The 72089-nt window shown below is 38.3% G+C and overlaps 2 long non-coding RNA genes across 2 annotated transcripts; both read left to right on the forward strand.

The window, feature by feature from the left end:
- Window positions 1-28506: 28506 nt before the first annotated feature.
- On the forward strand, window positions 28507-29314 carry LOC149257750 (uncharacterized). Its single transcript, XR_016245976.1, has 3 exons — window positions 28507-28869; window positions 29101-29138; window positions 29234-29314. It is a non-coding gene; the product is annotated as an uncharacterized LOC149257750 (long non-coding RNA).
- Window positions 29315-37969: 8655 nt separating this feature from the next.
- On the forward strand, window positions 37970-40373 carry LOC149257751 (uncharacterized). Its single transcript, XR_016245977.1, has 3 exons — window positions 37970-38149; window positions 39780-39850; window positions 39985-40373. It is a non-coding gene; the product is annotated as an uncharacterized LOC149257751 (long non-coding RNA).
- The last annotated feature ends 31716 nt before the right edge of the window (window positions 40374-72089 follow it).

Here is a 72089-nt window from a genome sequence, read left to right on the forward strand (position 1 = left end):
ATTACTTAATGGGCAAAGAAACATTGATACATAGTGATCATTAGCCACTTCAATATCTACACTCCCAAACTAAGTTGCAACAATCAAGACATTACAGATGGATGGGTTTTCTACAACAGTTTCATTTAGTCATCAGATATATAAAGGGCACACATAACAAGGTTGCAAACATGTTATCTAGACCCATTATAAATGCATCTACCATACTTAAGCATAATTTTGTGCTGCATGAAAGCTACATAGAATAGTATGCTCATGACATAGAATTTAAAGATGTAAATGCAACTTTGAGTCAAGGCAAAAGATTAGAAGAATTGGACTATCATGTGAAGGACTGACTCTTATATCATTGTGGGAAACTCCGCATTCCACAAACTGAGAGAGGAAAGATAATTATGGAAGCACACACTTCTCTGATATCATGTCACTTTGGGGTAAGTAAAACAATTGCATAGCTGCAAAGGTTTTTCTATTGGCCAAGAATGAGTGAGATAGTTTCTATATATGTAAAGGAATGTGCTATGTGTGCAAAAAGCAAGCCCAACAACAGAAAACTATGCTTATACACTCCCTTGTCAGTTCCTTCTCACCCTTGGGAAATCATTTCCATGGATTTCGTGGGAGGACTGCCTAAATCTAGGAAAGGTCATTATTATCTATATGTTGTTGTGGATAGGTTCAGCAAAATGTGTATTTTGATACCTTGTAGTAAACAGATTTCAGCTGAATAAACTGCAAAGTTATTCTTTGAACATGTATGGGTTCATTTTGGATTACCCACTTCTATTATATCCGATCGAGACACCCGATTTGTGGGAAAGTTTTGGTCCAGTCTATGGGAACTAATGGATACCAAATTAAATAAAAGCACAACTTTTCATCCACAAACAGATGGCCAGACATAAGTAGTTAACAGGACAATGATCTAGTTACTGAGAGGATATTTCAGCAAACACCCTAAGCTTTGGGATGAACACTTGTGTTATATGCAACATGCTTACAATAGAGCCAAACACTCTTCTACCCAGAGATCTCCTTTTGAGATCTTCTTTGGTTTCATACCAAGGTCTCCCTTGGATTTTGCCTTTGGTAAAGATACCATGGTTGATAGACACAGTGATGTGGACAGAGCAACTAGGTTCATTGAACATATCCATGAGATCCACTAGGCAGTATAGGAACAGCTGGAAAAGAGGCAGGCCAAGTACAAGGCTAGGCATGATAAGCATCGGATGGAGCATAGTTTTCAAGTTGGAAACCAAGTCTGGCTGTATATCAGCAAGGACAAGATGCAAGGTGAAGGTAAGAAGCTAACACCTATCAGGTATGGACCCTTCAGGATACTTGAGAAGATTGGTGAAAATTCTTTTCGCCTTTATCTGCCAGCTTACATGCACATCTACTCAATCGTGAATGCAGATTGCTTGAGGTTTTTTGAACCTTCAATGATTGAGGACCCTGAAGAGCAGAGTCAATTGCCTTCTATTGATGACCTCCTACCTGAATATCTTAATGAGTTGTAGGATGACATAGTACTGGACAGGAAGGTAAGGAGGACGTGCAGTGGACAGGTGGAATACCTCAAGATTGGGCTTAAAGGTTCGAAGCCGAGCAATGCGAAGTGGATTGAGATTGGACAAGTGAGACAGCAGTTTCCTCACTTATTCGATGCTTGAAGAAAGCCAACTTTCGGTGGTCCAAAAGCTTTTCAGTAGGGAGGCTGTGATCCAAATCAGATCCATAAATGATTGTCATATAACCATGACTATATCGGGATGAAACAAATCCTTGAAGAATCCAAAACACTAATCGGAAACACCTTGAACCAGTGGCCATGGAAGCCAGCGTGGAACGAAGAGGACCTCGGTCAAAGCGCACTAACTGAGGCCCATGGAGACTATGCAGGAGGTCGATGTAGCCCCTGGAAGCCCCAAAACGGGAAAAGGAGCTGATTTTGAGTGCGCAATTAGCACCTAGCACCGACGGGTCTTAAGCCCTTGGTCACGTTGGGAACCGGAGAACCGCAGGCAGAGAAACGAAAAGTGCCAATGTACGAAGGTGGGACCCACGACCTGGAAACTAGTGGTATTGATCGGGGCACCCTTGAACGGTAAGATGTTTTGGAGGAGAGCGAAGCGATCCCACTCAGCAATCGACGCGTGGCAGTGGAGGTGAGAGAAAAACCGCCGTGATCGTGCATTATCAGTCGAGCAAGTCAACCGTACTCGACGTGCATATGATGTTGGATCTGGAGGAGCCCAGATCGGATGGCTGAGATTGCACCTGATAGACAGAAGTGGAATCAACAGGGAATTAAGCCTCGAGTTAAGGGGAATTGGAATCCATTGAATGCCATGGTGGAGAAAGGACGTATCCACGACATAACCAAAGAAACAAATCGTTGAACAGGCTGGCACTGTTCCAATGGAGACACATGGCTACTTCCTGAGCATTCATGCTGACACCGAACAGGGAACTCCCAGCACACAGGTGTAAGGAGAATCGACGCAGGAAGGAGAGGAATCGAACAGGCATGGATATCGAATGGCTAAAGCCATGAACAGAGACAATCGAATGGGGAGATTCAGAGAGAGAAGAATCCAAGCGACCAAGAGAGACAATGAACAGTGAACCCCGAGAGGAGGACTAAGCACAAAGAGTAGTAAAGCCAAGCAAAGGATACAGAGGGCCGAGTTGACTGCAGGTAGCATCGAGCACCAGAGAGCTTGAAGAATCAAGCCTTCCCATAGAGGAATCTGTCCGGATGGAGCATCATAGTTGGCTCTTTCCACTGTAGACCGAGGGTGACATAGCTGGTAGGAAGAACAAGAGTCTGTGTACTCCGAGTGGCTTGGGTAATCCAAGAACCACCCTGCCAAGCAAAATCTGCTTCAAGAGAACTCACATTGAGTCCCTGTATTGTAATTTCTCTGCTGTAAGACACAATAAAACAGGGCCACCATTGAAGCTGGACCGGAGGCGTAGCCCCGCAGAATCGGGTGAACTCCTTATTAAAATTTGTTTGTGTCTTTGTGTTGCTTACTATATTTCTCTGTTGTCTTTCTATTTATTTTCTGTGTATTGTAAATCCAATCGATCTGTTGCTTCAATAACACAGAACACACACACCAGCACATGGGTCTGTAATACCTTTGTTTAATAAATCTTCAACTGAGGTCACTCATACGATGATTATCAAATCAGCAACAATGAAAGTAATCACAGTTACAATAGTGAGTGCAACAATGAAAATAATAAAGAGTGAATAATAAATGGAAATCCCTTCTATTTATAACAAAATATTGAGTTATCCTTGAATAATGAGCAATAATAAAATATTATTGATCCCATTCTTGGAATGACCACTTGGAATATTTTATTATATTCGTTTAGGATGAAAAAAGTATTTAAACTTTTATTTAAAAATAATAAATAAATAAATGATTTATTTATCATCTCAATGAATTAGTTAAGGAATAATAAACAAATAAGGATTTATTTAATTATTCCTAAGGGGATTTAGTCAAATCTAACAAAGAATGATAATTAATTAATTATTCTTAGAGAAAAAATAAGATAAATAATGATTTATCTGTTTATTTTTCATGATTGGGTCAAATTTGACAAGGAATGATAGTAAAACAATGGTTTAATTAATTATTCCTAGAAGAAAATCAAATAAATAGCAATTTATTTAATTATTCTTCATAGGTTTAACTATAAAATACTTAACAAAGGTGGTTTATTAGGTAATTTCTCATAGTGAAAGCAATTTTATTATGGTAAAATTGGGTTTTTATCAGTTACAGGTAAAATCCACTCTTTGGTGGGAGGAGACAAAAATGATACATGTGTTAGATGAGAAAACTATTTCGTGGGAGGATTTACAACAGAAATTTAAAGCTCGTTATGTGAGCGAGAGGTGTTATGATGACCGTGCAAAAGAATTCCATAAATTAAGATTGAGACAACTTACCATGGATAATTTTGTGACCAAGTTCACAAAATTTCTTTGGTATGTGCCATACATAAGAGAGAAAAATATTAAATTACAAAGATTTATGAACTATTTACCAGCTTTGTATAAAGAAAGAATCGAATTCGATAATCCCAAAACTATGGATGAAGTAGTTAGAAAGGCAATACTTTACTATCAACAGGTCATAAATCAAAGCGAGGGTTGTCGACCATGGTAGACAAAGGATAAAAACATGATGGGGATGAATACAAAGATGAAAAAGCTACCTACTAAAAAAATTTGGTAAGGATCACCAGCGGAAAACATTTAACATAGGTGATTAGAATTAGGTAGGACAATCTTACATTAGCTCCAAACCTATAGAGTTGGGGAGAAAGAAGAACATAGGGGGTAAGGAATGGGAGCCACTAAATTTTTTGGGTTGTGGTGAACCATACTTTCTATGGGATTTTCCCCACAACACCATGTCCATTTAGAATGTACAGGTGGCACATGAAGCTTCTACGATAGATGATGTGGCCAGAAGTGTTAGAGTCGGTCTAGTCATCCCTCCGTCAGAGATCAAAACTCTTTTTGTATTTCATGTTTAGGTGTCCCATCTCTCTTGATCAGTTGCATTTCGTTAGGAGCATGCCATAAATTTGACGGAAGGGCTTTTGTCATTCATCCCCCTCATGCTTTGCACTGTTGGCTTAGGTCTGTCCATCAAAATCAAATCTTAAAAGTCATTTGCAGTCCTGTTGCAGTTTATAGGTCATTACAGTCATTTTAGTCATTAGGTCTAGGGTTAGTCAAGTTGTGTCTTCGACAAGGTCTAATAAAGCCAACAGGCCAAAGGGAGGTTCTTGATAAGTTGTTATTTCAAATATTTTTATCGTCATATTGATGTATTATAACTTTTCTTCAAAACTCTGTTTTGAAGACAAGTCGACATTTTGTTTTTTGTAATAATTTTCCAAAAATTTCAGTTCTTGAATTCTTCAGGCGCAGCCCTGGTCTCCTTTGCCACATCCCATGTCAGCTATTCTTGCAAAAAAATTGCCAAAAAATTCATCATTTCAACCAAAAATCAAGGAGGAAACGAAACGTCAGAGTTCTATTAATTGTCAAAAAGTGTCAAATTCATAACATTACGAAATTGGGTTTTGAAGAACCAAAAATCAAAGCAATGTCTTTATAAGCTTTTGCTATGAAGATCAAAGTCATTTTTGCATGCCAAGGTCGAAGAGAAACATTTCAAAATGAATTTGGGTGAGTTGTGCGTGTTTTGGGATGAAAGAGTTTGCAACCAACCAGCGTGGCACACATAACAGGTGGCGCGGCGCACTGGAAGTGCATGACACACTGGGAGTTTTTTCCCAGTGTTAATTTGAACGGGCGCAGTGCACTGGGTTTTTGGCACAACGCACACAGTTCAAAGCCCGGAATTGTTTCAAACTTCAACAAACTGCTCACTCCTTGTGTGAATTTGTCAGGTAGGGCTGCTATTTTGACATTGCTTCAAATTTTGTGATAAGTGTTGGTGGTTTATGGGTGGTAGCGGTAAAAAAAAAAATCCAAACCCTCCCTCTAAAGTGCCTTCAAAGGAAGTTTGTTGTAGGTTCTTTAATCTTTGATTTGTCACCAAGGATTCTCCTTTTTCCCCATTTTTTCCCTTGCTTCCTCATTTCCTACCCCCACCCCCCCCCAAACTAAGCTGATCAATCCTACATTACATTTAAATCCCCAAAACCCAAAACCCTAGCCGTTATAAAACTCTCCTCAACCCTATACAACTAATCCCAAACCCTAAACCTTATTCCCATATATAAAATCCCCCTCCTCTCCCTAATTAAATTATTTCAATATTCCCTAATCCCCTACTGTTTTCCCCTTCCTAACATTCCCTGGTTACATTTGTTTTTCCCCTTGGTGGTAGAATCACAACACATCATTTTTTTACATTAAAAAGAGCTGTCCAAGTACAATTATATACAACATCATCTTGTCTTCAAGGTATTTTGTCTAGCAGTCATGGCATCTGAGCATTCATCGGACTATGAGGTGGAAACCCAAAGTGACTCTCCCTTGGAAGAACAAGCACCGCAGAGGCCTCATAAAAGTGGCAGACATGTTAGGGAAGAACCTATCACCCTTATAGAATTGCAGGCCTGCCCTCTTGCTATGCAGTGTTTTCAACATCAGTCATGCTATGAGTTTTGTCAAAAGGTGGCTAGTGTCCAATTTTATCATGAGTTGGCTCGTCTTTTTGTGTTGCACTTGCACGGAGATCAAGCTATCTTGACTAGTGTCACCTTCACACTTACAGCAGAATATGTCTCATTAGCAATCGGTATACCGAATATTGGTGAACCCTAGCACAAGAAACAAAATATTGACCGGCAGCATTATGAGCCATACATTAAAACCAGTTTCTTGAGGTAGCTCAAGAGAGTGTTCCCATTCTAGTATCTAAAAGATGAATATGCTCCACTAATGAGATTGATTATCAAATATTTCAGCTGTGAGGGACGGTTCTCTCATCTTTATGCTTATCACATCAAGTTGCTCATGCATTTCACCAGGGTACGGATGATGAAAATTCTGTATTTCATTTGCTGGAACATAGAGAGGATGACCACCTTTATACAACGTAAAACCCCTCAGAAGCAACTTAACAGTGTATATCATTTTGCTCTTATTAAGATTTTGGTGGTTCATCGGCTTGGACTGCAGGGCATCACTTGGGATGATTTCATCTCTCGTGACTTCTTCAGAGCTTCACGGGGAGTATCAAAGGTTAAGCATGAAGGTGAACCTCCTCATCAGTATGAGTGCCATGAGACTGCTAGTGTGCCCGTTTTCATTAGATATCAGAAAGGCACGAGACGTTTGTTTGCAGCAGCAAAGCGAGTGTTATCTCCACCCGGGGTGGAAGGGGCCTCGCTTTCTCCATCAGCACCACAGGTACAGGACAAAGGCAAGGGGCCAATGCAGGATGAGGGGCCTTCAGATGAGCCATCAGGTGAATGAGAGACCGAATTCATTCTCATTCATGATGATGATATAGATACGGGTCCACAAAGCGCCAAACTTAGAAAGATCATCCAAGAGTAGCAAACAGAGATCGAAGCCTTATCCCTTGACTTGGAGAGGGATAAGTGGACCATGAAATACTTGGAGTAGAGAAACAAACATCTTGAAGACAACAGGTGATCATGGAGCTACAAAACATTCGCGAGCATCGCCAAGCCGCACAAAGGAGAAGAGTTGAGTTCACGTCATTGGAGCAAGAGATTAATGAGGATCGGGAGGCCAATTTCGAGAGAGTTAACATGAACTTAGATAGGCTATTGTACAAGGCCGACAAGGACCATGCGTTGCTGAGACAGATGGCTTTCCACTACATGGCGCGAAACAAGGTGTGCAAGGCTCGAATCAGGAATTTGAAGGCGAAATTGAGGAAGGCAATCAAGAAGCAAAAGAGGAAAAGGGAGCTTGATCGACTTCAGATATTGGCCGAGGCCTCTTTAGATCAGCATAACACTTAATAAGGAAGCTCTAGCCCAAATTTCAAGAAATTTGGTGCATTTTTGGTATTTTTATAAATTTTTGTGCAAAAAACAGGGTTTTTCTCCCTGTGCGCCGCGCCATGTGGCGCACACTTACGATAGGAGGCTCCAAAGAAAAAACGTTTATAGTTTTGGATTTTTCATGAAAAAATATGACTTTTTTTGCATGGCCAAGAAGTTTGGGCAAGTTTTGAGTCGTCAGGAGGTCAAAAACACCCTAAAAATGACCTCTCTGCCCCTATTTTGACACACAGGAAGCAATCTTGGGAGATTAAAGTTTTGGAGGGTCAAATGGGCACAAAATTTAGAAATTCCACTTGGGTTGGAAAGTAGACAGGCAGGTATTTCCAACAAGCACACGCCGGCTCAATTTGGACTTCAGAAAGTGCCTCAAAATCAGTTCCAAAGTGGTGCGACGCATGCAGAAATTGGCGCGGCGCATAGAGGTTTTTTGCCCAATTTTAACCTTCCAGCTCAGAAATTCGGCCAGTTTGACTAGTTTTGCTTCGTGATGTTATTTTTGACTTATATTGATGTAATTGAGTAAACATGATCTAATTTTGGCACTTAGTTACTTGTTCTAGAAGATTTATCCTCTAAAAGGTGAAAATTTAATGAATGAATCAGTTTCCTACCTTATAGAGGCAAGTTGTTTTGACTACCTAGATTTTAGTGCTTTGTTTAGAATTGGTTGAAACAACTCCTAGAAGGATGAGCTCGACCCCTAGAGGCAGGGAATAGGTTATCTTGTCTATATTATGTAATGGAAAAGTTGGGCACTATGTTGTACATTCACTTCTGCATTTTTGGCTAAGGAAAGACCAGGGTTTTGGAGCACTGTTTGGGATCCATGTGGCTTTATGTTTTGATGGTGTTCTTCTCTGAGTAATTGTAAGTTTATCTAGTGATATGTGTATCACTTTCAAGCTTCTTCTTCTGAATTTGAACAAATGAGTGATTAAGGTAGCATCCATAACTATTATGCTCTGCCTTTGAATTTGTTTAAATTTTCATGTTTTCATCTTTTTAAGGGGATTTCTTGAGACTCTCTTTCTCTCCTTAGCTTCTCACTAGTCTGATCTATCCATCTCACTCACTTTAAAGCATTAAAACGATCGCCTTCCTTGCCCCAATCAGACCTCTGCAGAAACTGTGCCTCATCCCCTAGCCCAAATTTGCCTTTCCCATCTTTTCAACAAAACCCTAAAAAAATCAAATCAAAATCCTTTGCACTTAATACCTAGCCTAAAATCAATTTCTAAGTCAGTCATCTCTAACCCATTGAGTATCTTTCGCTGAGATTGCCCCGGAGAGAGCCCTCTCCTGTCCTCTTAGGGCTAGCTACGAGGCTGAGCATGGTTTGATGTGGACCTAGAACCTTGTCTTTTCAGCCTGAGACAAATCTAGGCTCTAACAAGAAGAATTTCGAGAATCAGTGTGGCATTAGAAGACCGACATGGAGAGCATCAATCTACCATGATTGAAATTGAAGGTATTATTCAAAACCAACCTGTGTCTATTTTAATAGACCCTAGGGCTAGCCTAAGCTATATAAATCCTTAGATTGTGGAAAAGTGTAATTTAAAATTAGAAATTTCACAGTTCTTGGCTAGTACAGTTAGCTACTAGTACTAAAAGGAGAGTGACCCATGTGGTAAAACAATGTGTAGTGAATTTAAATGGATATCTCATAGAAATCAACTTAAACATCCTTCCCTTAGGATCATATGACCTCTTAATTGGGATGGACTAGTTGGAACAACAAAAAGTTGTTGTGAATTGTCTGGAAAAGATTGTGAGTTGCGTGGATTCACAAGGGAATTCCTTTTTGGTGAAAGGAAAGCTAAAACCAGTTTCAGTTAGAAAAATAGCAGTCATACAACTGAAATAATAACATGGAAAGGTTGTCAAGTTTATATGGTGCATGTGGAAGAACATGAACAACAGACAAAAGCTGGAAGGTTAGATCAGTTACCTGTGGTAAGAGAGTTTCAGGATGTGTTTCCTGAAGAAATTCCCAAATTATCCCCTTGGAGGAACATAGATTTCTCAATTGATTTAGTGTTAGGCGCTACGCCTGTGTCCAGAGCCCCATACCGAATGAGTACCCTAGAGTTGTTAGAATTAAAAATGCAGCTACAAGAGTTGCTAGATAAAGGCTATATCAGACCGAATGTATCATCATGGAGAGCCCTGGTACTATTCGTTAAGAAAAAAGAGAGTATATTTAGAATGTGTAATGACTATAGAAAGTTTAATAAATTAACCATTCAAAAGAGATATCCTCTACTCTAAATTGATGATCTATTTGATCAAGTGAGGGGGAAAGCTATTTTTTCAAAGATTGATCTGGGAATTGGAAGTCATCAGTTACTTATAAAGGATGAATATATACATAAGAAAACATTTAATACAAGGTATGGTCATTATGAGTTCGTGGTGTTGCCTTTCAAACTCACTAATGCAGCTGCGACCTTCAGGTGTCTCATGAATAGTGTGCTCTGTAAATATCTTGACTAGTTTGTGTTAGTCTTCATTGACGATAATTTAATGTACTCTAAAAATGAGGCGGAACACCAAGAACATATTAGATTAGTGTTGCAAGCATTTAAGGAGCATCATCTTTATGCAAAGATTAGTAAGTGTGAGTTTTATAAACCCAAAATCCAATATTTATGACACATCATCTCCAAAGAGGGTTTGGTGATGAACCCGAAGAAAGTTAAAACCATCACGAATTGGCCAATACCAAAAGATATCAATAATTTGTTCCTTCATAGGGAATTTTGGGTACTACGGTAGATTTGTGCAGAGATTTTCAAAGTTGTTTTACCCCATTTCCTCTCTACAAAATAAGGGGGTGAGGTTTGAATGGACAGATAAATGTTAGGACAATTTTAATAAATTAAAGTAAATGTTGACAACAACCCCCGTCTTAAAGATATCAGACCAAAAAAAGGAGTTTAGCATGTGAACTGATGCTTGTATAGAAGGATTGGGGAGTGTGTTACTGTAAGACAATGTGCTTATAGCTTATGAGTCAAGAAAACTAAGAAAAAATGAACATAATTATGTTTTTTACGAGGTGGATCGATCTTCAATAATCCATGCCTTGAAAATGTAGAGGCATTATTTGTCGGGAAAGAATTTTGTTGGTAATGATCATATCCGCTTAAAAGTATTTCTTTAGCTAACCTGATATAATTGCCAGCCATGCAAGATGGTTAGCTTTCCTTAGTGAATTTGACATTGAAATCAAGCACATTAAGGTGAAAGAAACATAATTGATGATGCACTAAGTAGATATTCTCATTTGTTTATTGCTACTACCGAAAGCAGTGTAAAAACTGATTTTGAAGAGCATATACAATTGGCAGTAAAATAAGACAAGGATTATCAAGAAATCTAGTTGAAGGTATAACAAGGGAAAATCTTGGGATATGCTTTAAATCCAAAAGGTTTAATTACATATCATGATAGGTTGTATATTTTGGGGGTAAAAACATTAAAGCAAATGATTCTAGATGAATTCCATATGAGACCATATGTCAGTCATTTGGGGTATCAGAAAATGATAGAAACCTTTGAAAAATAGTTTTTTGGCCACGTAGGAAGAAGGAGGTGGAAGGCTATTTAGCCAAATGTCTGGAATGCAAACAGGTGAAAGTGGAACACCAACATCCAACAAGATTGTTGAATCCAATGCCCATACCTGAGTGGAAGTGGGAGGTAATCTCCATGGATTTTATAACTGGATTACTAAGGACCAAGCATCGACATGACTCCATTATGGTGGTAGTTGATACATTGAGTAAAGCGATACATTTTATCCTAGTACAATCCACTTTTGGCATTGCAAAAATTGCTAATGTCTTCATGCGAGATATCTTCATGCTACATGGGATACCAAAGATGATAGTATCAGATAGAGATGCAAAATTTACCTCCAACTTTTGGAAGGCTTTGCTCAAGGGGTTTGGGAACTATTTTAAACTTCATTACTACATACCATCCACAAATGTACGGGAAACTGAAAGAATGAACCAAATTTTGGAGGATATGCTTCCAATTTATGTGATGCACAAGCCCACTAAGTGCCAATATTTTCTACATCTACTTGAGTTTTCTTATAATAATAGCTACCAAACTACTATCAAGATGAGCCCCTTCGAATCCTTGTATTGCAAGAAATTCCATACCCTACATAGATGGAGGCAACCCAAGGATAGATTGATTCTTGGATCAGAGGTTCTACAGGAAATGGAACGAATAGTTTGGAAAATTCAACAAAATATTAAAAATGCCCAAGACCGAAAAAAGAATTATGTGGATAGGAAAAGGGCCCATAAGGATTTCAAAGTGGGACAGCATGTGTATCTGAGGGTTAAGCCTCAGAAAAGTACTCTTAGAACCGGAGAGTGTGCTAAATTAGCACCTTGATTCTGTGGGCCATTTGAAATTCTGGATCACGTGGGTCCAGTAGCATACCAGTTGGCTCTGCCTAGTCATGCCAAAGTTCAAAATGTATTTCATGTGTCGTTACTGAAAAAGTATATTCATGATCCTTCTCATATAATTGATTAGAAAGTGTTACAGGTGAAGCACGAAGGAGACTTTCTACCAGAGCCACTCTGTATCTTGGAGCGGAAAGAGACCATGCTCCATAATCGGGTCATCACCTAGGTTAGAGTGTAGTGGAGGAACTTTACTCCGAAAAGGCCACTTGGTAAATTGAAGATGACATGAAAGCAAATCATCCTACTTGGTTTTCCAAAGAAATGTATGAGAAATAAACATCGAGGACAATGTTCTTTTATTTTAGGGGGGAAGATGTAATGCCCCTCTATTTCAGAAACTATAATAGTTAAGACATTATATTTAGTAGTTGAAATACTGATAATAATGGCATGATGGCCAAGGTTTGCCTTTGGAAAAAGAAATTATGATAATGTAATTAGTTGAGTTTGAAATAATTAAATGTGGTGTTGGAAGGAATTATTTGGAAAGAACAAAAGAATGAATGAGATCATTATCCTAATCCATAATATAGGATGGATAGATTGGATAAAGGAAAATAATAATAATATAAAATATTAAACTTTCCCAAATCACTCCAAAGAAAAACCCCTTGAGTGAAATCATGTGATTTACTAGATAAGTAGAGAAAAAATTGGAAAATCACTGAGTGTGGCGGATACAACACTAGGAGAGGTGAAAAAGAATGATAGTGCGAAAATATGGATCTTTAAAGGATGAAAAATAATCCTTTTTAAGAAAAGAAAAATAGGAAAATCCTAGGCTATGGGGATTGGAAAATCACAAAAAACAGGACGTCATTATAGAAAGTCTGCTAGGGAAAGTGAGGCATAAAAATGCTTCACTAGGACAACAAAGGTTGTTGATTTTGGGAAGAAACAAGATCTCATCTCAGGGGTGGGTGGGGGGGGGGGGGGGGGGGGGGGTGGGTGTTGACGGTTCAAGGTTGGGTGGAAAATTGTTCTTTCCAAGTTAATTCGGTTGTTGGTAATTCGATTTTCTGGTAACGAAGTATCTATATTTTTATAATTTTTCTGTTGTAATGGTACTGATTTGATTATGTTTTGTTTAATTCTATGACCATGGATAATCGTATTGTTGTTCTTAGTATGGGTATTTAATTAAAGAAATGTAGATTCATTTGGCATGAATGAACTCCTAAGTATTGCATGGTTGTGGCTCCAACAACTGTATGGTCTATGTAAGTAATATAGTTGCATATACCCTATAGTCTCTTTGTAGAAATGTAATTAGATTTTACTTAGAATGTGGGTTTTATTAGTTATGTAACCATTGTATTTAGCTTCTCTCTAATATGTAATTCATATGGTTGGAAACTTTTAGTTCAGATATGCTTATTTCATTAGAAGTAAAATGGGAAAAACAAATTATAAGTATTTTAGTAAATAGGTATTCGTGCATGTGCTTTGAATATAAAAGTGAGACTGTTGGGTACATAATTGTATACCCAAAGGCTTGTACTATTGTATGGGTCATATGTGAGAACATTTCATTAACTAACAGGTCGAGACTAGTGCATCTAGGAGATTCTCAACAAATGAAAAATGGAATAGGTGATTTATATTTGACAGTATCAAAAAGGAAAGATTATTAAAACAAGTTCAACGGTAGAATTAAAAAGATACACCACAATAGCATAAATAGAACTTGAAAAAAAATCAAGTAGCTAAAGTTAACAATCGTAATTGAATGTAATTGAATTCGTAGAGCTTATATAACTTAGTTTCTTTCCATATTAGAAATAATTCCTTCATTAATCATGAAAAATCTGTAGAGACTTAATAAAAACTGACTATGTGGTAGTGATACATATAAAACCACTAAAAAAGTACACAATAACCAGATACATTATGAATTCAGGCATGAACTAGAAAGGACACTCAAATATAAATTAAATACTTAGGAAAACAGAGTATAGTTGTATAGGTTGGGCATAGCTTCAATTGGCTTGAAACAACATTCATATGCTCATCAAACCCCAACAATGAACTCCGAGATCAAATGCTACTTCTACGATTTCTCAGCATCAATATAGATTGTATAATAAGCACAGAAGGAAATAGAGAATAACTGTACATATTATGCATAGATGAAGATGACTTGGATATCTAAAATTCTATTTAAGAATGGTAACCGAGAAGGCATTCAAACTACAGGAAGTGAGTATTTGAAATCAATGAAACTACATGCAAGAAGCATAGTAGACATGTCTATCTTCTCAAACTCAACCAATAAATATAAATTATGAAGGGAGGTAATATAGAAGAAAACCACTAGAGAAAAGGAAAAACATCTTGACATATATTGGCGAAAGGTTATCATTTCTAGTGCTACTTATGCAATTGAAATTACCAAAGGACAACTTCCTAAACAGAAACCATCATCGAACAGTTTTTCCATAAACACAGCAAGAAGATAACATTATAAAAACAATGAAACACATAGTTCATAACATAGTGGAAAACACCAATAAATTATCGATGGTTACATACTTTAAATAACCACAAACTAAACTACCCAAGTCTATAACAGTTCAATGAAAAGGAAACAATAGCTATGGGGCGACCTTCCATATATCAATTAGAAAAATACAATATGAAAACGATGCCTTTGGGCCAGCAACAAACCCTAGGGGAAACCCATCTCCCAAGAAGGGAAAAGAAAAAAACAATAGATACAAGAATCAACCCTGCTCTATTTCACCTTTTGAGGTATACCTAGAAAGTAGATTAAAAACACCTCGAAGGGAAGCAACAAAATCGACTAATCTACAAAAGGCTTCAAATGTGAAGTTTCATGCATTGTGTATGACCAAGATGAGTAGGGGACTCGAGAATCTGAAACAAACCTAGAAAAGGGCCAAATATTAGATGAGTTAAGTGAATAACTAAACAATCATCACACCCACATGCAAGGGGGTTGGAGAGTACCTACGAGGGCATAAGAAGCAATAGAGATATGAGTTAGAAAAATAACTAGAAATTAATTTAAGAAAATTAACAGGTAGTTATCATGGAAAACTACCATAGCTAAGGACATCCAAACTAGGCCTCCATACCTTCTCTAGGAATATAACTATTATATTCTTGAGTCAAAGGAACCTCGACAGTGAGTCAACAAACTAGGTAAGGTAGTGATAGAGAGTAGGGTAGCCAACTAGAAATGGATGTAGATTTTGGATAACCCATAATTTAAAAGAGAAAACCACCAAAGTCTCTCATAGGAGTAGGGAAAATGTCCCTTCTGAGTGTCCCCTGGATCTCTAGTACAACCTCTTCTAATACCTACACATAAACAAAAATTGTTGAGATTTCGCATTGGGAGGAACAATTCTTAATAAAAAGTGAACATGAAAAAAAATTCTTGCCATATTGTTAACTGTGCAATCGCAAACCCTCGAACCTCAATGAAATGGATTAAGGGTTCCATCAAAAGATCAAGAAACCCCTCACAAAGCCATGGTTTCCATTGCTTGAGGGCGGCCATGACGTTGCTCTAGATCGAAATCCACACCCTCCATTTTTGTAGTAGGGTAAGCCAGGAGGGCAGAGTAACTTGTGTGTAGGCAATTCTCGAAAAACAACTAAAGATCAATAAGAAGAGAGAGATCAAAACCATGGAGCAATGTGTTAGGGTTTAGATCATGTAGCCTTATCGTTGATATGCAAATAGAAAATTTCTACCCTTGATGTCACATCGTTGGGTTAACAACAAGGTCGATGACATTACCACAGAGGAGGATGATACCAGATGACTAGAATAGCATGGAAAGCCTTGAATGGAGAAAGGTATAGTGGGAGGAATAACTTTCATACATAGGAGGGCGATGGTGCTCTGGTGGTTCTGACATAGGATAGGTTGGAGCACATAAGTTAGCAATGGTAATGTAATGACCAAGGTAGAGCTCCCACCCCATACAATAGCCAAAATAGCTAGGGGGACAACATAGGAGATGGGGGTGACCTTGATAAATTATGCGTAGTTAACATTATATATAGTTAAATGTAAGTAATACATGTGAATTGTAGTAATAACCAATTTTGACATTATGTAAAACTAACAAATGACGGGAGACTAGAATCAAATTAGGGGTGTTCTTATAGAAGGAGGATCATGGTAAGTGTAATCTAACTATGGTAAATAAATATAGAAAAGCGTTATGAAGTATAAGGAAACTGAGTTAAGTAGCTGACTATGCTAGTAGTACATCATACACCTTCTCCAGTTCTAATATCATAAGCACTCATCAAAAGAACAAACTGTAAGATTTTTTATTTTTTATTTTTATCTCTGACTAGCTTCATTACAATCAAATAGGATTAGAAATCAATATCTAATTATATACCAAGCGTATGGGCCAAACCATTGTAAATAAAAGAGATATGATAAGTAAATAAAAATATAAATGAACCAAAGCTATGGTAAATAAACAAACACTCAAAAAAGAGGTTTTATTTAGGTGAAGCCTATGGGCCAAATACCATGGGCCAAATGATTATTAATACCATGCAAAAGAAATATTAACCCTAATATTAATATTAAAGTATTAATATTCATATCATTATCAAATCTAATATTCAAATTAATATATTATAATATTAATATTATTAAATTTAATAACTTTGGATTAATACAATATTAAATTTATTATACTATAATATATATCAATATATCATTATATATGTTTAATATATATGGGAAGGAAGAAGAAAGATATATAATGACTGAGGTGGAGGGATATGGGGAGTGGCAAGGTAGAGATGGAGAGAAATTGAACGGGAGGGGAGAGGACGAATGAAGAGAGACAAGGACAGGAGTGAGAGAAGTAGAGAAGGGTAAGAAAGGGAGAGGGGGATACACAGAAGAAGGGGGTAGAGAGAGAAGGATAGAGGGAGGGAGAAAGTGAGAGGATTGGAGGGAAAAGAGAGAGAGAGAGAGAGAGAGAGAGAGAGAGAGAAGGAGGTATGAGAGAAAGAGAGAGAGACTAAGGATCTGATAGAGGAGAGAGTGAAGGATAAAGAGATGGATTTTGAGGGGGGGGAGTGGGAGGGAAGAAGAAAGACATAGAGAGTGAGAAGTCGAGAGGGAGTGGGAGTGACAAGGGAGAGATGGAGAGGGAGAGCATATGTTTAGGGGTGAGATAAAGAGACAAATAAGAAGAGATGGAGAGAAGGGGGGAGGGAGGGATATAGTAACATATATATATATATATATATATATATATAGAGAGAGAGAGAGAGAGAGAGAGAGAGAGAGAGAGAGATGGGGGAAGAGATTGGGAGGTAGGAGAGAAAGCGAGAGAGAGGAAGGATGAAAGAGATGAGGAGAGAGGGAGGGATAGAGAGATGGATTTGGACAGGGGTAGAGGGAAGGAAGGAGAAATACATAGAGAGTGAGAAGTGGTGAGAGAGAGGGAGTGACAAGGGAGAGATAGAGAGAGCGTGTGTATGTTTTGGGGTGAGATAAGAAACAAAGAAGGATATCTTGAGAGAATGTGGGAGAGAAGGAAGGATGGAGTGATATAGTAACAGAGTTGGAGGGTGAAAATAGAGAGAGAAAGAGAGAGGTAGGAGAGAAATGGAGAGAGAGGAAGGAAGAGAGAGAGGATGTGAGAGAGTGGAGAGAGAGAGAGGGAAAGAGAGATGGAGTTGGAGTGGGGGAGAGAGGGAGGTAAGAAGAAATAAATAGAGAGAGAAAGGTGGGGAGAGAGAGACACAGAGAGTAATATGGAAGATGGAGAGAGAGGGATAGAGGACAACAAGAGGGAAGAGAGATAGAAATGGGGGACAGGGAGAGAAGGGGAAGAAAGAGAGAGAGAGAGAGAGAGGGAGACGAGGAGGGAGGGTTAGATATATGTATTGGAGAAAGAAAGTGCATGCTTTGGGGGTGATATAGAGATACAAAGGGAGATAGTGATATAAATGGAAGTTAAAGAGAGGGAAGAAGAGAGATATCGAGAGAGGGAGGGATCAAGAGATTGATAGATATGGAGTGAGAGAGTGAGTGTGTTTGGGGTGAGATAGAAAGAAAAATAAGGAGAGATGGAGGGAGATATAGATATGGATGGAAGGGCGAGAGAGGCAATAATATTTCTTGCACTAGATGCATTTATTGCAGTGTAGATGGCCATTTCTAATCCTATTTGATTGCTTGCAATAGATGCATTTATTTTAGTGCAGATATTGATTTCTAATGATATTTGATTTCTTGCACTAGATGCATTGATTTCAATGTAGATGATTTCTAATCATATTTGATTGTTTGCACTAAATGCATTGATTTCAATGTAGATAGTGATTTCTAATCCTATTTGATTGCTTGTGCTAGATTCATTGATTTTAGTGTAGATGTTGGTTTCTAATCCTATTTTCTTACTTGCACTAGATGCATTGATTTGGGCATAGATGTTGATTTCTAATCCTAGTTGATTGCTTGCATTAGATGCATTGATATCAATATAGATGTTGTTTTCTAATCTTATTTGATTGTTTGCATTAGATGCATAGATTTTAGTGTAGATGTTGACTTCTAATTTGATGTAAATGGATGTATGATGGTACACTAATTTTAAAGTGACTGGGTTAACATTGTACATTGATTTCAATGTAAGCGGAAAAAATTATATGCAATTTACATTGATTTTTGTGTTACAGCAATTCAACCTTTTAATATCAGAGACCAATAGAGATAGGGTATGATTTGTAGTACAACACCCGAGAAAAACATTTAAATGGTTTACAATTTCAACTCTCATTTCCATATAAGCGATATGAAAATATGATGTAAGTAAGAAGGGTGACAACAAGAATAATTGAATAAAATAGTTTGAGATTAATCACAATGAAGACTATTTGTAATTGACTACATTCTTATTATTATCATTTTCTATCATTCAACACTATTATATTGTCACTTTGCATTCAAAAAAATTATTTCATCATTTTTCATCATTAAATTTATTAACACTATTTATCATCTCAACAAAGTGAGGTAACTAAGAAAATTTAACATTAAATGATGAGATTAATCTCATACATATTTAGCATATTTAAAATGATTATATTAATATTAGATGTATTTACATATTATTGATAAATGTAATGATATCTTGGATAGATTTTCCTTGACTTCACATACATATTTAGCATATTTAAAATGATTATATTAATATTAGATGTATTTACATATTATTTATAAAAGTAATGATATCTTGGATATTTTCCTTGATATCACACAATTCAAACCAGCTTAGATCCATCTCAACTCTGGATCTATTTAGCACCTAGAGGGATCAAATCTCTCGAAATCCAAACTTTTTCTCAAAGTTTGCACGTCAAGACATTTGACCTCTCTCACTTGATAGATCCACAGTTTGTTGGAAATAATACTGAGGGGGGGCTGGGGGGGGGGTGAATCAGTATTATTTAATCAATATAACTTTTTCATTTCCAAATTCAGTTTCATATACGCTACTTCAGGTAAGGAAAACCACGTGTATAAGAAACTGTGCGAAATGCAACAATCGTATATCTAGTAAACTTATAATTCAATTAGTTGCTTCTTAATGAGTGCATCAGAACATTATTAACCATATGAACAGTAAACAGGAGCAGTAAAGAAGAACAAATCACAACACACATGAACACCAGGATGTAAGTTGGAAACCCAATGTGGGTGAAAACCACCTGCTGCAATTCGTCTCTATCTTCTTTTAATTAGAAACTTCTTTTTACAATGATTTTGTACTGGTGCAATATTATACCAGTATGCAGGCTACTACCTGCAGAAGGCTACAACCTTCTCTCATTCTCCAGCTTCTTCTGGAAGGGAGCTACAACCCCCTTAGCTCTTGTACTAGCTGAGGTACTAATATGTAGGTACTGACCTACGAAAGACCAAAACCTTCTCTTTTCTTCCAAGGACAATGTTTCATAAATTTTCAGACTAGATCCATGAATAACATTAATCACACATCAAGTATATCTACATCAACCAATACCTTTTGCACCAAACAGACTGAATCAAATAATCACTTCTCTGAATGTTGTACCTAGAAAGCAGTAATAGTAACCAAACACTAATTCTGAACCCAGAACCCTGTAGCAATAAACAGAAGTAGATAAAACATATTTCAAGAGACGTACACTACTTCAATGTGTACAACCTACATGCATACACTTCTGAATTAAGGCCGACCAGTGTATACGTTGTGTTTACTTACTAAACTAGCATGTATATGCGCCCTTGATGTGTCGAACCTGCATACAGATCTATAAAAGATAGTTCACTCTTTCAAATATTCAAACATTAGTTATACCCACATTCTCAGATTTATAGATCAAGTCATGTGCCAAATATAACAGATCAAAACACACAAAGATACTACTATTCAAGTCTTGAGTTTTGACCCATCAATAGAACTTATCCATCTTCTTGTGCTCAGGTTCCTCCTTAATTCAAATTCAGCTATGCACCATTAACCAATCACCAGTATTCTAGATCTTGCTCTTCATAAGATATTCAATACTTTAGTCACTACATTTGCCAAATTATCTCCTCCTTTTATAGTCTTAGGCCTTACTCAAACCATGGTCCAAAACCATAGAGAACCAATACCAGGGACCCAAAACCTGGGTTCAATACTTCGGACGCAATACTAAGGTCCAAAACCATAGGTCTAAATACCACAGACCCAAAAATAAGCTTTCTCACATGTATGTGCTTTTCTGTGCATGAAAGTGCGTGCATACGCATACGCGACTTTTGATCAGAAATATTTCATGTATACGTGGCTTCATCAAAGGAAACCTGTGTATATCTCTTTTTCTTTCATCCTGAGAGCCTGAACAGTGATCTGCCATCTGCGTGAGTTGCCATCAAGGAAAACACCTGTGCCATAGTGCCAAACCTGTGTCATAATGCCAACAATCTCCCCCTTTGGACTTGATGGCAACCCCAAATCATTCAAAGTCATTCTCCCCCTTTGACATCAAGGGAAAAGGGTTATGATCCCCCTGAGTACATGCTGAAATCTCTACTCTGCTGTGCTATCCATGCTCCCCCTGACTGTAGGCAAGGTCTGTAGAAAAATGATCTATAAGAGAGACCATGACTTTATACATCATAAGCGACCTTCCTGTCACCAAAGACTCATACATACATACATCTCCCAACCAAGTGGGGATATACCAATATTGACTCATCCACCCAACCAAGTGGGGATACATCAAAATTTTACACAAGATAAAACAAGAACATTACATCAACCATCCCAAGCATAGTAAGGAAGGTCGTTAAATGACCTTGATAAGAAATACATGACATAGAGACGAAATATCTATAACTAGACTATGATATTTATCAACAACTATCATTAGCAACATCTGTCAATCATCATTCAGACCAGCAACCATGTTCTCCTTTTGCACTTGTTCCCCCTGAAACCAAAACCCTGTGATCTTGAAATAAGATCCTCTTGGATAATGCCAACAATGCATTATTAGAAGAATATATATGCTTCCCCTGAACCTGTGCCAGATGGTCTCTGTCAGACCCATATCATACTCTTTTCATCCTGAGCCTGGCCCACTATTTGTCTTCAAACCAACATATACGCAACTGTACCCACATAAACCAACGTATGTACATGGATCCTCCTCATGAAACTCATGTACACGTACTTTTCTCTAAAACATACAAGTTTCAACAGCAAGATGATGCATCAACTACTCTCAGCTTCTATCTGAGGTATTCAAATGTTTCCTTGGGCATTGGTTTGGTGACTATATCAGAAACTTGTTCCTTGGAGGGAACATACTCTAATTTGACCTTTTCTTCAAGCATTTGTTCCCGGAGAAAATGATATTTGATAGGTATGTGCTTGGTCTTTGAATGCATGACAGGATTCTTTGAAACATTGATTGCACTTGTATTATCACAAAAAATGGAGATAGGTGGAGTACAAGTGATTTGCATGTCTTGCAATGTTTGCATCATCCAAAGGAGTTGTGTGCAGCAAGATGCAACAACTACATATTCTGCTTCAGCTATAGATAATGCAATTGAACTCTGTTTGTTGTTGAACCAAGATACTAATCTAGGACCCATGAAGAATGCACCACCACTAGTGCTTTTTCTGTCATCCATGCTTCCCACCCAATCTGAATTTGTATATGCATGAAGTGTGAGATCTGTACTTCTAGGATACCATAAGCCATAGTTTTGAGTTCCTTGAAGATACTTGAAAATTCTCTTAACTGCCTGAAGGTGAGTTTCCTTTGGATTTGCCTGAAACCTTCCAGCTATTCCCACTGCATGCATAATGTCTGGTCGGGTACCTGTTAGATAGAGCAGACTACCAATCATGGATCTATAGTTTGGTTGATGCACTGCTGCTGATTCATCATTTGTGCTGAGGCTGCATCTAGTTACCATAGGGGTACATACTGGTTTCTAATCCTCCATCCCATATTTCTTCAAGATCTGCTTGAGATACTTGGTTTGTGATAGAAAAATACCGTCTTTGTTTTGTTGGAATTGTAAACCAAGAAAATATGTGAGCTCACCAAGCAGGGACATTTCAAATTCTTTTTGCATCACCAAGGCAAATTTTTGACTCATGTCTTCTTCATTGCTACCAAAGATGATATCATCAACATATACAACGAGTATTAGCAACTTATCATTGTCAATTTTTATATATAGATTACTATCTGTTGATCCTTTTGTAAAACCTTGTTGATGAAGATACTTATCCAAATGATAATACCAAGCCCTTGGAGCCTGTTTAAGGCCATAGAGAGCCTTTTTGAGTCTACATACAAGCTTTGGATCATTTCCAAGGATAAACCCATCTGGTTTCTCAATATACACTTCTTCATCCAAGTCTCCATTTAAAAAAGTAGACTTCACGTCCATTTGAAATACTTTGAACTTCTGAAAGCCAGAAAGAGCAAGGAACATTCTTATGGCCTCAATTCTAGCAACTGGTGCAAAAGTTTCTTCAAATTCTATGCCTTCTTGTTGAGCATACCCTTCATAAACAAGTCTTGCCTTGTTTCTAATAACATCTCCATTTTCATTCAGTTTGTTTTTGAATATCCATTTTGTTCCTATTACATTTTTATCATTTTGTCTAGGAACCAACTCCAAAGTGTTATTCCTTTCAATCTGCTCCAGTTATTCATTCATGGCCTTGACCCAGAATTCATCTTTTCATGCTTCATTTACATTTTGTGGTTCAGTGGAGGAGAGCAATGTTAGGTACCTTGAAGCTTCTGAAATAGTTCTTCTTGTTTGTACACCTGCCTCTCTCTGCCCCAAAATTTGAGTTTCAGGATGATTCTTCTAAACATACCTAGATGGAGTCTTTTCTTCTATCCTTATCTCTTCTTCTAGTGCCTCATGGGTTTCGTCTTCATCATGAGTGTGATTTGTTGTTGTAGGATAGTCCTAATCATCTTTGAAATCTTCAGATTTTACTTGCCTTGGAATGTTTCCTTCTTCATCAACCACTACATCAATACTTTCAACAATTTTTCCAAGTCTTTTATTGTAACACTTATATGCTTTTCTGTGGGGAGAGTAACCAAGAAGAATGCCTTCATATACTCTAGGTTCAAACTTACCAAGGTTTTCATCAGTCTTTTTGATGTAACATTTTCTTCCAAAAATTTTGAAGTATTTTACTGTGGGAGTCTTACCATACCAAAGTTCAAGAGGAGTTTGAGTGTTGTTCACCCGGACATTTGTCTTGTTGAGAATAGTGACAGCAGCAAATGCAGCTTCACCCCAAAAGGTTGCAAGAGTCCCAGACTCATCAAGCATTGCTCGAGCCATTTGTTTAACTGTTCTGGTCATCCTTTCTAGTACTCCATTTTGCTGAGGAGTCCTAGCAGTAGAGAATTCCCTTCTTATTCCATGTTCTTCACAAAAATCGAAAAATTCATTCGAGGTAAATTCCCCACCTCTATCGGACCTAAGGAATTTGATTCTGTGATCTGATTCCTTTTCAACCAAGGCTTTGAATGCTTTGAACTTTTTGAAAGCTTTGTCTTTATGCTTCATAAGTCCTATACAACACATCCTGGAAAAGTTGTCAATGAACAGTATAAAGTACTCTTCTCCTCGAGGTGACCTTTTCCTAGATGGACCACATACATCAGTATGGACAAGTTCAAGTGGCCTACTAGCTGATCCTTCCTTCTCGGGGAAATTAGTTCTGGTTTTCTTCGCCAACTGACATGATTTGCATATTGTGTTGTCTAGAATTCTGATGTCAGGGAGATCACGAACCGCCTGATATTTACATGCTTTCCTTATTTGAGAGAAGCTTATATGCCCCAATCTTCTGCGCCAGAGCCAGTGTTCATAATTCTTGCTAAGATAACGTTGTTTTTTTCCTCCCTTGAGTATGTATATATTATTTGGAGTTCTTATGCCTTTAATCACGGTTTCTCCTGTATCAAGCTCACGAACAATACATCCATTTGATAGAAATATTACCTCATTTCCTTGATCACACATCTGACTGACACTTAATAGATTATGCTTTAAGCCATCAACATACATAACATTCCCAGCTTTGACCATTTCTTTCAAAAGAACAGAACCTTCTTTTCCTTTTCTAAGGCACTATATGGTTGAAGTTTTTCTTTATCACCTGTCATATGTTTCGAGCATCCACTGTCAATGTACCACTGATTTTCCTACCCTTCTGCATATAAGTCTATGCCACATCTTTCTGGTTGCGGTTCTTTCTTCCTCCATGTTTTGGGGCTCAATGAAGCTTGCTCCTTCTGAGTTGTTTGCCGAAAACTACTCCTGCATTCAGAATCTTCATGACCAAAGTTGTTACAGATAGAACATTCTATTTCATTTTCAAGAGCAGAAAAGCTATTGTAGGTTCTTCTCATGATTCCAGTCACACTCCTTTGATTTTGTGCTTCTCTGGTCATGATGGTCTTGTAGGCAACACATTGAGCTGCTTTATGTCCAAATTTATTGACAAGAGAAACATTGGCCATTGAAGAAATTCTTGCGATCATCAAACCTTCCATTGTAATACCCATTCGTTCTTGAGGTAAATTGAGAATGATTTACTTGTGGTCGGTCGTAGCTTCTGTTCATCCTTGAAGTAGATTTCCCTCGATTTACTTGGTGATTTTTGTTCATTCTTGAAGTAAATTGTCCCTGATTTACCTGGTGATCTTCATTGTGCCTTTGCTATCGATTGTCAACCTGTTCACTTCTCCTTGCAGCTTCAAGATAACTTTTGGAGGTAGATGGCTTCTGTGCTTGAGATGTTTCTTCAGTATACCCAAGACCTGTCTTGATTAAAGGAGAACGCTGCACTTTGATAATCTCATCTAAAGTTTCATATCCTTTAGCAAATCTAAGATTAAGAGCTTTTGTTTTCTCAATGTCCTTTCTAAGTCCCACAATTTCACATTCTAACTTTTCATTGTGTTTCTCCATTTCAGCAAGTTGGAATGTCAGAGTATCTATAATCATATTCTTTTCTTCTAAGCAAATTTTGAGTTTAGAAATTTCTTCATAAAGACCTTCTTCATCTATAGCATCCAAGAAATTGTCATCTTCAAAAGCCATCAAAAGTATATAATCATTACCTTGTTCATCTTCATCACTATTTGAAAATCCATCACTGTCTTCATGTGTGTAATAACTCTTCTTACTTACAGTCTATTTTCTATTCCATCTAACTGATTCCTTACCTTTGTCAAGCTTATCTTTATGACGACACTTGGTAGCATAGTGACCGACTCTTCCAAAGGCAAAACATTTGAAAGGTAGCTTACCTCTGAATCTTCTAGAACCCCAATGAAGGTTCTTGACAAAATTTGATTCTTCCTCTTCTTCCGACATATGTCCTGAGTCATTGTAATCCCTTTTCCTGAGGCTTTGAATGTGGCTTCTCTCTTGTCTGATGGTCCCTTTTTTCTCATTTCGTAAGCAGTTAGGATTCCATGTAGCTGTGACATGGTAAGGCTCTGTAGATTTTGTTTTTCTTCTATGGCAGAAAATTTTGATTCAAACTTAGAAGACAAAGATTTTAGAACGTTTTCAACCAAAACAACTTCTTTTATTTCTTCACCCAATTTTTTCATACAATTAACAATCTCATCTATATGTAGGAAATAGTTAGCCACACTTTCATCATTGTACATTTTGGGATTTTCATGTTGAATTTTGAGAGTTTGTAGTTTTGCTCGTTTTACCTGATCATCTCCTTCATAGCTTAGAACGATCTTGTCCCATATTTCTTTTGTGGTTTTGAGCTGCATAACCTTGACGAATTCTGATTGAGGTAGGCTCCCTAATAGAGTATTGACAGCCTTTGCAGTTGTTTCATACTGCTTCTTACCAGCTGTATCTGTAGGAGTTGCTGATGGAAATGTGTATCCTGTTTCCACAATATCCCAGACTTCTGTACCAAGAGATTGAAGATATGCTATGATTCTTACCTTCCAATAGACGAAGTTTCTCCCATCAAAAATTGGTGGCCTGATCGATGCTTCTTTCTCGTAATTGCTCATGATGATAGATCTTCCTTCAAGTGATCAAGCTTCTTCTGAACGACCTGCTCTGATAAAAATTGTTGGAAATAATACTGAAAAGGGGGGGGGGGTGAATCAGTATTATTTAATCAATATAACTTTTTCATTTCCAAATTCAGTTTCATATACTCTACTTCAGTTAAGGAAAAATGCGTGTATACGCAACTGTGTGAAATGCGACAAGCGTATATCTAGTAAACTAATAATTAAGTTAGTTGCTTCTTAATGAGTGCATCAGAACATTATTAACCATATGAACAGTAAACAGGAGCAGTAAAGCAGAACAAATCACAACACACATGAACACCAAGATGTAAGGTGGAAACCCAATGTGGGTGAAAACCACTTGCTGCAATTCATCTCTATCTTCTTTTAATTAGAAACTTCCTTTTACAATGATTTTGTACTGGTGCAGTCTTATACCAGTACGTAGGCTGCTACCTGCAGAAAGGTACAACCTTCTCTCATTCTCCAATTTCTTCTGGAAGGGAGCTACAACCCCCTTAGCTCTTTTACTAGCTGAGGTACTAGTACGTAGGTGTTGACCCACAGAAGACTAAAACCTTCTCTTTTCATCTAGGAACCACGTTTCATAAATTTTCAGACTAGATCCATGAATAACGTCAATCACACATCAAGTATATCTGCATGAACCAATATATTTTGCACCAAACGAACTGAATCAAATAATCACTTCTCTGAATATTGTACCCAGAAAGCGGTAATAGTAACCAAACACCAATTCTGAACCCAGAACCCTGCAACAATAAACAGAAGTAGCTAAAACATATTTCAAGAGATGTACGCTACTTCAATGTGTACAACCTGCGTGCATACGCTTCTGAATTAAGGCCAACCAGCATATACGATGTTTTTACTTACTGAACCAACGTGTATACGCGCCTCTGATGTGCCGAACCTCCGTACAGATCTATAAAAGATAGTTCACTCTTTCAAATATTCAGAAATCAGTTATACCCACATTATGAAATTTATAGATCAAGTCATGCGCCAAATATAACAGATTAAAACACACAAAGATACTACTATTCAAGTCTTGAGTTTTGACCCATCAATAGAACTTATCCATTTTCTTATGCTCAGGTTCCTCCTTGATTCAGATTCAGCTATGCACCATTAACCAATCACTAGTATTCCAGATCTTGCTCTTCATAAGGTATTCAATAATTTAGTCACTACCTTTGCCAAATGATCTCCTCCTTTTATAGTCTTAGGCCTTATTCAAACCATGGTCCAAAACCATAGAGAACGAATACTACGGACCCAAAACCTGGGTTCAATACTTCAGATGCAATACCAAGGTCCAAAACCATAGGTCTAAATACCATGGACCCAAAAATAAGCTTTCCCACATGTACACACTTTTCTGTGCATGAAAGTGCGTGCATACACATACACAACTTTTGATCGGCAATACCGCTTGTATACGCGGCTTCGTCAAAGGAAACCTGCGTATATCTCTTTTTATTTCATCCTGAGAGCCTAAATAGTGATCTACCATCTGAGTGAGTTGCCATCAAGAACAACACCTGTGTCATAGTGCCAAACCTGTGTCATAATACCAACACAGTTAAGATAAATCTAAACTGATATATATTAAAAAAAATTAATAGAAAGATAAATAAGTAACCATTGTAATAGAAAAGAAAATATCTTTTATTATATAATATTTTCTTCCATTAATAATAATATTAAATAAAATAATAATAAAAAATAAAAATGTAAAGAAAATAATAACTATAAACTAATTATTATTTTATTAATAAAATACTATTTTATTATATTATTTTAATAATATTAATACAATAATATAAATATATTTACGCCGTAAGGCGTTTCCCTCTGAGATCCATCCCCCATTTTGCCTACGTGTCCTCCTCTGACGCCGTACGATGAGATGTTAGACGATTACAAACACCACAACCGTCGATCAAAAATGTCACTGAGGCGGTCCGGGTAATGAAGAGCGCGGAGTGCCAATCGCCGGTCCGGGTAATGAAGAGCGCGGAGTGCCCATCGCCATTCCAGAGGTAGGGTTTCTCCAATGGTGTTCTCCAGGCGGGCGTCAGGACTTGCCTCCTCTGGATCCCTCAGGAGATTTGAAGATGATGTGACCGCTACCAAATATCTCGATCATCCCTGTTGCTGTTTCTAGGGTTAGATCGAACGATCCAGGTGAGCGCAGGTCAGTTCAGGTGTAACTACCCCTGCCCCCTCCACCGTTTCATCGGGTCATTTGTCATGCATACTCAGCTCTGTAAACCTCTGTTGTGTGCAATATCAAACCCGTGTCCGAATTGACCTTTGTCTCATGCTTGGGGGGCATTTTCATTGTCATTCAGCTTTCCGATTAGCAATTGCTCAGGTTTATCTCTTATTTTTTCGTTCCATGAACCCCTTGGGACTTCTTTTGCAGAATTTCTAGAGAGATTGGTTGTTCGAAATCACTGAGAGGTAATTACTCTTATGTAACCTGGGTTTCTTCTATACATATTTATAAGCTTTGGGGTTCGTAACTTCCTCTAACCCTCCATTAAATTTTGTTGCAGGTTTGGTCAAGGAGCCAGATTCCCTTGCTATGCTCGAATACCAAGTTCTCGATGTCGCCGAAGTAGACTTCCACGAACTCCGGTCATCATGGTATTCATATTATTTTCAATCCTCTCTTCTTTTAAACAAGGAAAGGTTATTTTCCATCTTTACGCATTTTCTTATGGCAAGGTTAATATCTCTTGGTTTCCATTGCGGCATCAGACCATTCACCAAAAGAAGTATTAAGGTAAACAATCCCTTTTTACTCATGTACTGCTTTCATTCCAGGTTGGAATTAGTTTGTTAAGTTGTCATTAGCTTTTATTTATAGCTTAGGATCCAGAGGAACTCTAGCTGCTGTACTCATATTGGTTGCTTTCAAATTCTTGACTTTGTACATCCCAGCGCCAGATTCTTACATTGAATCCTTTGCTACCAGGTACTACTTCGATTGTTCCCCTGGTCGACCATCTCGTTAAAGCTTGCTGGCACAAATTTTCTGAGTTCTTATAGCTCGCTACAACTTGTTATTTAATGTTGTAACTCTCAGCATTAGTTGTCAGTGATGTCTAGGCCTTTTCTTATGGCAAGGTTAATATCTCTCGGTTTCCATTGCGGCATCAAACCATTCACCAAAAGAAGTATTAAGGTAAACAATCCCTTTTAACTCATGTACTACTTTCATTCCAGGTTGGAATTAGTTTGTTAAATTGTCATTAGCTTTTATTTATAGCTTAGGATCCAGAGGAACTCTGGCTGGTGTACTCATATTGGTTGCTTTCAAATTCTTGACTTTGTACATCCCAGCGCCAGATTCTTACATTGAATCCTTTGCTACCAGGTACTACTTCGATTGTTCCCCTGGTCGACCATCTCGTTAAAGCTTGCTGGCACAAATTTTCTGAGTTCTTATAGCTCGCTACAACTTGTTATTTAATGTTGTAACTCTCAGCATTAGTTGTCAGTGATGTCTAGGCCAGAGCTGTTAGGGTTGAATCTCAAATTTCACTTCACGGGAGGTTGCTATGCGCTGTATCATGTCTCGAGTGTTGGACGTGCAAGGAGCCAAAACAGAACTAGAAAAGCAGTTTCACCTCCTTTTTTCACTTCCAGCCACAGGAAAATGCTCTAATATTGTGTAGGTGATTGTGTAGGTAAAGAAGAATGAAGGAGGTGAAATTGTCGTTTCTCCAATTTTAGTGTTCTTCTTTTATACCACAAAGGTCACAGGAAAAAGGGAAGAACGTCAATTTTGGTGTTCATCCCCTTCTCCAAGTGTATCTACCGCTGTCACTATTCTGTCTGCTCGAGGAAAAGCTGTCGGCACTCTAAACCACTTTGCTATAGGAGAAGCTGCCGGCACTGCAAACCACTTTGCTATAACAAGACACCAAGCTCAAGAAAGAACATATCCACTGTATCTGCTATCTGCTCTACTTTGTATTTTGCCATTGGCATGTCTACCTGTAATATTAGTGTCTATGTAATACATTGTGATTTCGATGACATCAAGGGACTCAATGAGAAAGCTGTAGTTCTAACTCCTAAACTACTATTTTATGTGTGTTGATTCTTGAATACTCCAATTTCTTGTATGTTTGATGTAGGAATTAGTTGCATCAATATTAATATTTTGTAAATGTTCTAAATTTTTAAATATATATATATCCTTGTCACATTTCGAATGTTGTTGTGTCCTGTGTTGGACGCTCGTATCCACGTCTCTTGCATGTCCCAAGTCCTGGTGTTGTGCGACCTAGAATCCCATGATGAATTGAATCACAGATCCATTTTTAATTTCAAATGAGTAGAATTGAAAGAACATTTGATGTTGAGTCTCTCCAAGTTGTTTGAATCAGTTAGATCCATCCCCCATTTTGCCTACGTGTCCTCCTCTGACGTCGTACGATGAGATGTTAGACGATTACAAACACCACAACCGTCGATCAAAAATGTCACTAAGGCGGTCCGGGTAATGAAGAGCGCGGAGTGCCAATCACCGGTCCGGGTAATGAAGAGCGCGGAGTGCCCATCGCCATTCCAGAGGTAGGGTTTCTCCAATGGTGTTCTCCAGGCGGGCGTCAGGACTTGCCTCCTCTAGATCCCTCAGGAGATTTGAAGGTGATGTGACCGCTACCAAATATCTCGATCATCCCTGTTGCTGTTTCTAGGGTTAGATCGAACGATCCAGGTGAGCGCAGGTCAGTTCAGGTGTAACTACCCCTGCCCCCTCCACCGTTTCATCGGGTCATTTGTCATGCATACTCAGCTCTGTAAACCTCTGTTGTGTGCAATATCAAACCCATGTCCGAATTGACCTTTTTCTCATGCTTGGGGGGCATTTTCATTGTCATTCAGCTTTCCGATTAGCAATTGCTCAGGTTTATCTCTTATTTTTTCGTTCCATGAACCCCTTGGGACTTCTTTTGCAGAATTTCTAGAGAGATTGGTTGTTCGAAATCACTGAGAGGTAATTACTCTTATGTACCCTGGGTTTCTTCTATACATATTTATAAACATTGGGGTTCGTAACTTCCTCTAACCCTCCATTAAATTTTGTTGCAGGTTTGGCCAAGGAGCCAGATTCCCTTGCTATGCTCGAATACCAAGTTCTCGATGTCGCCGAAGTAGACTTCCACGAACTCCAGTCATCATGGTATTCATATTATTTTCAATCCTCTCTTCTTTTAAACAAGGAAAGGTTATTTTCCATCTTTACGCATTTTCTTATGGCAAGGTTAATATCTCTCGGTTTCCATTGCGGCATCAGACCATTCACCAAAAGAAGTATTAAGGTAAACAATCCCTTTTTACTCATGTACTGCTTTCATTCCAGGTTGGAATTAGTTTGTTAAATTGTCATTAGCTTTTATTTATAGCTTAGGATCCAGAGGAACTCTGGCTGCTGTACTCATATTGGTAGCTTTCAAATTCTTGACTTTGTACATCCCAGCGCCAGATTCTTACATTGAATCCTTTGCTACCAGGTACTACTTCGATTGTTCCCTTGGTCGACCATCTCGTTAAAGCTTGCTGGCACAAATTTTCTGAGTTCTTATAGCTCGCTACAACTTGTTATTTAATGTTGTAACTCTCAGCATTAGTTGTCAGTGATGTCTAGGCCTTTTCTTATGGCAAGGTTAATATCTCTCGGTTTCCATTGCGGCATCAGACCATTCACCAAAAGAAGTATTAAGGTAAACAATCCCTTTTTACTCATGTACTGCTTTCATTCCAGGTTGGAATTAGTTTGTTAAATTGTCATTAGCTTTTATTTATAGCTTAGGATCCAGAGGAACTCTGGCTGGTGTACTCATATTGGTTGCTTTCAAATTCTTGACTTTGTACATCCCAGCGCCAGATTCTTACATTGAATCCTTTGCTACCAGGTACTACTTCGATTGTTCCCCTGGTCGACCATCTCGTTAAAGCTTGCTGGAACAAATTTTCTGAGTTCTTATAGCTTGCTACAACTTGTTATTTAATGTTGTAACTCTCAGCATTAGTTGTCAGTGATGTCTAGGCCAGAGCTGTTAGGGTTGAATCTCAAATTTCACTTCACGGGAGGTTGCTATGCGCTGTATCATGTCTCGAGTGTTGGACGTGCAAGGAGCCAAAACAGAACTAGAAAAGCAGTTTCACCTCCTTTTTTCACTTCCAGCCACAGGAAAATGCTCTAATATTTTGTAGGTGATTGTGTAGGTAAAGAAGAATGAAGGAGGTGAAATTGTCGTTTCTCCAATTTTAGTGTTCTTCTTTTATACCACAAAGGTCACAGGAAAAAGGGAAGAACGTCAATTTTGGTGTTCATCCCCTTCTCCAAGTCCATCTACCGCTGTCACTATTCTGTCTGCCCAAGGAAAAGCTGTCGGCACTCTAAACCACTTTGCTATAGGAGAAGCTGCCGGCACTGCAAACCACTTTGCTATAACAAGACACCAAGCTCAAGAAAGAACATATCCACTGTATCTGCTATCTGCTCTACTTTGTATTTTGCCATTGGCATGTCTACCTGTAATATTAGTGTCTATGTAATACATTGTGATTTCGATGACATCAAGGGACTCAATGAGAAAGCTGTAGTTCTAACTCCTAAACTACTATTTTATGTGTGTTGATTCTTGAATACTCCAATTTCTTGTATGTTTGATGTAGGAATTAGTTGCATCAATATTAATATTTTGTAAATATTCTAAATTTTTGAATATATATATATATCCTTGTCACATTTCGAATGTTGCTGTGTCCTGTGTTGGACGCTCGTATCCACGTCTCTTGCATGTCCCAAGTCCTGGTGTTGTGCGACCTAGAATCCCATGATGAATTGAATCACAGATCCATTTTTAATTTCAAATGAGTAGAATTGAAAGAACATTTGATGTTGAGTCTCTCCAAGTTGTTTGAATCAGTTAGATCCATCCCCCATTTTTCCTACGTGTCCTCCTCTGACGTCGTACGATGAGATGTTAGACGATTACAAACACCACAACCGTCGATCAAAAATGTCACTGAGGCGGTCCGGGTAATGAAGAGCGCGGAGTGCCAATCGCCGGTCCGGGTAATGAAGAGCGTGGAGTGCCCATCGCCTTTCCAGAGGTAGGGTTTCTCCAATGGTGTTCTCCAGGCGGGCATCAGGACTTGCCTCCTCTGGATCCCTCAGGAGCTTTGAAGGTGATGTGACCGCTACCAAATATCTCGATCATCCCTGTTGCTGTTTCTAGGGTTAGATCGAACGATCCAGGTGAGCGCAGGTCAGTTCAGGTGTAACTACCACTGCCCCCTCCACCGTTTTATCGGGTCATTTGTCATGCATACTCAGCTCTGTAAACCTCTGTTGTGTACAATATCAAACCCGTGTCCAAATTGACCTTTGTCTCATGCTTGGGGGGCATTTTCATTGTCATTTAGCTTTCCGATTAGCAATTGCTCAGGTTTATCTCTTATTTTTTCGTTCCATGAACCCCTTGGGACTTCTTTTGCAGAATTTCTAGAGAGATTGGTTGTTCGAAATCACTGAGAGGTAATTACTCTTATGTACCCTGGGTTTCTTCTATACATATTTATAAACTTTGGGGTTCGTAACTTCCTCTAACCCTCCATTAAATTTTGTTGCAGGTTTGGTCAAGAAGCCAGATTCCCTTGCTATGCTCGAATACCAAGTTCTCGATGTCGCCGAAGTAGACTTCCACGAACTCCAGTCATCATGGTATTCATATTATTTTCAATCCTCTCTTCTTTTAAACAAGGAAAGGTTATTTTCCATCTTTACGCATTTTCTTATGGCAAGGTTAATATCTCTCGGTTTCCATTGCGGCATCCGACCATTCACCAAAAGAAGTATTAAGGTAAACAATCCCTTTTTACTCATGTACTGCTTTCATTCCAGGTTGGAATTAGTTTGTTAAATTGTCATTAGCTTTTATTTATAGCTTAGGATCCAGAGGAACTCTAGCTGCTGTACTCATATTGGTTGCTTTCAAATTCTTGACTTTGTACATCCCAGCGCCAGATTCTTACATTGAATCCTTTGCTACCAGGTACTACTTCGATTGTTCCCCTGGTTGACCATCTCGTTAAAGCTTGCTGGCACAAATTTTCTGAGTTCTTATAGCTCGCCACAACTTGTTATTTAATGTTGTAACTCTCAGCATTAGTTGTCAGTGATGTCTAGGCCTTTTCTTATGGCAAGGTTAATATCTCTCGGTTTCCATTGCGGCATCAGACCATTCACCAAAAGATGTATTAAGGTAAACAATCCCTTTTTACTCATGTACTGCTTTCATTCCAGGTTGGAATTAGTTTGTTAAATTGTCATTAGCTTTTATTTATAGCTTAGGATCCAGAGGAACTCTGGCTGGTGTACTCATATTGGTTGCTTTCAAATTCTTGACTTTGTACATCCCAGCGCCAGATTCTTACATTGAATCCTTTGCTACCAGGTACTACTTCGATTGTTCCCCTGGTTGACCATCTCGTTAAAGCTTGCTGGCACAAATTTTCTGAGTTCTTATAGCTCGCTACAACTTGTTATTTAATGTTGTAACTCTCAGCATTAGTTGTCAGTGATGTCTAGGCCAGAGCTGTTAGTGTTGAATCTCAAATTTCACTTCACGGGAGGTTGCTATGCGCTGTATCATGTCTCGAGTGTTGGACGTGCAAGGAGCCAAAACAGAACTAGAAAAGCAGTTTCACCTCCTTTTTTCACTTCCAGCCACAGGAAAATGCTCTAATATTGTGTAGGTGATTGTGTAGGTAAAGAAGAATGAAGGAGGTGAAATTGTCGTTTCTCCAATTTTAGTGTTCTTCTTTTATACCACAAGGGTCACAGGAAAAAGGGAAGAACGTCAATTTTGGTGTTCATCCCCTTCTCCAAGTCCATCTACCACTGTCACTATTCTGTCTGCTCGAGGAAAAGCTGTCGGCACTCTAAACCACTTTGCTATAGGAGAAGCTGTCGGCACTGCAAACCACTTTGCTATAACAAGACACCAAGCTCAAGAAAGAACATATCCACTGTATCTGCTATCTGCTCTACTTTGTATTTTTCCATTGGCATGTCTACCTGTAATATTAGTGTCTATGTAATACATTGTGATTTCGATGACATCAAGGGACTCAATGAGAAAGCTGTAGTTCTAACTCCTAAACTACTATTTTATGTGTGTTGATTCTTGAATACTCCAATTTCTTGTATGTTTGATGTAGGAATTAGTTGCATCAATATTAATATTTTGTAAATGTTCTAAATTTTTGAATATATATATATCCTTGTCACATTTCGAATGTTGCTGTGTCCTGTGTTGGACGCTCGTATCCACGTCTCTTGCATGTCCCAAGTCCTGGTGTTGTGCGACCTAGAATCCCATGATGAATTGAATCACAGATCCATTTTTAATTTCAAATGAGTAGAATTGAAAGAACATTTGATGTTGAGTCTCTCCAAGTTGTTTGAATCAGTTGTTTTCTTTTGATGCATTGTATACTTGAGATTCAAAGTACTTGAATAAGTTTAAAAAATTTATATGCAGAAATCTTCCAAACTCATCTCTTAAAGGGGTTCTAGCACCAGAATTGGCCCTTCTAGCTTCGCTGCAGACACTGTAAGTGCCTATTACTCAAATGAAGCTTGCACATGAGCCAAGTTTTTGTACAGTTATAAGTTAGTGTAGAAATATGAATATGTTTGCCGAACTGTTGACATGAACAACCTCGAGCAAATTGGTATCTTATGCAGGAACCTTCGTGCAAACAATATCCTGGGTACCATACCGAGAGAACTTGGTCAACTAAAGAATCTACAGAATTTGGATCTGGCTTTGAATTGGCTTAGTGGTGCCATTCCCAATGAAATTGGAAATTTGTCAAACATTGCCATAATGTAAGATAAATCCAATCTGGTGCACTTTGATCGAGCCCAACGCTGGATATTATTAACAAATGCATTAGCATGTCTCCCTTTTGATTATTTTAAATGCACTCGCATAAGTATATACCTTCTTGTGCAGATCCCTGGAGGGCAATAATTTGGCAGGCACCATACCTCCAGAACAGCAGTTGACTCGGTTTTGGGTGCCAATTCCAACAACTTGGGTAAAAGTGAGCTTACAGTTAGCCATTTGAACAAGCTGTTCCCATGGCCAGATTACGCAATTTGAAAACTTAATGTGTACAAGATCAAAATTCATTCAGTAAATAGCAACTTTGAGCATTGAAATAGATAATAAGAGCAAGAATTGAGGTGGGGTGTGAAAATCCCATAACTTCAAGTCATAGAGCTATTGGCTCTGAGCACCATGGATCCCTCAATTATGAAAAGTATGGAAGTAAAGTTAGATAAACTACCCAGCAAAGAAAATTTTCAGGCTCCTGATCTGCGCAAAGCATTCCAAGTAAGTATGCTTTTCTACCCTTGGTACAGACTCCAGAGTAGAACATTGGAGATCTTCAATTTCAAATTTCAATCCCAATGATTTAAGTATTATTTACTGAACCGAGTAGAGAGAATTTCATACTAAACCCACCGCAGTAAATTTTACTTGAAGAAAATGCTGATCCTCCGACTGCTCTGTCTCTTTATATTGATATGGGAATCCCAATTTCTCTCACCTATTAATCTTGATATGCATGCAGACTTTATTCAAAGGCAGATCATTTAGAGAGTTTACAAGTGGAGCTTTGTCCAGGGCCAAGGCTAAAACTGCAGTGGGTCCTTTGGAAACTATCTGGTAACTTTTCTTCATTCATTCTTCGTTTTATTCAGAGACAAGATGAAATGTTTTTAATCTTTTTATTGGAAATTTCAAGTTGCATTATGCAGACAGCATGGTGCTTACTCTATAAAGTCCAAGATCCTACTGGAAGTTACTGCTTAGTAATGGGCAAAATGGAAAGAAAACTCTTTTTTTTTTTTTCAATATCTATTATTCTTAGTATCCATTTAGGGGTTGGGGGTGATGGGAGGAGGGTTCGGTTCCAGACATTTTTTTTCTTCCTGTTCTTACTGTTTTTTAGGTCTTGGGCTTCCTGAAATTTATAAAGCCTTTTATCTTTTGGCAGCAGAAAAGCCATCATTCAAATTAAGTGTGGCTGATTACAAGGAACTAACTAGAGATGATGCAACGCGGAAATGGTCATTTTCTCATGGGGTTGTTAACAGCTTGGACTGCTCAAAATGTAAACGTTAGAAATACTGATCGAATCCTCTTGAAACAGAAGTTCCAGCTGGCTACGAGAATCCTTGGGTCTAGGAAACCGTGGGTTGTCAGATGAAAGCAAGGGAATTTGGATGGTGGAGGATGAATGCTGGGACGAAAATTACCCACTGTCTCTTCCACAGTGCTATCTCGCTTGACCTCTTCTCAATGTTCATGGGATGCTGCAACCATGGTGGGGTGGTGATGATGCTTCTGCATCATTGAACTTGGTGGGAAAAGGTGCTTTTGAAGTGATCTGACTGTTGACATCCACTTTGAATTTGAATTCAATATCTCTAAACGTTGTATGCATGGCATTGGATAAAGGTGACAGTTACTTGGAGGCTAATTCTCATTTTGTCGGTGTTTTTTATTACTTGGAATTTTCTGAATTGGTTGGCCTTGGGAATCACTCCTGCTCAGTTAATTTTCTTCTACACTTGTCTCCATAACCCACAGAATTCAAGGCACTATAGTCACAAACAAAATTTTAAGAGTTTCTCATCATTGCTTTTGGAGATTTACATGTGGGTCTGCAGATTTGAGGTGTTTGAGAGCAGATTTGCACAAAGAATTTTAGCAAATTAATGATTATAAGAGCTGATCTGAACATTAGCTTGATGTCCCATCAATTTCTCAGCAGAATTTAGGTGTAACAATTGAATTACAGTAAACTAATTTTCTGATACCAAGTGTCTTTGTTGGTCAAAGTCATTTTTTTTGCACTTTAGATCACATAAGGATCTCTCCTGAGGGCAGAAAAGCACTAGCCCAAAGTGCAGAGGGAGTATACAATAGGTGACAATGTACCCTCCCTAGTTCCCTTTTAATTGGATGGCTTCTAAGCGTTAATTGTACAAAGAACTTGGAACTTGGGAATGTATGGCTTTGTATATGCAACCATTTGCCCTATGAAGCTCTATAGTTGGATCTTCTATGCCTGGCTTCAACCTTGTAAAATTTTGAGCAATCCAATTATTTATCACGAAAATAACACTTCTCAAACTACATTTCTCTAAAGTTTGTTTACAGAATTTGCAAATCTTATTGCACTCCGAAGTTGTAGGATGCTTTTTTTGCTTTTTTCAAACCTGCAAAGCGCACAAAAATTTTGACCATGTTTTGGCAGGTGCCTAGAACTCACCCACTATGTCACTCTTAAATTGGTGAAAGTCAGTTTGTGTTTCCAGGGAACCTTTATTTTCCCTAGAAAAATGAGGGCAATCAGATGATCATTGTATCTAGTTGCATTGATAATAGAGAGTCAATTTAGAACACAAAAAATAGTGTGCACATTCTAGAGCAAACCACTTTGCTATAACAAGACACCAAGCTCAAGAAAGAACATATCTACCGTATCTGCTATCTTCTCTACTTTGTATTTTGCCATTGGCATGTCTACCTGTAATATTAGTGTCTATGTAATACATTGTGATTTCGATGACATCAAGGGACTCAATGAGAAAGCTGTAGTTCTAACTCCTAAACTACTATTTTATGTGTGTTGATTCTTGAATACTCCAATTTCTTGTATGTTTGATGTAGGAATTAGTTGCATCAATATTGATATTTTGTAAATGTTCTAAATTTTTGAATATATATATATATCCCTGTCACATTTCGAATGTTGCTGTGTCCTGTGTTGGACGCTCGTATCCACGTCTCTTGCATGTCCCAAGTCCTGGTGTTGTGCGACCTAGAATCCCATGATGAATTGAATCACAGATACATTTTTAATTTCAAATGAGTAGAATTGAAAGAACATTTGATGTTGAGTCTCTCCAAGTTGTTTGAATCAGTTGTTTTCTTTTGATGCATTGTATACTTGAGATTCAAAGTACTTGAATAAGTTTAAAAAATTTATATGCAGAAATCTTCCAAACTCATCTCTTAAAGGGGTTCTAGCACCAGAATTGGCCCTTCTAGCTTCGCCGCAGACCTGTAAGTGCCTATTAGTCAAATGAAGCTTGCACATGAGCCAAGTTTTTGTACAGTTATAAGTTAGTCTAGAAATATGAATATGTTTGTCGAGCTGTTGACATGAACAACCTCGAACAAATTGGTATCTTATGTAGGAACCTTCGTGCAAACAATATACTGGGTACCATACCGAGAGAACTTGGTCAACTAAAGAATCTACAGAATTTGGATCTGGCTTTGAATTGGCTTAGTGGTGCCATTCCCAATGAAATTGGAAATTTGTCAAACATTGCCATAATGTAAGATAAATCCAATCTGGTGCACTTTGATCGAGCCCGACGCTGGATATTATTAACAAATGCATTAGCATGTCTCCCTTTTGATTATTTTAAATGCACTCGCATAAGTATATACCTTCTTGTGCAGATCCCTGGAGGGCAATAATTTGGCAGGCACCATACCTCCAGAACAGCAGTTGACTCGGTTTTGGGTGCCAATTCCAACAACTTGGGTAAAAGTGAGCTTATAGTTAGCCATTTGAACAAGTTGTTCCCATGGCCAGATTACACAATTTGAAAACTTAATGTGTACAAGATCAAAATTCATTCAGTAAATAGCAACTTTGAGCATTGAAATAGATAATAAGAGCAAGAATTCCCATAGCTGACCAATCTCATAGACAATCAGTGAAACCAGTGCAACCAGGACCTCCCTCAAGCCAAAGAAGAAGTGGATCATTTGCTGGATTACTTTCTGACTTCACAGAATAGTAGAAAAGTTCTCTTCCATTGGCCTCACTAACTGTCACATACCTACATGAATATGAAGAAAACACAAAGACTTTCATGCAGTTAATTGTTCATCCAATAGAATATAAGAGTTGTAGAATCACATCTGTAAGCACTCCATATAACAATTTTCGCTCCTAGTCTTTTACATATTTTGAACTCTCCATGCAACAATTTTGACTTTAATATTTTCTAGCTTCAATTGTCACCAAATTGATTAAGTATCCATAGAAATTAAACTCTGTTCAAACATATTCACAGTCTGTGCATAACAATTAGATATCTGTATATCTTTTATGTTTTTCTGTCTTTCTTTGTCATATAAGCATGCACTCTACAAGCTATGAACATTCTACAAGCTATGAACTCTTTGGTTATGTTCTTAATCTTTGCATAAGTACACAGCTAATTGTTTATTTACAAACAGGGGCAAATTCATGCATGCTATTTTTGAAAAATTTTGAAAATGACTGTGTTAATGAATAAATATTCTTTCCAGTGAAAAATCTGGCACTTTGAATTTGTTACTTTCAATTATTGTTACATTTGAACATGAACTTTATTCATGAATAAATATACTTTACCTTGGATAGATATGGCACTTACCCAGCATATATCTCATAACTAATATTGCCATGATATCCTGGAAAGGACTCCACTCTGGCATTTGCAGGTGCTGCCTTGCAAGTCAGCTGAAGTGAGGTGATAATTAGAGATATAATTACATGGGTAGTGAATAAATTAACCACAAATTGCATGGACTTCGTCAGGGAAGACATTGTTATGGAAATACACCCAACCTCACTTCAATTAAAAAGAAAACCGTGTGTCTATACATATATATTTCTCGAGTGCACTTCTAATAGGCCTCGAAATGTTTTGATATATATGGACAGTTCATTAAAGACAACGATAATTCTTATTTAAAATGATTCAGTTATTTTCATGACTCATTTGAACATTTAAAGATTATGTCAAATCGTACGTATCTCTATCAGTGTGAATATCCTCAGGCTAAGTCAACAGAATATTTTCTACATTGCCCCTTCAAGATGATCAAACGTTATCTTCTCTACCTGCCATTCATTTCAGCCCGCCAGCCGGTGTAAAGACTTCTTGTATCCATGTAATGCCTGGAAAATAGCATCCACGTCCATATCCTGGAGCTTATCTGATTGCCGATTTTCTGAATATTTGGCAATTGGATGGACAACGATATGGGCACGGTTAAAAATTTCACGGTTTTTATGTCCGCCTGATTATTAAATATTTGGGGAATCTGCAATCCAGATAAAACACTTAGTCAAAAATTTGACTGCGCCTCCAAATATTTGGGGATTCTGTAATATAAATAAAAAATGCTGTCAAATATTTAACTGCTCCCCTAAATATTTGGGGAATCTGCAATCAAGATACCATACAAGGCTGTACCCAAATCCAAAAGTGAGAAGACTAATTAAGTTGTTGGAAAGAGGATCCACAGTTGGATATTTATGCCATGGGATGTTAGGCAAGCTACATAATTTCTGATAACCAGTTCCTCATTTTTCAGATTTCATAGTTGGAAATCATGTTTTGTCTTTGTATCGAAATGAATGGCACTGAGTGCTATGAATTTCACCTAGAGTACTCAGAAGCATTTTGAATACATTGGTGTTTCATCTAGAGTGTAAGTACTCGGTACAAGTAAAGTTAGCTTCATGTTCTCACCCATAATGTTTGCCTGGTTCGTGACCAACATCATGAGAGGATAGTATAATATTGTGAAATATTATCCTAGAGCATTCAAGGCATTCAACACATATTATATAGCAAAGTACTCGGTACAATTAAAGTTAGCTTCATGTTCTCACCCATAATGTTTGCCTGGTTCGTGACCAACATCATGATAGGATAGTATAATATTGTGAAATATTATCCTAGAGCATTCAAGGCATTCAACCCATATTATATATACTATTACTTTCATGAATATCACTAATAAGGATGGGTGATGCTTGTAGGTTTAGTCTTATGTATAACAGGTATTGACTATTCGCATGATGATATGTGTCTCATTTTATCATATAGTATACTTGGAACTGTTTTCTAACTGAATTGATAAATCCATACCAATGATTTTCTCAAACAAAATTCGTAACTTCATCCCAATTATTTATGTTAAAGCTATACAAATAGAAACACTAACATCAGTGCTTTGTTCTGGCTGGATCCAGTGCGGAGGCCATGTTTGCAGACTTGGGCCATTTCAACATGAAATCAATCCAGGTCCAAGCTATATGTCAAGGACATAATTATTAGTATTTCATCATACCTGCGTGCTTCACCCTCAAGTTTTAGTACCATAATGAGAAATTTGGGTTTTTCGTTGCAGCTTGCTTTCTGTGTGTTGGTTTACCCATCTCTGCTTATCACATATACGAGACAAGTGACTTATTTGATAGAAAACCCAGGGGACATAGGCTCTACATTTTACAAAGCAATACTATAGCCCGTGTATTGGTTAATGTTCATTGTTGCCACTTTAGCAGCCATTGTAGCCAGTCAAGCATTGATTACAACAACATTCTCAATCATAAAACAGTCCATGGCTCTTAGCTGCTTCCCTTGATCTTATTTTCCACCACAGGGATGAAAAATGTTGCCTTATTTAATATCATAATGTACTGATATTCAGTATATAATGAAAATTCTAAGCATTTACCATGTTTTAAATATGCATTCATTTTTAAATTTATGGAATTTATGGTAGATTATCTACGTATGAATCATGATTTGAAATCTTGGCATTGTAGAAGAAGAATACCAAAGTTTTGTGATTTTTAGGTTATCATTAGATAGCAAAAGATGGACAAGATATTACAATGTGTTTTTAAATTATGTTTTGGAAGAGATAAAAGTTTTGATAGCGTTTTCAATTTACTTCAGTTTTGACAGTGGATATGTCAGCTTGGCTATATGGAGATAATTAGAGCTATTTAATACTACTCATTGTTTGGTGAATTTGAGATTCAAAGTTTGTCTACCAAATGTTTTACAACAAATTGACAACATTGGCTAGCTTGCTGCTTGAATTCGCATCAGCTCTTGAAATGTCACCACTTATGAATTACCAACGGAGAATAATAGCATATATATGGTTAGATATTTTATTTTTCTTACTTACATTGTTACTGGTCTTGATGGTGTTGTTTTGTTTGTGGCGAATTTTAAGAAGAATTGATCACGCTCCTTTGGAAGTGCCAGCCCTTGATGCTCAGTTGTGATGTAAAATATAGGAAGATAGAAACCTTTGCATTGTTGTATTGATAATATGTTGTTTTTATTGACTTTTGGGGCTTGGAAAAACTTGTTTCCTTCACTGGTGAGAATATTAGAAGGATAATCTATGACAAATAGTGCACGGGACATCGTTTACACAAAATATTTTGCTTATACTACCCTTCACTCTGTTTTTTGCTATCTCTGAAGGCATTTATCTATCATCTGTATTGAATAAGGTACCACAAGGAGGTTGGTGTCCCTTCCTAATTGCAACAATTTTTCTGACCATAATGTTCTCTTAGAACTATGGAAGGCAGAAAAGTTTAAATATTTAGCACGGAGAAAACTCAGCATAGAAGGTTTGAATGGATTGCTTGCGAGGGTGAATTCATGTGTACCATGAATTTGTTTCTTTTACAGTAACCTTATTTTTGGCATGTTGCTATTCTTCCACACACTACTATTACTTACCCATATTCAAAACACACATCACTAATAGTTTCAAGTGTAACTCAATATCATCCACCCTTGCATTCAACAATGTCCATTCACATGTCATTATTCTTCTACACACTATTATTTATAAAATATCTATATTCAACATACACATAACTAACAATTTCAATTGCAACTCTTTATCATCCACCCTTGCTTTCAACAATGCTCATTCACATGTCCCTATTCTTCCACACTTTATGCCTTACGGCGTTTCCTTTGCAACATCAGGTGCAAATGCTAGTATTATGATATTTTAATAATATTAATATAATGGGACTTCTTTCATACTGATAACGACGTTATATCAATTGATAATACAATTTTCAATTGTCAAAACTTGCACTCTGAAAATAATTTTAAACTGTGAAAATTTACATTAGCTATATATTATTGTGAAATGCGATGATTTTAAACTATGAAAAATTGTATTCATTATATTTATTGTGAAATGTGATGGAAGCTCGTCGATCAGAACCCCAGCTCCTCCATTCCAATCCCCTGCGGCTCCTTTTGTCCCCCTCTCCCACTTAAGCCCTATGGACCTATGATAAATCCGTTTTGTGAATCAGGAGCGAGAGCGCCCTATTAACGAGAGACCTAATTTTTCGGACCTTGAATGGAAAGCAGTCATATGCAATTGCAGCCTCTTCGGCCGTGGAGAGAGTGCCAAGTCAGACCTTCCTGGTGGGGTCTTTGATTTCTGCAGCGAACTTTTTCTCAGATCGCTACCTCATTGTTTTGTATTGTCTGGTTTAGTTATTTTTATCTGTCAAATTTATTTTTGGGTGTAATTGTGACTAATTTTTCTATTTTTCTTATAAATATTTTAATATAAAACTTAAATAAAGTAATATATAAACTAATATGTGTTTGTATGTGTTAATGTTTATTTTAGTAAAATATTTCAATACTAAAAAAGAATTAAAAGTAAAATAATTTAGTTACTCATTAAATGTGTAACTTATTCAATTTTTAATATCAGATATTATTTATAATAAATTGTTCAAAAATGCAATTTAAATAATGAAAATTTGCACTAGTATATAGAGAGACGAAGAAAAACATTATAAATTTATCTTAATGACCGATTTATCAAGCACTAAAAAGGATTAAATCTCTTGACACGAAATTTGCATACGATGAGATTTGATGTGTGATTAAGATAGATCTATACTAGTTATATTATAATATTAATAAATATATTATTTTATTTTATTATATTTTCTTTTGTCAACTTGGCAATACCTTTTTCATTATTTTTTTTCAAAACGCATGCATAATTCAAATATTAGGTGGTCTCAACCTGCCCAATGTAAACTAGATTTGTTGCCCACCTAACAACATTATATGCCATCCAAAAGCAAAAAAGTTTAAGACTGTTAAGCAGAGCTATATATGTCTGAATATTATGTAGCCTTCTATATACTAGATAACTAAGATCATAAACTAGAAACTATAAGTACTACATATGACCAAGTTAAGGCTAAAATTTAATCAACCATGCTACTAATCAGTTGGAGAATCCATTGGGGCCAGATCCTTCACACTAGTTCCTGGAAATTCGGATTGAGGGATGCACAAAATGTGTCGCTCAATGCAGTTGAGGGGTCCATTTGTTGCTCGAGTTTAAATTGAATCAACTAGAGGTCCTTTTGAATTTGAGCATGTCCATAATCTATCTCGAAGGGTTGAGTTGGAGAGGTAGCCAAAGCTTTGGCTACAATGTTCTTCATTATCTAGTAAACATAAACTGTTTGCTTGTACTGGGAGGACTTTCCTCTAGAGTGGCCCAAATCGAGTACCAAATCCTGCTAGTCACCCAAATCCACATCTAATGTTGTTGACTGATGGTTCAATTCAGCTTCCCAACCCAAGATAAGTTGGTGGACCTGAACCAGATTTCTAGTTTGAAATACATGGGTTGCATCATAAATAAGGCGAGAGGTAGATTTTTTGGCCCCGGCTTCTCGGAGACCGAGGTTGGGATTGACAGGCACCACAGTGCAACTTTTATTTTCTGCCACGTCGAGAACTACCCCCATCCAAAGAGCGAGTGATAGGTAAAGATTGTGCCATAAGATTGATAACCATATTAATGACCAATGGACCATGATAGTGGGTAACTGCGAACCCTGGCTTGATAATAGCAGTGGCTCGATGGATGACATAATTAAGTGTCCAAAACCCTCTCGACGAAAAAGCACCTATAGTAATATCTAGAGATACAAAGAGGTTATGGTGAGTTATAAGCCCACGAGTTGACAAGTAAAGAGATGTGGGCATGGCTTGGGAGGTTGAAGATTACCAGCAAAGTCTCCTCAAGTCAACAGAAACCAAGATAGTCAAACAAAGAAAGGAGAGCCATGTTTAGAAATACCCAGGACATATGAAACAAGAGCACCAAAATATTGTCATGGTCGTTCCCACAAGCAGACCAACATGCAAAACCAGAGAAATCCCAAACCAAAATCCTCGAATACATTCCCATGCGCGAAAGCAATATGTTGAAATATATAGAAACAACAAACTGAGAAGTAGAAAATTCTCCACAGAAAACCATAATTTCCTTCCACCTTTGACGAGGTAGCTTCCCATGAACTGTAGATAGCATAATGCACACAGTACGCCATCGAAAAAGCAAGGACAGAGCAAACAATGGGAGTTACAAGAAAAGAGATTTCTAGAAATATATACCCGCGAGAGAAGACTTGAGAAAGGACGAAATCAACTGCTTGCAGGTGGTGGGCCACATGGGTCTCTAATGCTTGCGAAACTTTATTGCCTAGCTCTCTGGATACCAGTATCACTCTAGTCACCTGAGGACTATAAGACCACAATGGAGGAAAACCTTCTAAAATCTCCATAATGCAAGTGACACTGCAAACTTACCCTCACCATTAATAATATTCATGTGGGCTATTATCTTTTCCATCCGCAAAGTGTGTGAGGGATGAGATACTACCACCTCATCATTACAGCCCATCATATTAATCATTCCCATTATTCTAAACAGCTACCTTTAAGATACATTTTATTATATTATTTTAATATTATTAATAGAATAATATTTTTTTACTATGATACTTTAATAATATTAATTGTAGTATATCAATTCATGATACAATTTTCAATTGTCAAAACTTGGACACTCAAAATAATTTTAAACTGTGAAAATCTACATTCGTTATATCTTAGTGTGAAATGTGATGGAAGCTCCTCCCCAGCTCCTCCTGTCACGCCCCCATTCTTTTTCCGTTTAATTGAGCGGGTGCGGCACCGCCTAAGTTATTAAGATGTTCCATCGTTAATAAACTTTACGAACTACGCCTTAACAATTCATAACCATCATGAATTCATATTATTAATGTGCGGAAACCATTAACAATATACAATAATAAATCAACTCGACAATATAATAATCAATCTTTTTATTATATGTACAAAGTTACAAAACCGGGAGGGCGCCCGCCCGTGCAGGAGCGCACGGCGGTCTTGCCAAAACTCCACCGAATACAAGTTTACAACATATAACATGTACACCCTTTGTGTCGTCGGGCGGGCGGGCGCGCCCGTGCACGAACCCACCGCCAACACACAACAAGAGATAATAACCAAGAACGCACCAACTCGGCGTTGGGCGGGCGGGCTCACCGTGCACGACCCTTGCCCACGCCACAACCCGGTCTAATGCGATATAAGTGTGGGCGCCCGTGCGCACCACTGAAACCTCAACTCGACCCTCAACTCGTCCTTCGCCCGGCTCGGCGGGCTCATCCACTGAACTGCAGTAAACCTGCGCCCTTCTCCAAGTGCGCACTACCCTTTGTGCGATGTGAGAGTGATGTGAGATGATTCTCCAAATGAACCGCAGGTCGCCATGCTTATACGCATCCTAACTTGTGCGTAGTCTCCTGGCCGATGCTACAAAATATAACGATGAACGCCCCTTGCCTTTGTTTCACACGTCGGCTTGGTTATGTTCATCGCTCACCCTTCCATCGCATATAAACATGATCGCACGCCCATAACTTATATTATTCCGCGCGCCTCTATGCGATGGTGACCAACACTTAGTCATTTTTGCGAGGAGAGGGAGCGCACGCCCGGGCACGACCGCAGGGCGTTACATCCTCCCCCACCAGAAGTCATTGTCGTCCCGACAATTCCTGCTCTTCCTCTCAACTTCCTGTCATACTTCGCGATCTTGTCCTTCCATCTCCAAAGTGAATCCTCCGTCTCCCAGCTGTCCTCCTCCAGTGCATCGTTCCATCTACAAAGAGATTCCCGTCGCATGTGGCAACCAACTCCTGTAGTTCTAAGACTCAAGATATTCTCCAACTCTAGTCCTGGTCTGTCCACAATCCTGGCTGGTCCTCTCGTCGGTTCAACCCTCTCTGGATGGTCTGAATCAAGTCTACATCTCTTCAACTGACTCACATGAAAAACTAGGTGTTTCATGTTCATATGGCGTGGAAGCTCCAGCTCGTAAGCAACTTCCCCCACTCTCTTCTTCACTCGGAATGGTCCCTCATACTTCCGTGTCAGTTTGCTCGTCGTCCCCTTGGCTGGCTGAAACTGCTCCCTGATAATCCTGAGAAACACCATATCTCCCACACTGAAGTGTGCCTCCGTCTTCCACGATCAACATACTTTTTCATCCTCCTTGCAGCATCGTGCAAGCGTAACCGTGCTAACTCGAAGGTGTCCTACCAAGCCTTCATGAACTTCCTCGCATGAGGACTTCTCAAGAAGCCTCCCATCACTACGGTATGCAGTGCAACCGGCATCTGTCCATTTACCAACTCAAATGGACTATACCCCGTCGCAGAAATCTTTTGAATATTGTAGCTAAACTGAGTAATATCCAAGAGTTCGGGCCAATTCTTCTGATCAGCCGTCACATAATGTCGCAAGTAGTCCTCCAGCAATGCGTTGATCCTCTCGGTCTGCCCATCTGTCTGCGGATGGTAACTCGAACTCATCAACAACTTTGTCCCAACCAACTTGAACAATGTGGTCCAAAATCTCCCTGTAAAACACGGATCTCTATCCGACTCAATACTCAACGACATCCCGCAATACTTCACTATGTTGTTAAAGAACAACTCCGCAGTCCGCTCGGCTCCACAAGGTATCTTTGTAGGAACAAAGACATCATACTTGGAAAAACGATCAACCATGACCATAATCCCATTATACCCCTGCACCTGTGGTAACTGAGTGATGAAGTCCATTGAGACACTCATCCATGGCCTCTCTGGAATCGGTAAAGGCTGCAACAGTCCTCCTTGTCTCTGAGTATCCGATTTGTCCTGCTAACAAATGATGCACGTATGTACATACTCCTCCACATCCTCTCTCATCTTCTCCCAAAAGAATCCTCTCTCTAACATTGCCAAAGAATGACGCTGCCCTGGGTGGCCAGCCCACGGAGAATCGTGGCACTCCTTCAAAAGGTGTCTCCTGAGTCCGGATGACTTTGGAACATAGAGTCGGTTTCCAAAGAACAAGAACCCATCTCGTAGAAAGAACTTTTGTGTCTTCCCCTCCTTTATCTGCTTCACTATATTATGTGCCAAAGTATCGGTTTCAACACTTTCCTTGATCTTATTCTGCATCTCTTCTGACATCTGAACTCGACTCCTACTCCTTGCTGCCCAGTCTTCTTCCTCCTCCAATGCTGCAAGTTGTCCCTTTCTGCTAAGGGCATCTGCTACCGCATTGTGTCTACCCGGTCTATACTCGATAGTCATGTCGAATTCTGCCAAGAAGTCCTGCCAACGAGCTTGCTTTGCAGAAAGCTTCGGTTGTGATGCAAAATAACTTGCTGCAACGTTGTCAGTCTTGACAACAAATGGCTTCCCAATTAGGTAATGCCTCCACACATGAAGACAGTGGATGATGGCAGTCATCTCCTTCTCATGGACCGGATACCTTCGTTCTCTATCCTGCAACTTCCGACTCTCGTACGCCACCGGATGCCCATCCTGCATAAGAACTCCTCCTATGGCAAAATCTGAAGCATCAGTGTGTACCTCAAATGGTCTCTCGAAGTCAGGCAACTTCAGTATCGGTGTTGTAACCATCCTCTTCTTCAAGTCATCAAATGCCTCTTGACATTTTCTCGTCCAACTCCAACTATTGTCTTTCTTCAATAAGTCTGTTAGTGCCGATGTCACCTTGGAGTACCCCTCTACAAACTTCCGTTGGTAGTTGGTCATGCCCAAAAACACCCTCATCTCATGGACATTCTTCGGTTCAACCCAGTTCTCGATCGCCTTCACCCTGCTCGGCTCCATCTGTATGTACCCTTGACCAACAATATGCCCAAGGAACGGAATCTCGGTCTAAGCGAACACACACTTAGATTTCTTCAAGAACAACTGATTTGCCCTCAGTGCCTCAAATACCATCGCCAAGTGTTTCTTATGATCCTCCTTGTTGTCACTGAACACCACTATATCGTCCAAGTATACTACTACGAACAAATCCAAGTATGGTCGTAGAACATCGTTCATTAAAGTGCAAAATGTAGCAGGAGCATTGCACAAACCGAATGGCATAACAAGGAACTCAAAGCTACCATACCTTGTTACTATCACGGTCTTCTTCTCGTCTCCTTCAACTATCCGCACCTGATAATACCCATGTCTCAAGTCCAGCTTGGAAAACACTCGGGCTTTCGCAAGCTTGTCAAAGCAATCAGCAGCCAATGGCAAAGGATACCTGTTCCTTACCGTCTGCTTGTTCAATGCATGGTAATCACAGCACATCCGTAGCTCATTTGAATCCTTCTTCCGCTGGAACAATACCAGAGCTCCATAAGGGGACCTTGAAGGTCTAATGAAACCGGCCTCAGTTAACTCCTTTAACTGGCATTTCAACTCCTCCAATTCAGGCCCTGACAATTGATAAGGTGCTTTAGCCGGGGGTTGCTTTCCTGGCTCAAGCTCAATGCTATGGTCCACTGCACGCCCTGGTGGAAGTTTCTTCGGAAGCTCATCAGGCATCAAATCCGCATACTTGGTAAGCACATCAGATATCTCAGCTGGAACAGGCGTCCCCACTCCATCACCTTCAACATCCTTGAACATCACCGCATATGTCTCCATATTTAAATCCTTCATAGCCTTCTCCAAACTCAGTGCCGAAACATGCTGCACCTTGACTTCCCTCCTTTTGCCTATGAGTGGGCAAAGTCCAAGTTTGTGACTGTCCAACCAGCACCACCTCATCATAGAAGGGGACAACAATAGCCTTGTTGCCCTCCAAGAAATCATGTCCGAGTATCATATCAAAGTCATTCATCTCCATCACCATGAAGTCCAACTGACCTTTCCAGTCTTTTATCTGCACAGGTACATCGTGTACAAAACCCGCCACCTTAGCTCTAGAGTTCACTGCCTTGACCTCCATATTCGATGAGGTGATCGTCAGCCCAGCCTCTTTTGGCAACCGTGTCGTCATAAAGTTATGTGTGGCACCTGTGTCCACCAGAGCTTGAATGGTCTTGCCATGAACCATCAAGTCCACGAAACCCAGACCGTTCATCCATGATTTCTCCATAACCTTATCAGCTTCACCTGTCATGAGCAACCCTGCTCTATCAGGCTTCACCATTTCACCTTCACTTCGTTCAGCAGCTTCAACATCCGGATCAGCTGCTCTGATACCACCTGTCAAGCCCCCAATTCTTTTTCCATTTAATTGAGCGGGTGCGGCACCGCCTAAGTTATTAAGATGTTCCATCATTAATAAACTTTACGAACTACGCCTTAACAATTCATAACCATCATGAATTCATATTATTAATGTGCGGAAACCATTAACAATATACAATAATAAATCAACTCGACAATTTAATAATCAATCTTTTTATTATATGTACAAAGTTACAAAACCGGGAGGGCACCCGCCCGTGCAGGAGCGCACGGCGATCTTGCCAAAACTCCACCAAATACAAGTTTACAACATATAACATGTACACCCTTTGTGTCGTCGGGCGGGCGGGCGTGCCCGTGCACGAACCCACCGCCAACACACAACAAGAGACAATAACCAAGAACGCACCAACTCGGCGTTGGGCGGGCGGGCTCACCGTGCACGACCCTTGCCCACGCCACAACCCGGTCTAATGCGATATAAGTGTGGGCGCCCGTGCGCACCACCGAAACCTCAACTCGACCCTCGACTCGTCCTTCGCCCGGCTCGGCGGGCTCATCCACCGAACTGCGGTAAACCTGCGCCCTTCTCCAAGTGCGCACTACCCTTTGTGCGATGTGAGAGCGATGTGAGATGATGCTCCAAATGAACCGCAGGTCCCCATGCTTATACGCATCCTAAATTGTGCGTAGTCTCCTGGAAGACGCTACAAAATATAACGATGAACGCCCCTTGCCTTTGTTTCACATGTCGGCTTGGTTATGTTCATCGCTCACCTTTCCATCGCATATAAACATGATCGCACGCCCATAACTTATATTATTCCGCGCGCCTCTATGCGATGGTGACCAACACTTAGTCATTTTTGCGAGGAGAGGGAGCGCGCGCCCGGGCACGACTGCAGGGCGTTACACCTCCATTCCAATCCCCTGCGGCTCCTTTTGTCCCTCTCTCCCACATATGCCCTATGGGACCTATGATAAATCCGTTTTGTAAATCAAAAGCGAGGGTGACAGAGAAATTAACCAGAAACCTAGTTTCTCGGACCTTGAATGGAGAGCGGTCATATGCGAGAGCGGCCTCTTCAGCAGTGTAGAGTGTGCCAAGTCAGACCTTCCTAGTGGGGTCTTTGATTTCTGCAGCGAACATTCCCCACCAGCGCTATCTAACTCCTCCATATTTCCTGGCTTATTTATTTTTGTCTATCCATACTCCTACTGTGGCTTGGCCTTTACCCTTACACTCCTCTTATAATTGTGCATATAAGAGGAGAAGAAAAAGAAGGGCGGTTTTAGGTGTGATTTTTTCAGTTGAAAAAAATAATTGTTTCACACATAAAAGAAGTGTTGCTTCATGTATCATTTCATTCTGATTATCTTTTGATATTGTATTATTTGTTGTAATTTTTGTTTTAACTTCTGTTAAGGATAACATTACATGATATAAAATAATCATCCTAATATAATTGTATATTTTAGAAATATACTCTATATAACAATTAAATATAAAGTTATTCCTAAAATCTGCCATAAACGTAAGTTCAATGGTATAAAACAAATACCCAAAAAATGCATGTTACAAAGATAAATGTTACGTCGTGTTTTGTAACCACCTATTCATAATTTCCTGCCCACGGCTTCTCTTCCCATCTAGAATTGGTTGAAATATGGAATGCCTCACTAGAAAAAGGCAAAGACAATTATGATCAGTCGAAGGTCAAAGAAGAAAGTTATCGAGTGTAGTTTGAAGGAAAAGGTAAATATATATAGTTCGAATTAGGAAGATTAATTTTGATGCTCAGCCAAACCAACCTCTTTGCATTTGGCATTCAACATTCTCCAAGTGGCTTCGGAAATGGCTAATTCGTAATTGGTAGCCCAAGTTTAATAGATTTCTATGTCAATTTGATACTGTTGGAAAGGCAAAGGAGACAAAGCATAAATAATTCACACATAAAACATGAGTTGTTGCTCTTCCATTTATCACACAAAACATGATGATTATAATGAACCAAATGAAGGGTATTTATCATTTTCTAACTAGCTACTCGCCTTGACATGCATCCACATGCAACTACATGTATATCACTTAACTTGACTTGACTAACACTCAAATAATCAATCACTCAGTTAACTGACTCTCTATGTTTAGCTAACTCCTCATGCAAGAGTAATTATATTATTTTAACACTCCCCCTTAGTTATGACTGCTAAACTAAAACATGACTCATGACAACTCAAACATGCATGTTGGTCTATGTCTCAGTTAGGCTTACAAAACCCAAGTTTCTTCAATGAAACTCAAACACATCTTGTGCTAACGACTTAGTAAATATATCAGCCAATTGATCACTAGATTTATAAGGCTTCAAGTGAACTCCATTACTCATAACTTCTCTAATAAAGTGATATCTAGTATCAATATGCTCGCTCTTTTGATGAAACACTCTATTCTTGGATAATGCAATCGCTTAGGTGTTGTCACAGTAAATTTTTGTTGATGCTTGTTGTTTCTTCTTATGTCCATCAAATACTCTTCTTAACCATACTGCTTGACATGATGTTGATGTTGCTGCTACATATTCTGCTTCTGTTGACGAAAGTGTCACAATGGGCTAGTTCTTAGATGCCCATGAAATAACACCTAAACCAAGGTGGAACACATAACCAGAAGTTCTCTTCCCATCATCCAAATTGCCTGCAAAATCACTATCTGTGTATCTAATAAAATCCTTCTTTTCAGTGCTTGCACACATTATTCCACAATTTCTAGTTCCTGATATGTATCTCATAATTCTTTTTCCTACACTCCAATGTGTGTCTTTTGGAGTCTCCATAAATATGGAAATCAAACTCACACCTTGCATGATATTTGGTCTTGTAGCTGTGAGATACATGAAGCTGCCAACCAATATTTTGTATAGAGTTAGATTGACATCTGATCCTTCACCATCCTTGCTTAACTTTGTACCTGTTGCAACTGGTGTAGGGACAGGTTTGCAATTATCCATCCTGAATATTTTCAAAAAATATTTGGCATATTTATTTTGACAAATAAAAATTCCCTTCACAGATTGCTCAACTTTTACACTAAGAAAATATTTCATGAGACCCAGGTCTGTCATCTCAAATCCTTTCATTATGGCTGCGTTAGATTCATCTATCTCAAAATCACCTGTAAAAATCATGTCATCAACATATAAGCAAACAATCAAAATATGTCCATGCTCATTTACCTTTGCGTATAATATAGGCTCAATGTTTCTTCTACAAAATACATTCTTGATCATATAGCTATCAATTCTACTATACCAAGCTCTAGGCATTTGCTTCAGGCCATAGATCTCTTTCTTCAACCTGTAAACTTTTTCTTCATTACTTTCAACTTCATATCGTGGAGGCTGCTGCACATAAATTTCTTCTTGTAGAATTCCATTCAAGAAGGCTGATTTGACATCGCTTCGATATACTTTCCACTTGTTTTCAGCTATTGTCGCTAGAATTGCTCTTAAAGTATCCAATCTGGCTACTGGAGAAAACGTTTCTCCAAAGTCTATTCCCGGTTGCTGTGAGAATCCTTTTGCTATAAGTTTAGCTTTGAATCTGTCAATTTCACCTTTCTCATTCAAATTTGTCTTGTACACCCACTTGGCACCAATGAGTTTTTTATTCTTTGGTAAATCAACCAAATCCCATGTGTCATTCTTTTCAATAGCTTCAATTTCTACATCCATGGCTTGTACCCAATTTTCATCTTTGATTGCTTCTTCAAACGAAGAAGGTTGGAATGAAAATAATGCAAAATTTGAATTAACATCCAAATCATCATAAATATCTTCCAAACTTCTCATCTTTCTCTTACCATTGCTTGATTCATCACCTGATTGGTTGTTGGGAGAATCTCGATCTGTTGATTTGCTTGAAGATCCATACTACTCTGAAAACCTTGGATTCCTTGTTGGTGTGTCTCTGTTTGGTGTCTTAATATGTGATTCTTGTTGCTCCTTTTCTACTACATCATCTTCTTCCATCAGTCGCACTTGTTTATCAACTGTTTTGTCAATAGTTCCATTCCATGACTCTTGTTCTTTGAACACAACATCTCTGCTAATTATGGTCTTCTTTGTGATAGGGTTGTACAATTTGTAAGCTTTTGATTGCCCACTATAACCAGTGAATATGCGTTTTTCATTTTTATCATCCAATTTGCCTCTTTGCTCCTTAGGCATGTATGCATAAGCTACACATCCAAATACTCTGAGATGAGAGATGTTGCAATACAAACCTAACCATGCTTGTTCTGGTACTCTTTTCATCACACTATTTGTAGGAGATCCGTTGATCACATAAATAACAAATGCAACTACTTCTACCCAATACTCATTAGACAAGTTTCTGCCTTTCAACATGCTTCTTACCATGTTCATAATTGTCCTGTTCTTTCTCTCTACTACACCATTCTGCTGCGATGTGTACCTGGTTGTAAACTATCTTTTGATTCCATGTTATTTGTAGTAATCATGGAATGCCTTTGAATCATATTCTCCACGATGATTTGACCTCAATATCTTGATCTGTCGATCACTTTGATTCTTTGCTAAGGCTTTGAATTCTTTGAGCTTTCCAAAAATTTTAGACTTCTTCTTCAAAAAGTAAACCAAATTCTTTCTGCTGTAGTCATCAATGAAAGTGAGGAAGTAACAACTTCCACCAATCGACTATGTCCTCATAGTTTCACACAAGAGTGTATGCACTAGCCCAAGAGGTTTCTTTGTTCTATATGCAACTCCCTTTGCAAATATTTCACGGTGTTGCTTTCCCAAGATGCAACACTCACAAGTACTAGTAGGTTCTTTAATGTGAGGTAATACTCTCACCATCTGTTTTCGCTGCAACAATTTTAACCAGAAAAGTGCAAGTGTCCAAAGTGCCATAACCAATAATCATCAGAATATTCAACTATAAAAGAAATGATCTGACCATTGTAATTCAAAATTAGAGGAAAGAGTCTGTTTCTCATCATCTGCACCTTTGCTATCAGCTACTTGCTTGGGGGCTTGTCATATATAACACATTTTTGACCTTGAAAGATAACTCTGTATCCTCTGAGTGTCAATCGACCAACACTTAAAAATTATGTTTGAGACTAGGAACATAATAAACCTCTAATATTGTCTTCGGCTCCCCTTGCTTGGTCAGAATATTGACCACTCCTTTGCCATCTACTTCAACGGTCTTGTTAGTCTCCAACTTTACCTCTGTTTTCATAGATTGATTGAAATTTGCAACCAAATCCTTGTTGCCTGACATGTGGTTACTACAACCACTGTCTAACAACGACACACTAGAAGAGGGTTCATGCATGGCATGGAAATCTAGGAACATGGAGCTAGTACTCTCTGTAGTGACATTAGCTTCTTGGTTCCCTTGATCATCTATCTTCTTCTTACAATCGCGAGCATAATGACCAAATTTATTGCAATAATAACATCTCACCTTTGATTTGTCAACTCTTTGATTATTGCTCAAGATTCTGTAGTTGCTTCCACTTGCATGTTCATTCTCTTCTTGGTCATCTCTCCGACCACCATATCTTCCACTTCGACCTCTGCCTCTCATTCTACTTTTGCCTCAACCTCTGTCTCTTGAAATAGAAACCTGACTTTTGAAAGTAGTCTCTAAAGTGGAATCCTTATTTATGTCTATCCTTGCCTCATGTGATAGAAGTGGTCCCATTAACTCATCTATTGTCAATGATGCCAAATCCTTGGCTTCTTCTATGGCTGCTACCACAACATCAAATTTGGTAGACAAAGACCTGAGGAGCTTCTCAACCATTGTTTGATCTTTAATTTGCTTCACGATAAATCTTTAACTAATTTATGGAAGTTATGACCCAATTCATGAAAGAAGCGATGTCCCCTATCTCATTCATCTACAGAATTTCAAACTCTCTCCTAGTATTCCACAACTTAACAATATTGACTTTGGCCATACTTGTATAGTTTGTCGCCAAAGTATCCCATGCTACTTTTGGTGAAGACGTGATCATAATCTTCTGGAACACTGATCGGTCCACTCCCTGTTGAATAAGCTGCAATGCTTGTGCATTCTTCTTCTTATCTTTCTTCCATTGTTCCCTCTTTGTATTACTGAGAGCTTGTTCTTCTTCTTCATTCTTAGGTTCTAAAAACTCAAACTGGACATAATCCCAAACATCATGTGCTTGCAACGTGGTCGCCATCTTAATGGCCCACACATCATAATCTTTCCCTATAAACGGTGGGAACTGGGGCTGGAAATTGGAGAAAGCCATCGTTCTCCAAAAATCCCTTTTTGAAAAAAAACCGTAAATTTCTCCCTTGTAAAACTCTTTTCAAAAAGAAATACCCCTTTCAATAAAACCCTAAGTTTAAAAAAAAGACTTCCAAAAAAACTTTGGCAAAAATTCTTTTTTGAAAATATCTTAATTATCTTTTATATATAAAAGACATATTTAAAAAAAAAAAATTATATATAAAAAACAAAATGTTTACAAATCGCCATTCACCCAAAAGAAAAAATTGTTGGTTTATTAACGCACCCCATGTGAAAACCGCATGCGACTAACTCCCTGCACGACGACTAAGTCTTGCGTTAGACCTCTAATGCTATCTAAAACTGACTTGACCTACGTGCTTCGAAAACGACGTAAGTTTTTGACGTTTAACGTGGTTCTCTGTTGAGCCTGGGTGCGTTATAGCGCCCTGTATAGAAATGTAGGATGCTTTAATGCTCAAACTACAAGAAAAAATAGATTTTTCTTCTCAGATGGAATACTGCAAATCTGTTTTCTCTCGTGTTCTGATATCAATTTGTTGGAAAGGCAGAGGAAATAAAGTACAAATTATTCACACATAAAACACGAGTTGTTTCTCTTCTATTGATCACACAGAACATGATGATTGCAATGAACCCAATGAAGGGTTTTTATCCTTTTCTAACTAACTACTAGCCTTAACATGCATCCACATGCAACTACATGTCTATCACTTAAATCACTTGACTAGCATTCAAATATTCAATCACTCAATCACTGACTCTCTATGTTTAACTAAATCCTCATACAGAAATAATTATGTTATCTTAAAAGATACCACACATCTCTATCTTTAGCTAACTCATGCAGTAATTATCTTATCTTAAGGGATACCACACATTTCGATGCTTAGACAAACCAACCTCTTTGCATTTGGCATTCGACATTCTCCAAGTGGCTTCCGAGTGATCAATTCGTAATTAGTAGCCCCAAGTTTAATAGATTTCCATGTCAATTTGATACCACACATGACAAATGAAAAAATATTCAATCAGCGATTCATGGAAAGAGTCACACTCCTCATACAGTCATCCATCTTGTGTTCAAAATGATTGCCTAATGCACCCACTTATCCATGACCTCATAATTATTCTAAATAAAAAATGTTGAAATTGTCTTGTGAGTTTTCAGATTTTCTTGTGCTGGAATTTGGTGGAAAAATTTGAGGTGAAATCTTGATTTGTATTATTTAAAGTGGGTTTTTTTAACTATATGGACTCAACACCTGAAAGTGGCCACTTCTACTTTAAGAAATTTACCCATCAAACTTGTGATTTCCATAAATTCTTATCAAATTTTAAAAAAATTAAATAAAAAAAACAAAAAAAACTACATAAAAAAATCACACTAAAACAACTCAAACAACTCAGAAAATATCTTATGACCTCTCCAGTCGGCATTTTTCGTTCCAATAATAATTTACAATACTCTGACGTCCGTTATGCTTTTTAAAAAGTATTAGTAAGTATTCTCCGCATTCATCGCCTTTTAACCAGTCCCTTCGAAAAGACTGTTCAAATATGCAGATTGTTCTGTTAAATATATCGACCCTCCAAAAGCCTAGTGAATTTCTCTCAGACATATATATATATATATTGTAATTTTAATTTTAAAATTTTAAAATAAATTCAACGTGATATTCATATCAGTCAGTAATAGTTTTAGATAATAATTCAAATGATTTTTTACTAGTCTATTTTAATCTCTTTTTATCAACCAATTTCAATTCTTCGTCTCGAATGGAGTTCATCAATAAATAATTTGTTGGCCGACTTTTCATCAAAAGGAAGAGATAAATATGTAGTCACTTATTTCAAATTCATTAAAAATTTTGCATAATAAATCAAATCATTTCTACTAATCTGGTTTTTACCCTTTAAAGGTGAACCTTCAATCAATTTCATTCCTTCGTCCCAAAATGGAATTTATCAAGAAATATTTTAGTGAAGGACTCTCCATCAAAATGAAGAGAAACATCTATAGCCATTTATTTCTTTTATATATAGAAATATAAATATCTCAACTGAAATGAAAATGACAATTCACATAACATATTCATCTATGTTATATTTTTTAAAATCATATTTAAATAAATAAACAATGCATTATTGCAGTTTATTATGGTTACACTTTAATGCATTATCGAAAATTGAGGATATTTTGTGAATTATAAAATTATTAATATCCCAGTTTTATAATCATGATAATATATTAATAAGAATTATAACAAGACGTGCATTGGAGCATACAATGTCTTAAGGCTTTAAGATGGTGTTTAGATGGTGGCAATGTATTGGTATTCTAGTTGGTGGAATGCGAGATTTCAGGTGAGATGGGTGAAGAATGATGGAGACTAAATCAATCATTTTTGGGGTTATTTGAGTAAACATTATCCAATAAAATTAACATAAATTTTTTGGATATAAGTTTATGAGCACCCATAGTTTCACCCATTATTTTCATGTTTAATGTATCATATTCTAAGGCAAAAAAACTCCATCTAAAAATGTAAATTATGCTATTGGAGATAAAAAATGGTATCCTTAACCCCACAACTTCTCTTGTTGCTATTTGATCTTAACAAGCTATCACTATTTAATAAGGATAGATTTAATTTTCTCAAACTCTAGCCACTCCCCTCATTGGATTCAAGAGGGTAATCACCACCATAAGGTTTTTTAAGGACACTGATAGGGTTTGACATAGACATTATTTAAAAGTATTAACTAAAGAAACATTGTCCGACATAATTTTCATTGAGAAGTAGTGGTTGAAGATTTATTTAGAAAATTAGTTTACCTGTGTGATCTTAAAACTAATTGTGATTATGTAGAATTCCAAATTATTTTTTATTATCAAAGTGATAATTACCTTGTTTTAATGTAGAAAATTCATTTTGTAAAAGTAAAAATATTTTGAAATTGGTTTATTCATTATTAAAGGGGAAGACAAGTTCATTTAAAAGGAGAAATATAAATTTCAAAGTGATTCTAATAATTGGTCACCTTAACTTATTTATAATTAAATAAATTACAACTATTAATTTTATACTTAAATTAACTAAAAAATATGATATTTTCTTTGGAAAATATAAAAATTAAAACAACTTAGGATTCATATTAAATGATAGTAATATTTTTCATGCATTTTAATGCTTTTAGAGTGGAAGTCTTAGAGGAATCAACTCACTATACTATTTTTATCGGTGGGCCTCAATTTGTGAATTGGGGTTTGAAACCTTCTTGAAGCAGTTTAAGGCATTAAAAGGAATTTATTAGAGGGTAATATTTTCTCTCTTAAAAATTAACTCAGTAGACCTATGGTATGTTCATATACCACCCAACAAGAAAAGAAATACCTCAACTCATGCCTATATGCAAAAGTTACACCACCAAGAAGTTGATCTTCGTCTTTTGACAACAATGATTTGAGTTGATCGAACATCATCCCCCATTATTCGTGGAAAAGGGATAGCCACATGATTATGATAAATAAGAATCCAAAAGATTCAAATTCAACCCTATTTAGGAGTTGAAGGAGTTGAGTTTACGCACTAGTAGGACATTGGGCTCTATTATAATCGAAAAACAATGAAGAAAACAAATTCCTTTCTTCATTCAGGCAGATATTGGTGGCCAACCACCTATTCCACTTGGACTCACACCATTTTTCTTTCAGTGTCCTTAATTCTAGCAAAGTTTACTACTTTTGCCATTTTTTGGGTCTTGAACTTCCAGAGCCATTTTGAGGCCCTAAATGACGTTTTTTTTTATTTATTTTTTCATTTTATTCGGGCAATCCCATGTTTGAAGTCATAAGTTGCAGCCCTGAGATAAATCTTTATAATGAGGTATCATAGGCGTCAGATGGATATCGTATGCCAAAGTTATGACCCCGAGAAGTTGATCTACCAATTTAGCCCAACGAGGCCCATAGGCTTTTGGTGTTTCATCTCCTAGGGTTAGGTTTTTGGATGTTTAGGATTTTCTATTGTTTCTCAATAATAAACATGCCTTCAAGCCACCACATCTCTCCTCAGAGATAAGCTATCATCGTCTGAGCTAGTTTATTTCCATTGTGTTATAAACAGTTTTAAGTACTTTTTTATTAATGAATTGAGGTTTTGTTTTCGTTGTATCTATGTGTTTCTATTTATATACGTATTACCCTTTTTTTTCCTTCATAAATCTAGATCAGTGATATCAAAAAGGTATGATCTTTCTTTGTTTCCTTGTGCATGTTCCCAATGAGGTTGGGGTATAAGGAGTTAGGCCTTGAACTAGTTGAACCTTTGCAAGACCAGCCTTACCGAACCCGATGACCTCCCATGGCAGAAAAAAAGAAAGACGAGGGAGCAGGTGATCCTTTCAAAATATTTCTCGATGAAGCACTTAATGACAAAGTAACACAACGATGGAAAACTTTTCCTGGGTCCTTTTGTGGATACCCATAGGGGACGCATCTTCATCCAATAGCCACCTTGGAGGCACTACTCCCTTTAAGGTACAAGTCAACTTTGACATTCCCATATTTGAAGTCCGGATAGATGTAGACGACGTAGATAAATGGTTAAATCTTCTCGAAGGAAATTTTTTGGTTCATGATTTTTCTAATAGGGAGAAGATTACTTTTGCACTCTTCAAAGCTGCCCTACACGTCAATGGCTAGTGGGAAATCTACTATAAGTATAGGGACGAGAGGGAATCCTCATTGTTTTTAGCCACACCCACTTGAAACTTTTTCGGAGACGCCATTAAGAAACAATATTACCTTGTCGAGAGCTATGAAGATAAGTACATAAATTGGACCATACTATAATAGCGAAGGGACCAAGTCGTGCCAAAGTACACAACTATTTTTCATACCCTTTGCACGAAGTTGGGTATCATGGATTTTGAGTGGAATATGGTACTAAAGTATCACGAATTTCTACACAAATACATCGAGGAAGAGATGGAGTTCCTAGAAATATCCTTGATTGGAATCACCTATCGATACGCTATAAAGATTGAGGAGAAATGTAACAGAAGAAGTGAGACTTTGGATCTGCAAATCTAAATTAAGGGAAAGTTACACCCAAATCGTAGAACAAAGGACAAATCCAAGGTGGGGTGACCCAGGACAACCCGCCGAATCTGCAAGAAACAAAAAATACCACGAAGACAAAGAAGGAGACATGAAAGTGGTGTGAGTTAAATAAGAGCCCCACTCAAAACACAAGTGAGTGTCGAGCCAAGTAATCACTAGTGGCCAAGCTGAAGGCTTCAAACTAACTTTGAGTATTACTCGATAAGGGAAATGACAAAGGGAAGAAGATTATTGATGCAGAGCCAAGTGCCACCATTATCACCACCAAGATCCAAAACGTTGAGCCCAAATATGTAGAATAAGGCGAGCGTCTCTTCCACTCACAGATGTGGGTGAAGGAGTCTCCACTATAGTTCATTATCGATAGTAGGAGCGAAAAGAACCTCTTCTCAGCAGAGGTCATTAAGCAGTTGGACCTATCGACCATATCGTACCCGTAGCCATACACCATCAGGAGGCTTTCGTAAGGATGCAATCTTCACATCTTCTAGTATTGTCATCTTCTCTACAACATTAAACCCTTCACGAATGAGGTATTGTGTGACATTTCTTCTATTGAAGTTTGTGATGTATTATTAGGCCAACCATACTTTTGGAAGCATCGTTTTGTGTATAAGTCAAGGCCGCACACTATTATTATTTATTTGAACAAAAAGTTGTACAAAATATTGGAGGTAGCCCTTCCTACCACTATTTCTTTGATATTTTCTAACCAACATAGTAATATCATCTCCTAGACTATAAAATTTATTTTCTTTATGATTTTATCTCAAAGTAAGGGGAATATTGTGGCCACATCCATGGCCATCCAGAAGGGTCCCTTCATGCAACAAACAAAAGTGGATAAGTTCGTGGAAGAATACAGGGACATCTTATCCTTACTCATACGGGTACCCTTTCACTGTCAGGTCTAACATTTGATTGATCTGACTCTCGAAGCACCTCTACCAAATGGGTTGATATATCATTGCTCCATTATGGAAAATGAAGAAATCAAGTGGAAGATCTAATAATTGTTCCAAAAAGGAAACACTTGACCAAGTTCATCACCCTATAGGAGCTCGATTATGCCTGTACAGAAGAAGGATGGGACTTGGAGGCTTTTCATTGATTATCAGGTGCTAAACAAAATCACTATTAGGAATAACTATCCAATCCCACATATTGATGACCTCCTGGACCTGGTCAAGGGGGAAAAGTATCTTAGCAAGATCAATATGAAGTTTCATTATCACTAGGTTCTAATAGAACCTATAGATGTATGGAATACCTCTTTCAAATCCAAGGAAGGTATTTTTGAATGGTATTTCATGCCCTTCAGGTTGAAAAATTCCCCTGCTACTTTTATGAGGCTGATGGATGACATCTTATGGCCCTTCACCATCTCCTTCGTGGTTGCTTATCTAGATGAAATTCTCATCTCTAGGAAGAGTTGGGAAGACCACTTGCCACACATTTGACATGTCCTTCAAACCCTACAGTAATAAAAACTATGTGCCAACTTGGAAAATTCACATTTGGCATGGGTCAGGTCTAATATCTACACTACGTCATTGATGAGAAAGGCACGCATGTAGATCTACCTAAGGTCCAATTCATTCGGGATTAGCTAACGCTGACCACTCTAACAGAGACTTTCAAATTTTTGGGACTTGCTAAATTTTATTAGGGATTTGTGTTGGGATTCTCTCATATATCTTGCCCTTTGAGTCAAGTGACCAAAGGTGAAGAGAAAGAAAATGTTTGTTGGTCTGAGTCCCAGCATAAGGAATTTGTTGAGTTGAAGCATCACCTCTTCTCTGCACTAGTACAGATGACATTGTCAGACCTGCAACAACCATTTGAAATTGAGATAGAGGCCTCTCACTATGCTATTTTTTCAGTTCTCACCCAGCAAGGGAATCTGGTGACATATCAAAGTGAGACAATTTGGAGCGCCATTGATAAATACCCAACTTATGCTATGGAGATGTATTCCATTCCACAGGCTTGAACGAAATGGAAACATTACATTCTAGGGAAGGAGATGGTCATCCACACATATCACTAACCCCTACAGTTTATACAAAACCAAGGAAAATTGCAGAACAATTGCCTTCAGAAATTGGTCCACATATATGCAACAGTTCCATTTGAATATCAAATACAAGAAGGGTAGCACCAATCATGTTGTGGATTGCCTTAGTTGGCCATTGATTGCAGCATTGACTACTGTTCTCAACTCTTGTGGCCACGACACCTCTAGATGGTTGCAACTAAAAATGATCCAGAGTTTTCGACCACTTACCAGATGTTAGTGGATGGCAAGCAAGTTCCAGAATTCCACCTCTAGGATGCATTGTTATGCTAAATGGGTCACCTTTGTTCTCCTTGAAGCGAGTGTGCTAAGCTAATTTGGGAGGTGCACTACAGTCGGGTTGTAGGTGTAGGAATTTACAGGGTAAGTTCCACAGAAAGAATACCAAAAGGACACCGCTCACAACCAGATCTCAAATCAATACACCAGTATTTTTGACGTGGTTAAAACCCTCAGAGTGCAAGGAGGGAAACAGTCCACGGCCTGTCCCAACGTGGGTACTACAGGAAATTTATTAATCAAAGAATGAAAATTTACATAAGCTTCTCTCATGCACGGATTACCCGAACAATGACCCTCCATGCGCTTTAAATAGAACTCATGGACCAATCGGGTGTCAAGCCACGGATCAAGTGTCGGTAATACCGAGGTGAGAGTGAACCGTCGGATCACTACATATCGTGACCGTCGGATTGTAAGTTACAAAATGTACAACGGTAAAGAAACACACTTTACCTAACTCTAACCTAACTCTATACTAGACCAAGTTGAACTTAACTATATCCTATGTGTCGGAATATCCTAACATCCCCCCTTAAGAACAACTTGGGATAGGATTGAAGGATTTACAAATATGACACAATAGGAGAAGGAAGGAGGCACTAGAGCCTATCGCCCCTTAGTGACAACTTCCTGAACTCCAAGCATATATCGAAGTTTAGTGAACTTCGCCTCTGTGAGAGCCTTTGTGAAGATGTCTGCAACCTGATCATCTGTTGGACAATATTGCACTTCAAGAACATGGTCATGAATGAGCTTTCTGATGAAGTGCATGTGTAGTTCAATATGTTTGCTGCGCTGATGCTGGACTGGATCTTTGCATAGCTGAATGGCACTTTGATTATCACACCAAAGTGTGGTTGGATGCTGCTGCTCAAAGCCAAACTCTGATAGGATCTGACGAAGCCACAAGGCTTCCTTACTAGCTTCCACGGCACCACGATACTCTGCTTCTGCTGACGAAAGAGAAATGGCAGCCTGTTTCTTACAAGCCCATGTAATAGGTCCTGAACCAAGAGTGAAGACATAACCGACAGTAGACTTCCGATCATCAGGGTCACCAGCCCAATCAGAATCAGTGAAACCAACTAACAGAGGAGCTGCTTTGGTACTGTAATGAATCCCAAACTGTACTGTACCTCGAACATAACGAAGTATTCTTTTAGCTGCTTTCCAATGACTTTCACGGGGGTTTGGCATAAAACGAGCAACAAGGCCAACAGCAAAGGAAAGATCAGGACGAGTATGGGTTAAATACAAGAGTTTTCCGACAAGTTGACGGTATAAGGTAGCATCAACTTCAGGAGAAGTACAAGAGACTGGAAGTTTGACTCCAGACTGAAAGGGAGAAGGGGCTGGCTTACAGTCTTCCATGTGAAAATGACGAAGAATATCACAAGCATACTTGGACTGGGAAAGGAAAATACCCTCTTGGGATTGCAAGACTTGAAGACCGAGAAAATAGTGTAAATGTCCTAAGTCTGTCATTTCAAATTTCTTTTTAAGGCTGGACTTCACATGGTTTATAAGGTTGGGATCACTACCAGTAAGAATAAGATCATCAACATAAAGAACAAGGATGATAAGAGAGTTGCCCACTTTCTTGGTGTAGACAGTATTGTCAGAATGACACCTAGAAAAGCCAGATTCTAAAAGAAAGCTATCCATTTTGGCATACCAAGCCCGAGGAGCTTGCTTGAGGCCATAAAGGGATTTCTTAAGTCGACAAACAAGGCTGGAGTCTGTTTGTATGAAGCCAATGGGTTGTTCCATATAGATTTCTTCCTGCAAGTCCCCATGCAAGAAGGCAGATTTAACATCCATCTGATGGACTTCCCATTTTAAAGAGGCAGCAAGGGAAAGAACAAGGCGGATAGAGTTCATTTTGGCAACAGGGGAGAAGGTTTCAGTGTAGTCAATGCCTTCAACCTGTGAAAAGCCCTTAGCAACGAGACGAGCTTTATGTTTATCAACTTTCCCATCTGGTCCATACTTGGTTCTGTAAACCCATTTACATCTAACAAGTTTGCGTCCCTTTGGTAGAGGAACAAGATCCCATGTATCATTTGTCATTAATGAATGATATTCTTCATTCATAGCTGCTTCCCAATGTGGATGGCCTGAAGCTTCTGCAAAAGTGTCAGGATCATGATTTACTGGAGCTTGAGCCAGTAAAGAAGAGGCTCTTTCAAACTGAGAACGTGTACGTCGCTGATCTGTAGGATCATCGGCAAGATCACCTGCTGCATCCCGAGTAGCACGGACCCATCTTGGAAGTTGAGGATCCTAAGAAGGTGGGGGAGGATTATCATCCTCGCTTTCATCATCTGAAGAAGAAAGGTTTTCAAAAGTAGAAGAGATAGGAAGAGGTGGCACATCCGCCGGACTAGGCTCGCAGGCCGATTTATTTTCATCAAATTTTACATCTCTTCTAATGATAACATTTTTGGACTTAAATGGAATAAGTCTATAACCTTTTACATCTTCAGAATATCCAACAAAAGTACATTTCTCACTCTTAGGTTCTAAAGCTTTATGCTTTTCATCTGGAATATGGGCCCATGCTTCACTTCCAAACACACGAAAGTGACTTACATCTGGTTTAATGGAACTCCAAGCTTCTTCTGGAGTGATATTCTCTAGAACCTTAGTAGGAGTGCGATTGATTATATAATTTGCACAATTAATTGCTTCGGCCCAAAAACTAAGACTGAGTCCTTTAGATTGCAGCATACAATTAGCCATTTCCTTTAAGGTGCGATTTTTCCTTTCAGCTACACCATTTTGTTGTGGAGTGTATGGAACAGTATGTTGCATTTGAATTCCATTTTCGGTGCAAAAGTTGATGAATGTGTTTTTAACATATTCTCCACCATTATCAGTTCTTAGCTTAAGAATTTGATGTCCAGATTATTTTTCAACAAAGGCTTTGAAGGCCAAAAAAGTGTTAAATACTTCGCTCTTGAGTTTTAAGAAGTATACCCAAGTGCGTCTGGAGAAATCATCAATGAAAGTTAAGAAGTACTTGCAGCCAGAGAATGAAGCAACAGGAAGAGGACCACATAAATCACTGTGCACAAGCTGTAAAGGGGCTGAGGCGTGCCAAGAGGCACGTTTGTCAAAACTGTCCCGATGATGTTTTCCGAGTACACATCCGGAACAAACACCATCTCTGCAAGATACCATAGGAAGACCTGTCACCATATTTTCTTTACATAGATGCTGAAGGGAGCGATAGTTTAAGTGACCAAATCGCTCATGCCAAAGTTTGCTCACTTCATCATTATGAGCAACAAATACTGAGGGAAGATTGGATGACCCAAAGTTGTGAAACTTATACAACCTTTTGGAATCATTAGCAAGACCAGTAGCTAGAATCTATTTAGGATCTTTTAGATCCTTGATTACAACATCATGAGGTGAAAATTCAACAATTTTACCTTCACCTGAGTGAGTTATCTGATAGACAGATAGAAGGCTGCAGGATAAGGTTGGAACACATAATACATCATTAAACTGACCATTGTCTAGATGAACAGTTCCAGTCCCTACAACATTAAGAGATCTATCATCACCAATATATATATTTTTGGTGTTACAATCATTTAAAGAAGAAAACATGGCTTGGTTTTTGGCCATGTGACAAGAGGCTCCAGAATCAATGAGCCACTCATGAGAATGAGAAGAAGAAGAAGATACATTTAATGCATAACCAGACTGAGATGATTGACAATGAGATGCAGAAAGTGCCATTCCGGAAGTTGAAGTTGAAGTAGGCTCCACATGGATGTTATGTTTCTTCATTGCGGCTTCCAAGGCTTCCATCTTCTTAAAGCATTTAGATTCTAAGTGGCCATCTCGATTACAAAAGTTACAATGTCTATCAGTCTTCTTCCATTTGTTTTTATTGGTCTTATCATTTTGCTGAAATGATCTTTCATTTTGAGGCTGAGATGGTTTAGGACCATTCTTTTGAGGATATGACTTCTTAGGATTCTTTGAATTTGGTTGCTGCTGGGCGGCTAACGCTTTCGTGGAAGAGTTTCCAAGATTAAGAAGACCAAGGTGTAAGAGTTTTTCTTGTTCTCTTATTAAGGAATCACAAAAGGAGTCAAAGGAAGGGGCCTTGTAGTCTTGTCCTTGACAAATGAAAGCTTCCCTTGTAGAATGGAAAGTGGAAAAAAATACAAAGTAAGCTGGTCCCAACTTAGTAAGGATGGAATAAATAAGGTTACCATCTTCTTTCTTAACTTTAACACCTTCCAAGAGATATCTAAGGGTCTTGAATTTGGACAAGAAATCTTCAATGCAAGAAAAATTATTAGGATCCAAAGTAAGTAGCTCATTTTCAAGTTGATGGGCTCTAATTTCATTTTTAATCCCAAAAACTTTAGCAAGTTTTTCTAATGCTTCATGAGGAGTCTCAAGTCCTGCAATGTGGAATCTAAGATCAGGAGAAATAGACATCCCTATCAAACCACGTGCTTGATCTTGTCTATTTTCCCATTTTGCCGCCTTGTCTTCATCTTTTGGTTTCTTCTCTTGGTTTGTGGCTATTCTGAAGAGACCTTTACTTCTAAGTAAATCTTCCATGTATTCTACCCATTGGAAGTAGTTAGTGCTGTCAAGAATGACTTGGCATGGACTTTCCATTTTAAAAAAAAACTGAAGCTGAAGATGCTGAAAGTAAGTGTTCCAACGGATAGATCTCGAAAAAATAGGCGGTTTTAAAAAAAACGGCTCTGAAAAAGGCTTCCGGATGAAGAAGTTATGGCTTTTTGAAAAACAATTGTTGACGTTGCCGGCAAAGTGCGCGAATGTGCGGGAATGAAAAAATCCGCCCCCACAAAATGGAGACTTGAACACAAGACCTCTACTCTCTTAAAATAGCTTTGAACCAATTGATCTATACAAAAAATTTGAGAGAGAGAGAGAGAGAGAGAGAGAGAGAGAGAGAGAGAATAACAGTAAACTGCAAAAGAGACACTGTATACCTCCCGATCTGAAAAATGACGCAGCTAGGGCTACCGGAAACCTTTTCGCGTGAAACGAAAGGGGTTCCTCACTGGAACAGATGCTCTGAACGAAACAGAGCAGTCCTCTCGGCCCGAAAGCAGTCAGAAACAGCAGATCTAGGAAACGACAGCCGCATGTAGTTCTACCGGCTTCAGATTTGGATCACCAACGGACGCGGCCCTCAAATAGCTCTGATACCATGTAGGAATTTACAGGGTGAGTTCCACAGAAAGAATACCAAAAGGACACCGCTCACAACCAGATCTCAAATCAATACACCAGTATTTTTGACGTGGTTAAAACCCTCAAAGTGCAAGGAGGGAAACAGTCCACGGCCTGTCCCAACGTGGGTACTACAGGCAATTTATTAATCAAAGAATGAAAATTTACATAAGCTTCTCTCATGCACGGATTACCCGAACAATGACTCTCCATGCGCTTTAAATAGAACTCATGGACCAATCGGGTGTCAAGCCACGAATCAAGTGTCGGTAATACCGAGGTGAGAGTGAACCGTCAGATCACTACATATCGTGACCGTCGGATTGTAAGTTACAAAATGTACAACGGTAAAGAAACACACTTTACCTAACTCTAACCTAACTCTATACTAGACCAAGTTGAACTTAACTATATCCTATGTGTCGGAATATCCTAACAGTAGGACACTTTAATATGGAGAATTGTGGCAATACTACAAAGCGTTTTTGTTGGCCAAATATCTGATAGGATGTTAAAAAATACATCATATCCGGCACTATCAATGTCATTACTAAGCCAACTATTAAATGGAAAGGCTTATATACTCCTCTTCTTAGTCCTAGACGGCCCTGAAAGTCCATCTCCATGGAATGTATGTCTGACATTTCTTCTACCATGTATGGAATCGAGTGTGTAGTTTCGGTCATCGATATACTTTCTAAGATGGAAATGTTTGTTGCCTACAATAAGAGTGTCACAATAGAGGCCACTGCCAGACTCTTCTTCGAAAGAGTGTGGATACATTTTGGAATTTTTCATACCATTATATTATATTGGGATAGAAAGTTCCTAAGCATGTTGTGGTCAACCCATTGGTCCTTATTGGACACCAAGCTCACCAAATCGACTACAAACATAGTTATCGATCAAATGGGAACTTAATCCCAAAAATCCCAAAAAAACATGAAAAAACACCTTGAAATCAAAAAGTGTTGATGCCGGAATAAGGTTCTTTTTTTGAGAGTAAATT

Source organism: Pinus tabuliformis, chromosome 6 (assembly GCF_031772625.1).
Source record: "Pinus tabuliformis cultivar Carrire ecotype Pingquan chromosome 6, CPIR1, whole genome shotgun sequence".
Classification (NCBI taxonomy): Eukaryota; Viridiplantae; Streptophyta; class Pinopsida; order Pinales; family Pinaceae; genus Pinus; species Pinus tabuliformis.